The 60,948-nt window shown below is 44.9% G+C and overlaps 3 protein-coding genes across 3 annotated transcripts; 1 reads left to right on the forward strand and 2 right to left on the reverse strand.

Annotated features, from left to right (window-relative positions):
* Nucleotides 1-38,341: 38,341 nt before the first annotated feature.
* LOC136476060 (uncharacterized) lies at nucleotides 38,342-38,995 on the reverse strand (the record flags this gene model as incomplete). The annotated part of the gene is made up of 3 exons (XM_066473741.1): nucleotides 38,867-38,995; nucleotides 38,579-38,797; nucleotides 38,342-38,497 (listed from the first exon to the last, which is right to left on the reverse strand). Coding segments are annotated over exons 1-3 (504 nt in total), but the record flags the coding sequence as incomplete, so codon positions are not given.
* A 7,428-nt stretch (nucleotides 38,996-46,423) lies between these two features.
* LOC136472843 (methionine aminopeptidase 2B-like) lies at nucleotides 46,424-50,478 on the reverse strand. The gene is made up of 13 exons (XM_066470552.1): nucleotides 50,291-50,478; nucleotides 49,773-49,869; nucleotides 49,169-49,295; nucleotides 49,018-49,054; nucleotides 48,829-48,936; nucleotides 48,567-48,666; nucleotides 48,325-48,470; nucleotides 48,129-48,220; nucleotides 47,913-48,007; nucleotides 47,524-47,620; nucleotides 47,276-47,419; nucleotides 46,865-47,082; nucleotides 46,424-46,782 (listed from the first exon to the last, which is right to left on the reverse strand). The coding sequence occupies exons 2-13, from the start codon at nucleotides 49,839-49,841 to the stop codon at nucleotides 46,672-46,674; spliced, it is 1,344 nt and encodes a 447-aa protein (XP_066326649.1). The 5' UTR covers nucleotides 49,842-49,869; nucleotides 50,291-50,478; the 3' UTR covers nucleotides 46,424-46,671.
* Nucleotides 50,479-57,524: 7,046 nt separating this feature from the next.
* LOC136472844 (probable L-type lectin-domain containing receptor kinase S.5) lies at nucleotides 57,525-60,593 on the forward strand. The gene is made up of 2 exons (XM_066470553.1): nucleotides 57,525-59,009; nucleotides 59,480-60,593. The coding sequence occupies exons 1-2, from the start codon at nucleotides 57,635-57,637 to the stop codon at nucleotides 60,355-60,357; spliced, it is 2,253 nt and encodes a 750-aa protein (XP_066326650.1). The 5' UTR covers nucleotides 57,525-57,634; the 3' UTR covers nucleotides 60,358-60,593.
* The last annotated feature ends 355 nt before the right edge of the window (nucleotides 60,594-60,948 follow it).

A 60,948-nucleotide genomic window follows, 5' to 3' on the forward strand; every position in this document is an offset into this window, starting at 1 on the left:
CTGATAGATGGGGTCATGGGAATTTGCTAATTTGGCTTGAATTTGAAGGATCTACAAAAGTTTTCGCCTTGTCCTCCTTCAGGAACGTGGCATTAGAACCCTACATCTTTTCCACGGAGTCAGCAGCTCGTCCCAAAATCCAAGGACGTCATGATTCCTGCGGCGCATATTACCAAGGGCCTGTTTGGTTCCGCAACTCACGAACGCGTGACCGCGTTTAAGCCAAGCGCCTCCGAGGCCGCGTTTTGGGAAACGCCCGCCCACATTCGTTTTCAACCGGCCGTCGCGCGTTGGTTGCAGTCCGTTTGGCGGGATTCTTGGCTTATCTCGATCGTAACGCGCAGATACGCGGAACCAAAGACTTTCCCTAATAATCGTCGGATTCATGGCCCTGTAAGTATCTACGTTTTCTTTTCCTTTATCTATGCATACTTTAGGACGTCAGCAGCATATTGGTCCTAATATTTTAGGACGTCAACAACACATTGGTTGTATAGTTACTTCAGGACGGCAACAACACATTGGGTGTAATTTTTTAAGGACATCAACAGCACATTGGTTGTAACTTTTTAAGGACATCAACAGCACATTGGTTGTACTCCCTCCGTTCTAAATTATAAGTCATTTTGAATTTTTTTACATCCATTTTGCTATGCATCTAGCTATAAGATATATTTAGATACATAGCAAATTGTATGTACCAAAAAAAGTTAAAAGCGACTTATAATTTAGGACGGAGGGAGTAATTTTTTAGGACGTCAGCATCACATTGGTTGTAATTTTTTAGGATGTCAACAACACATTGGTCGTATAGTAGAAAATATTAGCAATATTTGTTTCTCACAAATAAGTTTATTGCAAAAAAGATATTCAACAATTGGTGCAAGAAATACTTATTGCAATTGCACTCTCTGACTTGTGTATAACACAGGCTACAAAGAACTTTGATTCCTCTCATGTCACTGCTAAAACCAATTGCACAAAAAGCGGTGGTGGACATGAAGAACAACCAGGTTACTATAACGGTTAATGGCGATGAAATTCGTATGGATCAGTTAGGGAATGCTGGTGACAAAACTTCTCCTTGTTTTTTCAACATATGTACAACACTTTGTTGCTTGTGTTATCTTCTAATGCAAATGTAATATGTTTTGCAGGTGTCTGGTATCGCTTAAGGGACTTCAACTGCAGAGTTACCCCCACAGGAGCAGCTACCACACACCCATGTGGTGGTGCTTACTCGCATATCATCAAGATATGCAGACCTGGGGGGCTATCCTAGACTTGGCCATCCAGCATTCAGCAACTGTTATGAGATCTTATCTGTGGCTGCTATGCTTTACACAACAGAATTTGGGCTCTATATCTTGAAATCTGGCCCCTTGTCAATTCCACCGGTTGGTATATCAAAGGCATTACGCTTCCGCATCCATGAATGATGGTGAAAGGGTCCTGACTCTTGAGGGGTGTCACCAATGTCCGAATCCCTAACACCATATTGATGTACTTCACAGAATGGGGTGACCTATCGACGTCAATGTATAAGAAGGTGCTTCCCACATGAATGTATTATTTGCCTATGGATGTTTACTCAAGAATGTTCGTCCTAAATCGCCGAGACATGGTAGAAAGTAATCAAAAGGTTGTGAAATGCTTTATTTTCTTTGCAACAAGTCTTACTTTCTTTTTGTCCCATCCTTTGTGCATAGGATACATCTCTCTGTTTATGCGATTAGCAAATTTCTTTCAGCTCCGAAATCTAGGCGTGGAGATGAAGACCCACTGACTGTTTGTTTGGCTGGCACAAAGAAGATAACAAACGCCTTCTATGTGCTTCAATATTTGTTCATAAAATGGAGGATATAATCAGGTTTGTTGCTATACCTTCAGCACTATTTGCAACATCTAAATATAGTTCTACCAGAATTATTACTCCGACATGAAGCTATTGAGGCAAGAAGATGCTTCTGAAGAAGGACAACAGGATGCTGTCATGGTTTTTGAACCAGGGACAAAGAGTTTTGTGCTGCACATGATCCATAGTGCCTTCATGAATACTCGCAAATTTTATTTATGAGCCATTGTTTTGCTTCAATAATATGCTTGGCGCATCTGTTGTCATTTTGTAGGCTGGGAAGCTGACAAATACGGACCCCAAAATTGCACTTGCCATTTCTCTATTGCACATGAGAACATGTGTATTCGACGTATCAAGGTTTCAGTAGTCCACTTTTTTTAGCACTCTAACGCTTGTTTTTTAGCACACTAACACTTACATGATGCGATGCAAATCAGGTGCATGACTTTGTTGAAAAGATCAGATCTAATGGTGGAGTTGTCTCACAGTGCTATCATCTCCTATGAAAAGGTAAGGCCAATCTAAAATTACAGATAGTGTTTTTCCCCTTTATGTTAAAAAACATCTTTCATGCAGCACATTATTTGTTCTTATACAGGGTTTAGGGATGCGTCTTTTGACAAGGAATGATAGGCTTTAAGATAAGGTAAGAAAAAACTACACAACCTGGTACAAGTAGATGATTTAGCTATTTGTTAAATGAAACCTCCTGAATCCTATACAGGCAGGAGGGTAAAGTTGGGCTGAAGGTTTACTGTATACCTATTTATAGCTTGAAGATTGTCATCAAGTTTGAATGCAATTAGCCTATCCTAACTTGCTTGATAAAAAAAGACTTTGTTCTTGATGTATGGTTGTACAACATTCTTTTGCAGGATGGGATATAAGGATGTAGATCAGATCACGGTTCTGGAGTTTAATTACAAGCATGGTGCCAAAAGGCCTAACAACAGGAAATGATATATAAAGGTTTTTGTGAAAAAATTATACACCCTTTTTATGTAGCTGCAGGCTATGCAGATGAAGTAATGGCCCCCTTGCTTTTCTCTAAATGCAGGTAACCTATGGCACAACTGATGTGCGGAGGACTATAGAGCAGTCAAGTTTGCGATTAAATATCATGGGGGCACAATTTTGGAGGAAGTAGGATAAATACCTGTTGTTAGGGTTCCAATCATGACCTTTATGGATCCGGGTGGTTGGAATGTGGTGAGTGATGTATATGCTGTTGTGTTAGGAGTTATATGAAATATTCCATTAGGGGTTATTTGTGTTAGGATGAGAGGAGAGGATAAAGATGGCTGTAATGGACCTATTGAATAGCCCCAAATGGGGTATATATAGTACGTGAGAGCCTAAACCCTAGACTAGAGTACAATGACAATAATACCCTTAACACTGAAAGCCCTAGTTTGGTTTTGGATAATTGATGAAACCTAGCACTAACATTTGTCATGAGTTGTGATATGAGCTAGGTTGGTGCAATCCAAGTGAGGAGCATGGTGGCACTCAAATGGTGATGTTGATCACATGAAATGATGTAAATGGCCACATGTGATGATGATCAAGTGCTCAACTTAGAAAAGAAGAAAGAGAAAAACAAAACCCTATGGAGCTCAAGGCAAAGGTATAAATAGGGGTTTTGTTCTGGTGATCAAGACACTATAGAGAGTATGATCACATTTAGGATAGATAGCCGTACTATTAAGAGGAGTTCTTAACTAGACAATTCGGTCATCTAGTGCCACTAGGTGTTGGACTTCATGCATTGCATTTAGGCCTAGTGCACTTCGGAGAGCAAGCGAAAATATTTATCGAAAATGTTTTGAGAAATGCTAACTTGGCTCTAACATGTTTTTAAGAAAACACTTTGAGAGTTAGCAACAGCTTGCAAAGGAGTGTTAGACTGCTTGTGGATCAAATCGAGAATCGAAAACGTAGCTAACGGAGGTGTTTGCCTCGGGGTGGTCACCACCATGGGGGTGGCTGGTGCATCGCCCTTGCCTGTCCAGTGACCGTCTAGACGTGGCTGAGAGCAGCAACTTTGGGGTGGTCACCGCCCCTACCTGGTGTACACCGCCATTGGCATGGCGGTGCACCGTTGTAGGGTGTCCGGATGCCACCGTCCCTTTTTCGACAAGAGAGCAGAGGCAACTGAGGGGGGCATCGCCCTAGGTCACCACCATGGGTGTAGTCGTGCACCGTCCCCTTTTATCCAAGAGAGCAGGGAAAACAGGAGGCTCTGATAGGGTGGTCACCGCCACCCCTAGGGCTGGTGCCACCGCCACCCTAGTTCGGTATCCCAACGACTAGTTTGTGACCGTTAAAATTTGACCGTTGGGCAGGTCACCGCCATGTCCGGTGCCAGGCACCACCCTATCCGGTGACCTCATAGAAACAGCTTCAAGGGGTATAACGGCTCTATTTGCTTGTGTTGCTATAAATAGAGGGATGTGGCCAGCCTTAGCCACTCTATTGAACACTTCTTACACTTAGTGCACACCCTTTGGAAGCTGAACAACACACTCCACTCACATGTTCACTTGATTTCATCATCTTGAGTGAGTTTGGAGAGCCTCTATTGCATTGCATTGAGTTGCATCATCTTATGGCACTAGTTGGGTGATTTGGGCTGGTTATGAGCTTGTTACTCTTGGTGTTTGCCGACACCTAGATGGCCTGGTGATTGGAGGATCAGTTGAGCGGAGTTGGTGATTGTCTCCGGCCCTCGATCGATTGATTGTGAGGGGTCTTGTGCCTTCCTCGACGGAGCGCCAAAGGCAACTCTAGGTACATTGCTCATGTCATTAAGCTACCTCACTTGTGGGTAGGTTCTTGTAGTGTCCAATTGTGTGGACGAGGTTCGTGCAACACCTCTTAGCCATCGAACCACCAAGTGTTGTTCAACACAACGGGGACTAGCATGCCGGCAAGCACGTGGACCTCAGGAACAAAATTGCTTGTCTCTTGTTATTGGTATTCTCCCGGTGATTGTATTGGTGATCTTATTATGATTGATTCATCCCTCTACACGAAGGTATAAACAGTCCCACTCACTCCTTTAATTACTTGCAAACTAGTTGTAACAAACTCTTTAGTGTAACTAGTTTTGAGAGCTTGTTTGCTTGCTAGTTTAGTATCATCTAGTGGAGCTCTTTAGTGTAGACTTGTTGAGAGCTCTTAGTGAGTAGTGACATAGCCATTGTTTGTGCTGAGTGATCATAGCAACTAGAATTATTGGATAGGTGGCTTGCAACCCATTGTAGAGCTAGACCTAAAATTGCATTTAGCCATTCAGTGTACTAACCTCTTGCTCTAGTGAATTTAGTATAAATTTTTATAGGCTATTCACCCCCCTCTAGCCATTTAGGACCTTTGCAAACACCCTCTCTCAAATGCAAGGCGTATGCAATTGCGTTGCATTTGGAAGAGAGAGAACACTAAGCACTAGACTTAGATACATTACAACACTATGATAACTGAAACATCCAAATCCTAGTCTCCAATATGTCGCAGTGCATGTGAGTCTTGAAAACCTTGCCAAACCGAGGAGGTGTGAAGAGAAGCACAAAGGTAGAGAGTCATGAATGTGGACAGTGCCTTTAGTCAAAGAGTCAGTGGGCTAGCGGAGGAGGCGACAAGGAGTAGCAAGGTTTAAGCAGACGAGCCATCGCTGCACAAATCCAGACAGGGTCAGAGCCACATGCATCTAGACTTATCTAGGCCATGCAAATCCAGCTAAACCAAAACTATAGTAGCAGTTGAAAGCTCTAGTTTGATTTTGGTGAATTGATGAAACCCTAAGTGCTAACCTAGTTTATCAAGTGATCATGAGATAGGTAGCATATTCTAAGTGGTGAAGCAAATGAAAGATCATGACATGATGATGGTGATGCCATGGTGATGATCAAGTGCTTGGACTTGAAAAGAAGAAAGAGAAAAATAAAAGGCTCAAGGTAAAGGTATAAATGGTAGGAGCCTATTTTGTTTTGGTGATCGAAGACACTTAGCGAGTGTGATCACATTTAGGTTCGATAGCATTACTATTAAGAGGGGTGAAACTTGTATCGAAAATGCGGTTATCAAAGTGCCACTAGATGCTCTAACTCATTGCATATGCATTTAGGATCTAGTGGAGTGCTAACACTCTTGAAAATGTTTGTGAAAATATGCTAACACATGTGCACAAGGTGATACACTTGGTGGTTGGCACATTTGAGCAAGGGTTAGAAACTTCACCGGCAGGAGTGCTTCGCCTGTAGAGTATGGACAGTCCAACGGTGCCACCGGTGCCCTAGATAGAAAATACGGAGGTCACTATAAGTGATCGGACGCTGGTCTTGGTAGGACCAGCGCATCCAGTCAGGTGGAGCATGAAGACACTAGCGTCGGTCTTCGACCGGATGCTGCGTCACTTAGTGACCGGACGCTGATGGGGTGCGTCCGGTCCTGCTGATGTGGCAGCGCATAGGGGAGACACCGAGTGACAGGACACTGGGTAAGTCCGGTCGAGCATGACCAGACATGTCCGGTCGTGAAAAATCATTTCTGGATGCTTACTGGAAATGACCGGACGCTGAGGTCCAGCGCCCGATCACTTCGCAGCAGCGTGTCCGGTCATCTTTTGACCGTTGGGATCGGGCGCTCAGTATTTGAAGAGAGGGGACACATGGCACGCATCGCGTGACCAGACGCTGAGGTCCAATGTCCGGTCAATATGACCGGAGCGTCCGGTCACCCCGTGTTGTGCCCAGTGAAGGGGTACAACGGCTCAATTTCATGGGGGCTTTTATTTAAGCCCTATGGCCAGCTCAAGCTCACTCTCTTGTCCATTTGTATTAACATAGCTGTGACAGAACCGACCAATTATACGAAATTAAGTAAGAAAATCATCCACCAGAGCAGACGATTGAGCAAACTTAAGCCCGTATAACCCGGTAGTCCGTGAAATCACGAAGGATTTCAAACCAACTCGTGTCCCAGCCATGATCGTAATAAGTTTAGCGGTCACCATCACATATTACATAAAAGTTCACATGACAGATACATCAGAGTTTCAACATAGTTATTACAAACCAGTTCGAATAAAAAGTAGCGGAAGTCTTTTGTTCAAATCACACACACACACAGAGTTGAAATATAGTGCCAGCGGATGATCATCTCCAACAAAAGCATTAGATGAGACGTAAGGAATGACCATGCCCATGGTCCTAAGCATCACCCATCGCAGGATACAGGCAGTTGATACAGTAGCCATAGTACATCTGCCCATCTGCAACAAGTGAGAATAAAACCCTGAGTACAAGAAGGTACTCAGCCAGACTTACCCGACATAACCGAAAATAATGACACCAAGGATTATGAAGGGCTTTATAGTAGGGTAGCTGACTCATTTGCAAAAAGAAGCATTTTAGCATTTCAAGAACCTGTCTAAAAGCATTAATGCCAAGTTAATTATTATTAACCTGTCAACTAGGTTTGCACCTATGCTAGAGTAAACATGTGATTAAGCAGATAATGATAACCAATGATCATTAAACAACTTCCATACTGTCATATTCACTATAACTATCCAAGTGTTCCATAACATTTACTACGATGAAGTAACTCAAGTCAAGTGCTCACTATCCAGGAGCGATGGCGATTCGAATCGATTCCTAACCAGCTGGTGATTTATTCCTTACACAAACCTCACTCACCCGCTAAAGTGAGATATTGATCACCGAGTCAACTTTCCAGGAATCTCGAGTTTGCCAGGAACCACCTATAGCTCGCAGGTGACAGGAAATCACCCGACTTCTACCGGTCTAAGCCAGCTAAGCATTGACTCGACTGCGGATACCAGGGTAACAAGGATATAGTATAACAAAGGTAAGCAAGGTATAATGCAGCAACGGCTGCAAACAACTCCTGAACGTAATGCATCAATTTAAAGTAAAGTATTTAATTAAATGATTGCAAACCGGGAGAAAATGCTCCGGGGCTTGCCTCTCTCGAAGGAGCTCGGACGGTGATCGGGGCACTCCGGAAGTTCCTCAACGTCCTCCTCGTCGGCTTCTGGCACTTCCTGCGGCTGCACCTCAAGCTGCTCCTCTGGCTCCTCGGGTATGACGACCGGGTTCTCGGTTTGCGATCCTATATGATGCAATGCGCGTAAGTGATTATGCAAACGGTGCATCGAAGGAGATGAATGCAATGGATATGTTGAAATGCAAGGTAGTCAACATCATCTAAGAACTATACTACAAGCACATGTCATCTACTGCATTCTCTTCTACTACTAATATGTTAAGTTAACCTATCTTATGAAATGCTTCAAAGATACACCAAAGCTTTACGACTTTCTTAATCACACTTAAAGCGACACTGGCTTAAACCCTAGTTACTAATAGGTTTGAATAGCAACCTATATTTCTGATGCTCCTAAAAATCTGAGAAAATTGCAGTAGCATACTACTACCCTAAACAGACTACCATAAAAATTTCATGGCATTTGGATAAGTAAACTATCCTACACAAAAATGACAAGCTATAGCATGAAAATGAGCATGAAATTACTTTGTACTATGAAAAGTGTCAAACAACAGAATTAATATTTTTCCTAGGTTATTCATAGCATACAATGACTGTACAAAAATTACCACATGCATGTTTTATACAAATTTTGCTCTCTAGCAAAAATAACAAAAATCAGCCATTAAAGGCACTTGAACTACACCTCCAAAGTTTTCCACAGCACATGCATGAAACATATTTTCCTTAGGAAGTACATGACATAAGAAGATGAACAAACTTGAAATCATATTTTTCTGAAGCCTATATATTTTTATACACATTATTCAAGTTATCAGCAATTTACATGATTAAATAAAATCCTACAGAAAAGTATCCCAAAAATGACATGCAAAAATTTTCCCAAGTAGATCTGATGATAAGGAATCTAGCAAAATTTGTTTCAACAAATTTGGAGCAAGTTTGATCATCCAAACATTTTTCAAACCATTTCTATTTTCAAATAATAAAGAATAAACTGAAAACAATTCTTCAAAACTCTACTGGGCCGGCCCGAAGGGAACAGCTGGCCCATGGCCATCACCGGCCTGCGCGGCCCGAGCGCGAGGGAGGGGGAAACGGCCCAACAGGCGTCAACCCCCGGCCTGGCTCGGCCTGGCCAGCCGAGGCGAGGCGCCTCGCCGGGGCGCGTGCTGGCGCGGCGGCGCGGCTCGGCCAGCGGCCAGCGGCCGTCTCCGGCCACGGCAACGCCAGCGAGCGAGCGCAGGAGACGTGCGAGGAGAAAGCGGGCTCGGTAGGGTAGCTATGCGAGGCTGGAGGGGGAAAAGAAAACGGATTCCATGGCGGCCGTGCACAGCGGCGCCATGGCCGTCGGCGGCGAGACACGGGGAGGCCCGACCTGTGCTCGGAAGGCGGAGCAAGCTCGAGCACGACTTCGAGGAAGGCGAGGCGGAGCTCGGGGCACGAGGAATTGGAGAATGGCGCGGTGGTGCGGGAGTTGGACGCCGGCGGAGCTCGAGCGCGGCGATGGCGGAGCTCGGAGCTCGCGGCTTTGGAGGAGAAGGGGAGGAAGTGCGGGCGCGAGTGAGCGAGTGCGCGGGCACCAGCAGGTGAAGGCGAGCACGTGGGCGCGGTGCCAGGCCACGGCTGCCGCGCGGCGGGCGACGCCGGCGCGGAGTCGCCACGCGGCGGGATTCCTCTGTCGCGGTCGGGACGCGGCGCGGAGCGTCAGCGAGCAGGCGCGCGGAGGCAGGCCAGCGCGGCGCTGGGCTGGGCCGGGGCGCGGTGGAAGCGCGAGGCGCGCGGGGGCTTCGCTGGGCCGGCTTGCGGGGCTGGGCCGGAAAAGAGGCAGCGGCCCGCGAAAACAGAAACATTCTTTTCAATTTCCATTTTCAATAAATTTTCAAATAACAGTTTTCACATATTATTTTGAGCAAGAAAATGACCTCTTTTGAAAATGTACCAAAAATGAAAGTTGCTTAGAATTTAATTCCCTACAACTTTGCTTTTATGACCAAAGTCCAATTCTATCTAGATTTTAAATTATAGAATCAAAGTTAAATTTTAACTCAAAACCCTAATTTTGGGGATTTACTTTGGAAGCAAAATTTTGAATTAATTTAAATACAAACCTTGCTCCAAAAATTGTGCTAAACAATTCTAGATGATTTACAAGCATAACCAACAATTTCTACTCAACTAGCAAGCAAGAATCAGAGCAAAACAACTCTAATAAGTGTATGCATCATTTTCTTTTCACAAACATGTTTCGTATGTTTCGAAGTAATGTTTCAGTTGTTAGATGCAAGATCATGCATGTAGGATTAGGATGCTTGATGATGCATGACATGTATGATTAGCAGTGCCTATATGTAGGCATAACACCGGGGTGTTACAGCCCTCCCCCCTTATAAAAATCTTGTCCCGAGATTTGGGTTACGAACCATTTGTTATAAAATTCTTCATAAGCTTTTCGTAGATACTCTCCTGTTTCCCAAGTTGCATCTCCCTCATCATGATGATCCCACTGTATCTTGTATGTTTTCACCACACTATTCCGAGTAGCACGTTCCTTAGTGTCTAACACTCGGACTGGTTGCTCACGATACACCAAATCTGATTTGAGTTGAATACCTCGAGGTTCTATTCTTTCCTCCGGAACACGCAAACATTTCTTGAGATGTGATACATGGAAAACTGGGAAAACTGTACTCATTGTCTCAGGTAACTCTAACTTGTAGGCTACCGGGCCTCTTCGTTCCAAGATCTTGTATGGTCCTACGAATCTTGCGGCAAGCTTTCTTCGGATTCCAAACCTTTTCTTCTTCATTGGTGTGACTTTCAAATAAACATAGTCACCAACTTCAAACACAAGGGGTCTCCTTCTTTTGTCTGCGTAGCTTTTCTGACGTGATTGGGCAGCTTTCATATTCTGCTGAATAATATGAACTCTCTTCTCGGCTTCTTCTACAAAGTCAATGCCATAATACCTTCTATCACCAGGCTCGATCCAATTCAATGGTGTTCTACATTTTCTGCCATATAAAGCTTCGAATGGGGCCATCTTGATGCTTTCTTGATAACTATTATTATAAGAAAACTCAGCTAACGGTAACCATGACTCCCATGATCCCTTGGAAGACAATACACAGGCTCTCAACATATCCTCCAGAACAGCATTTACTCGTTCAGTCTGACCATCTGTCTGAGGATGATAAGCGGTACTGCGAATCAAACTAGTTCCTAAGCCTTTGTGTAAATGTTCCCAAAAATAAGCCGTGAACTGTGAGCCTCTATCAGATACTATGGTCTTTGGTATTCCATGTAACCTCACAATTTCTGTGATATATCTCTCGGCATATTGAGGTGGTCGATAATCTGTTTTGACAGGCAAGAAATGAGCGGTCTTGGTAAGACGGTCCACAATTACCCAAATTGAATCATGTCCTTTTTGAGTAGTGGGCAAACCCGTGATAAAATCCATACTGATATCGTCCCACTTCCAACTAGGGACTGATAAGGGTTGCAACATACCGGCAGGTTTCATGTGAATGGCTTTCACTCGACAACATGTGTCACATCTGACAACATATGCTGTAATTTCTTTCTTCATTTTGGTCCACCAATAGCGAGATCTTAGTTCTTGATACATCTTACTACTTCCAGGATGGATAGATAGCTTAGACAGGTGAGCTTCATCCATGAGTTTATTCCTAAGCTCTCGATCCTTGGGAACCACAAGACGGTTGTCAAACCACAACACGCCCTGTCCATCCACTTTAAAGTGTTGAGACGGCTTTTCTTTTATTTTCTCTTTGATGTGGAATATCCCTTTGTCAGTTTTCTGACCTTCTATTATCTTACTCTCCAACGAGCAACTAATCTGAATACTATGTAACACAGCAGGATGCATTAGATCGAATCCATCTTCAAGCAATGGCTGCACATTCAAGTAATGTGACTTTCTGCTCAAAGCATCTGCCACTACATTGGCTTTACCAGGATGATATTGCACATTCAAGTTGTAATCTTTGATCAATTCCAACCATCTACGCTGTCTCATGTTTAGCTCTGGTTGGGTAAAGATATACTTAAGACTCTTGTGATCCGTGAAAATATTGCACACATTACCAAGTAGATAATGTCTCCAAATTTTTAGGGCGTGCACAACTGCAGCAAGTTCCAGATCATGTGTTGGATAGTTGACCTCGTGCTTCCTCAATTGATGTGATGCATAAGCTATGACTCTCCTTTCTTGCATAAGTACACAACCCAATCCAGTCTTAGATGCGTCGCAAAACACATCAAATGGTTTCTCGATATCTGGTTGTGCTAGAACAGGAGCAGTGGTCAACAGTTTCCGCAAAGTGTGGAAAGCTGCTTCACACTCCTCTGTCCACACAAACTTGTGATCCTTCTGTAGGAGACTCGTCATCGGTTTGGCGATCTTTGAGAAATCTGGTATAAAGCGACGGTAATAACCCGCTAGTCCTAAGAAACTTCTAATCTCAGGAACTGAGGTCGGTGCTTTCCAATTCATAACTTCTTGCACCTTACTTGGATCGACTGAAACTCCATTCTCTGACAGAATGTGACCAAGGAAAGGAACTTCCTTCAACCAGAATTCGCATTTGCTAAACTTAGCATACAATTGATGATCTCTAAGTCTGGTCAAGACAGTTCTCAGATGCTCTTCGTGATCTTTCTCATTCTCGGAGTACACCAGAATGTCATCGATGAACACTACCACAAACTTATCCAATTCTGGCATGAAAACTGTATTCATCAAGAACATAAAATATGCGGGAGTATTTGTCAAGCCAAAAGACATGACAAGATACTCATACAACCCGTATCTGGTGGAAAATGCAGTTTTTGGTATATCCTGTGGCCTAATCTTGATCTGATGATAACCGGATCTCAAATCTATTTTTGAGAACACCTTGGCCTTGGATAATTGGTCAAACAGAACATCAATATGTGGCAAGGGATATTTATTCTTGACGGTCACAGCATTGAGTGGCCTATAATCTACGCACATTCTCAACGTGCCCTCTTTCTTTTTCTTCACAAACAAAGCTGGACATCCCCATTCAGACTTGCTTGGCCGAATAAACCCCTTTTTCGACAAATCTTCTAATTGCTTCTTTAGCTCAGCTAACTCGTCGGGAGGCATCCGATAGGGCCTCCTTGAAATCGGAGCTGTTCCGGGGACTAACTCAATTCCAAACTCAATCTCCCTATCTGGCGGAAGACCAGGTAGCTCATCCGGGAATACGTCCGGGAATTCACACACTACCGGAATCTGATGAATAGGAATGACTGCCGTAGCGCATGTAACACTTATAAGGTCTGTTCTTCGAGGCAATGGTACTTGGAAAGTACCCTCACCCAGGGGATCCTTAAGGGTAAGTACTCGACCTCCAGTATCTATGACTGCTCCCCAATCCTTCATCCAATTCATCCCTATAATGACATCCAAGACTAACCCAGGCATAACTATCAAGTTCACTCGGAACTTCCTGCTACCTAATTCAAGGGTTGCCCCTCGAACCATCCGGTTGGTCAAAACATCAGCCCCTGCTGAACTTATACGGTAACCATAACCCAATTCTGTGCATAGTTGTTCATGTTTCTGTGCAAATGCTTGACTCATAAAAGAATGCGATGATCCATAATCAAATAGAACAACTGCAGGGTTTTCATTGACAGTAAACTTACCAGCAGTGACGGGCTCTCCCTCTGGAATTTCATCCACTGTTGTACTATGCACTCTAGCATTATAAGTCTGCTGCTTCTTCTTGGGCGGGTATGGACAAAACCTCGAGAAATGACCGGGTTGATCGCAGTTATAGCAGGGTCCTCTCACTGTCCCGGCAGATCCCACAGCTCCCTTGGAACTGCCTTGTACCGCAGTTGCGGCTGCTTTGTTGGGCTGTACTGCCATCTTGTACGGCTTTTGAGGTCCACGGAAATTCTGGCTTCTTGGCTGAGGTGGCCGGAATCTAGCGCCAGGTGCCGATGGGCGATAAGGAGGACGACCTCCCATAGGTGCCCTAGCTTGAGACGGCCCACCTTCAAAGGCTCTCTTGCGTGTCTTGGCTGCGGTGCTGGCGTTGTTATTCTTCTCCTGCTTCAGACAGTCGCTGATGAAGTCATTGAATCTGACGCGGTTGTTGGTACCAACATGCTTCATCATTTTTGGATTTAGACCCCTCTTAAAACTGGCTATCCTTTTGGCATCTGTGTCTACCATGTCGGGAGCATAGCGACACAAATTGTTGAAGGCATGCAGGTATTGCGTCACGGTTTTTGGTGCCCTGGTTCAATGCCAGAAACTCTCCCAACTTCATCTCGGTCAGTCCGGGTGGAATATAGACTCCACGGAAGGCCTCAGCAAACTCTCTCCAAGAGATTTGAGCATTTGGAGGGAAGGTGGTGCGATGGTGCTTCCACCACATTGCTGCCGGTCCTTGCAATTGAAGTGCAGCATATTCCGTTTTCAGCACCTCAGTCATTCTCAACACACGGAATTTATCTTCCATCGTGTTGATCCATTCCTCAGCATCGAGTGGCTCTATTGCTTCCTTGAATACTGGTGGCCTGGTGTCCATGAAATCTTTGAAGCTGCTATATTGGTTCACTCCCATGCCACCACCTTGATTGTTACCACGTTGAACGTTGTTGGCGATGGTTCTGAGAAGATCCTCCATGTTCTTCTGAGATTGTTCCGTGTTGCGCTGACTCCCGAGCAGCTGTGCGAGGAACATTTCGGGGGTAAACGGGGGAGGAGGTGGCAAATGCGGTTCATGGGGAGGTTCATTGTTGTTGCTGTGGTTTCCACCACCACCACCACCACCGGTCCCCGCACCGTTGGCACCGGGCTCAGCGGCCTCATACGTGGTTCGGCGAGTGTTTGTCATCTGCATATTTCAGCAACAAGTATGATTGAGTGAAGCTGTAATAATTGCGAGTGAAGGAAAAATTATGCCATACTGAATTTACTGGAGAGAATAAATTCATACAATAAAAACAGAGGCACAACAATCGCATTCCAATTACAACGACAGCACTCAATTGAATTACTTAAACGGCAACCATCGCGTCCATACAATCACATTGCCAGCATACATACACTGGACTTTTTATGCGTTCAGATATCGCATTCGAAAATCAAGTTCCAACCATATGCCAAGTCTCATACGTTCGAAGCAACATACGATAGGTTACATGCCAACAAAAGAAAGGTCATCGCGACAAGGCATAGATACTAGCGTGAAGCAACTAGCCTACTCCTCAGGGCCATCATCGGGATCGGAGACGTCACCATCGCCCCCAGGTGAAACTGTAGGCTCGTTCTCGTTGTCGTTGTCAACGTCCATGCCAGCGACGTTCGGTGGAGCATATGGGCCAACCCCATTGTAGAGCGCGTGAAACTCCTCGTGCAAGTAGCCGTTGTATTCCTCTAGCTCATCGACCCTCTGCAGCAGAAGGTTTCTTGCGTTCCAGGCTTCATTCCTTTCTTGAACCAGCTGTCCAATCATGCGGTCTGCATTGTTGTTGGCTTGAGTCAACGTATGCACTCGCTGCATAGCTCTATCACCTCTATCAACCGCTTGATCCTGCTGTAAGTTCATATCAGCCAATTGCTCCTGCAAGCTAGCTATAGCTCGTGCCTGTCTCTTCTTCTGCTTCTTCCCTTTGAGCTTATCCTCACTGCGCAAGCCAGTCAAAGTCCAGTAGGTACTCTTGAGACCCTCATACGCTCTGATGGCGGCGAACATAGCACTCATTGCCTGGTTGTCGCTAGCCTGTCCCTCAGCTGGACCTCTGACCAATGCGCTTCCTTGAGGCTGAACCCAAATGGCATCACGAGGATCATCCCTAGGAAAAGTACCAGCTAGAGCTGCAGCAAGCTCACTGGGAAATCTGCTCATAATGTCCCTGATGACACGGAAGGCTGCTCCCTCTGCACCCTCAGCTGGAGTGCGACCCTCAAACTCCAAATGCCAACCATCCCAATCTGGAGCATCACCAAGAGCAGGAACCGTGATCTCCACCACTGCAAGTCCATCATCTGCTAACTGGCTCTCATTCCAAGAGTACACCGGCTCTTGACCCTCTGGGTACCCCACATCATGGAGCACTCTCCAAAGCAAAGTTGGCATGCCAAACTCGCTCAAGAAGGTGTCCATGGTGCGGTGCTCCCTCAGGGCCAACGGACGTCGAGGTGCTCTTCCTCCGGTGGACTTACGGGCGGTCTGCTTCGTGCGGGCCATCTGTAGCAAAAGTTCTCTTATTACTTCGGGGAAACATATTTTTGGTGATACACTTTTATCAAAATGAGATAATCAATTTATAAGGGGAGGTATGCATGGGATGAATGAGATGCACAAGTAACATGATGTATGTACGTGTCGTACGTTCTCACAAACTTAGGAAATAAATAATTTCTGACGATGAATTCGGTGGCATAACAACGATCTCTCAATTACGTAGCTAATACGTTCTACACGATAGCGTTGTTATGTACCTGCAGAAGATTCATTTCAGCCCAATTCCCAATGAATGCATAAAAGCAGTAAAATTTTATCTACACGCTCTACACGAATCCCCAGATACGTGTACAACGGTAGTAACTACCCGAATCATCATCCTAATGATGGCATCGCCTCCACAGACGGAAGACCCTCACATGAGATACCTTGGTAAAACATGCGTAGAACATGTAATTACTCCAGCATCATATAAGCATTCACCCTAGATCGGCGGTGTATCCGATCATGCTCTCACAACTCACACTTACCGAGGCGTAGAGGCAATTGATCCATTCATTACCACTCAAACAAGTGGCACTCATACAATAGCACGCCGTATGAGCGACGAAAGAGAAATATGATGCAAGAACCCCAGTCAGTACTTAATTAAGCCACCTAAAGTCCTTAACTGGGCATAAAGGATATGATCACTGGCACACTTTATAGTTTAAAATCACGTTTTCCAATGCCTTTTTGTTTTAAATACACTTGTGAACAGTAACACGCTAAACCATGCTCTGATACCAGCTGTGACAGAACCGACCAATTATACGAAATTAAGTAAGAAAATCATCCACCAGAGCAGACGATTGAGCAAACTTAAGCCCGTATAACCCGGTAGTCCGTGAAATCACGAAGGATTTCAAACCAACTCGTGTCCCAGCCATGATCGTAATAAGTTTAGCGGTCACCATCACATATTACATAAAAGTTCACATGACAGATACATCAGAGTTTCAACATAGTTATTACAAACCAGTTCGAATAAAAAGTAGCGGAAGTCTTTTGTTCAAATCACACACACACACAGAGTTGAAATATAGTGCCAGCGGATGATCATCTCCAACAAAAGCATTAGATGAGACGTAAGGAATGACCATGCCCATGGTCCTAAGCATCACCCATCGCAGGATACAGGCAGTTGATACAGTAGCTATAGTACATCTGCCCATCTGCAACAAGTGGGAATAAAACCCTGAGTACAAGAAGGTACTCAGCCAGACTTACCCGACATAACCGAAAATAATGACACCAAGGATTATGAAGGGCTTTATAGTAGGGCAGCTGACTCATTTGCAAAAAGAAGCATTTTAGCATTTCAAGAACCTGTCTAAAAGCATTAATGCCAAGTTAATTATTATTAACCTGTCAACTAGGTTTGCACCTATGCTAGAGTAAACATGTGATTAAGCAGATAATGATAACCAATGATCATTAAACAACTTCCATACTGTCATATTCACTATAACTGTCCAAGTGTTCCATAACATTTACTATGATGAAGTAACTCAAGTCAAGTGCTCACTATCCAGGAGCGATGGCGATTCGAATCGATTCCTAACCAGCTGGTGATTTATTCCTTACACAAACCTCACTCACCCGCTAAAGTGAGATATTGATCACCGAGTCAACTTTCCAGGAATCTCGAGTTTGCCAGGAACCACCTATAGCTCGCAGGTGACAGGAAATCACCCGACTTCTACCGGTCTAAGCCAGCTAAGCATTGACTCGACTGCGGATACCAGGGTAACAAGGATATAGTATAACAAAGGTAAGCAAGGTATAATGCAGCAATGGTTGCAAACAACTCCTGAACGTAATGCATCAATTTAAAGTAAAGTATTTAATTAAATGATTGCAAACCGGGAGAAAATGCTCCGGGGCTTGCCTCTCTCGAAGGAGCTCGGACGGTGATCGGGGCACTCCGGAAGTTCCTCAACGTCCTCCTCGTCGGCTTCTGGCACTTCCTGCGGCTGCACCTCGAGCTGCTCCTCTGGCTCCTCGGGTATGACGACCGGGTTCTCGGTTTGCGATCCTGTATGATGCAATGCGCGTAAGTGATTATGCAAACGGTGCATCGAAGGAGATGAATGCAATGGATATGTTGAAATGCAAGGTAGTCAACATCATCTAAGAACTATACTACAAGCACATGTCATCTACTGCATTCTCTTCTACTACTAATATGTTAAGTTAACCTATCTTATGAAATGCTTCAAAGATACACCAAAGCTTTACGACTTTCTTAATCACACTTAAAGCGACACTGGCTTAAACCCTAGTTACTAATAGGTTTGAATAGCAACCTATATTTTTGATGCTCCTAAAAATCTGAGAAAATTGCAGTAGCATACTACTACCCTAAACAGACTACCATAAAAATTTCATGGCATTTGGATAAGTAAACTATCCTACACAAAAATGACAAGCTATAGCATGAAAATGAGCATGAAATTACTTTGTACTATGAAAAGTGTCAAACAATAGAATTAATATTTTTCCTAGGTTATTCATAGCATACAATGACTGTACAAAAATTACCACATGCATGTTTTATACAAATTTTGCTCTCTAGCAAAAATAACAAAAATCAGCCATTAAAGGCACTTGAACTACACCTCCAAAGTTTTCCACAGCACATGCATGAAACATATTTTCCTTAGGAAGTACATGACATAAGAAGATGAACAAACTTGAAATCATATTTTTCTGAAGCCTATATATTTTTATACACATTATTCAAGTTATCAGCAATTTACATGATTAAATAAAATCCTACAGAAAAGTATCCCAAAAATGACATGCAAAAATTTTCCCAAGTAGATCTGATGATAAGGAATCTAGCAAAATTTGTTTCAACAAATTTGGAGCAAGTTTGATCATCCAAACATTTTTCAAACCATTTCTATTTTCAAATAATAAAGAATAAACTGAAAACAATTCTTCAAAACTCTACTGGGCCGGCCCGAAGGGAACAGCTGGCCCATGGCCATCACCGGCCTGCGCGGCCCGAGCGCGAGGGAGAGGGGGAAATGGCCCAACAGGCGTCAACCCCCGGCCTGGCTCGGCCTGGCCAGCCGAGGCGAGGCGCCTCGCCGGGGCGCGCGCTGGCGCGGCGGCGCGGCTCGGCCAGCGGCCAGCGGCCGTCTCCGGCCACGGCAACGCCAGCGAGCGAGCGCAGGAGACGTGCGAGGAGAAAGTGGGCTCGGTAGGGTAGCTATGCGAGGCTGGAGGGGGAAAAGAAAACAGATTCCATGGCGGCCGTGCACAGCGGCGCCATGGCCGTCGGCGGCGAGACGCGGGGAGGCCCGACCTGTGCTCGGAAGGCGGAGCAAGCTCGAGCACGACTTCGAGGAAGGCGAGGCGGAGCTCGGGGCACGAGGAATTGGAGAATGGCGCGGTGGTGCGGGAGTTGGACGCCGGCGGAGCTCGAGCGCGGCGATGGCGGAGCTCGGAGCTCGCGGCTTTGGAGGAGAAGGGAGGAAGTGCGGGAGCGAGTGAGCGAGTGCGCGGGCACCAGCAGGTGAAGGCGGGCGCGTGGCGCGGTGCCAGGCCATGGCTGCCGCACGGCGGGCGACGCCGGCGCGGAGTCGCCACGCGGCGGGATTCCTCTGTCGCGGTCGGGACGCGCGGCGCGGCGCAAGAGAGTCAGTGAGCAGGCGCGCGGAGGCAGGGCCAGCGCGGCGCTGGGCTGAGGCCGGGGCTGCGTATGGAAGCGCGAGGCGCGCGGGGGACTTCGCTGGGCCGGCTTGCGGGCGTGGCCGGAAAAGAGGCAGCGGCCCGCCGAAACAGAAACATTCTTTTCAATTTCCCTTTTCAATAAATTTTCAAATAACAGTTTTCACATATTATTTTTGAGCAAGGAAAATGACCTCTTTTGAAAATGTACCAAAAATGAAAGTTGCTTAGAATTTAATTCCCTACACTTTGCTTTTATGACCAAAGTCCCAATTCTATCTAGATTTTAAATTATAGAATCAAAGTTAAATTTTAACTCAAAACCCTATTTGGGGATTTACTTTGGAAGCAAAATTTTGAATTAATTTAAATACAAACCTTGCTCCAAAAATTGTGCTAAACAATTCTAGATGATTTACAAGCATAACCAACAATTTCTACTCAACTAGCAAGCAAGAATCAGAGCAAAACAACTCTAATAAGTGTATGCATCATTTTCTTTTCACAAACATGTTTCGTATGTTTCGAAGTAATGTTTCAGTTGTTAGATGCAAGATCATGCATGTAGGATTAGGATGCTTGATGATGCATGACATGTATGATTAGCAGTGCCTATATGTAGGCATAACACCGGGGTGTTACAATAGCAACCTTGTGAGCTTAGCCAAAGCCCTTCCACTCATCTCCATCATTGATTCATCATCTTTGTGAGATTAGGAGAGAATCCAAGTGCATTGCTTGAGTGTTTGCATCTAGAGGCACTTGATGTTCGTGTTTCACTGTGGGATTCGCTTATTTCTCTTGGTGGTTGCCGCCACCTAGACAGCTTGGAGCAGCGAGGATCGTTGAGCGGAGGGTGGTGATTGTCTCCAGCTCCGATCGTGGTGATCGTGAGGGGTTTCTTGACCTTTCTCTGGTGGAGAGCCAAAAGGTACTCTAGTGAAATGCTCATGGCTTGTGTGATCCTCATCTTGTGTTGGTTGTGCGGCACCCTATTGAGGGTTTAGCATATGATGCCAATTAGTGTGTGAACCTCCAAGTGAGTGAATCACCACAATGAGGAGTAGCTTGTCGGCAAGCAAGTGAACCTCGGTAAAAAATCATTGTGTTCATCATTTGATTCCGAGGTGATTGGTCTTTATTGTTATTCATTCTTGTGATTGATTGACTCCTTCATCGACACGGTGGTATAACCTTCTTGCTCACTTTCTTTACATTAACGTAAACTAGTTGTCAAGCTCTTTAGTGTAGCTAGTTGTGAGAGCTTGTTAGTTTGGTTAGTGTGGCTCTTTAGTTAGCCTTTGAGAGCACACTAACTTAGTGTAGTGACATAGCTATTGTGTGGATAAAAACTATATAAACTAGAATTATGGTATGTGGCTTGCTATTTTAGTAGGCAAGCGCAACACTTGCTTTGCCTCATAATTGTCTAACCGGTTTATTAAGTGTTGTTGTAGAAATTTTTAATAGGCTATTCACCCGCCCTCCAACCATTAGGACCTTTCAAGTGGTATCAGAGCCAGGTTACCGTGATTTGAGGCTTAACAACCTTCGGTGTAAAAATGGCTCAAATCAACAACACAAAGAAGCCACCCCAATTTGATGGCTCCAACTATCCCTATTGGAAGGCTAAGATGACAACTTATATCAAGTCAATCAATAGGAAGGTTTAGAAGGTGGTAGAGACAAAGATTGAGATTGAAGATGAAGAGGCTCCCATCACCGCCAAAGAAATACTACTCCAAAATAATGACATTGCTCTTAGTACCATCCATGATGCTTTGGATGAAAGAACATTTGAGCAAATCAAGAATATTGAGAGAGCTCATGAGAAATGGAAGAAATTGGAGGAATCATTTGAAGGCACTCAAGTCATGAAGAGTGCAAAGGCATATATTCTCAAATAGAAGTTTGCAAGCTTCGAGATGAAGGAGAATAAGAGTGTGCCGGAGATGTTCCATAGGCTTCAAGTGCTTGTCAATGATCTTAAAGCACTTGGAGAAGAAGTGAAGGACAAGGACTTCTCCCACAAGTTCTTGAGATGTTTGCCTTCAAGATTTGGCACATTGGTCACTATTCTAGTGAGGAGTGGTTTGGATACCATGACACCAAACCAAGTGTTGGGAGATATAATGACCGATGATACATATAGAGATGATGATGAGAAGGAAGAAAAGAAGGAGAAGAAAGATGAGAAGAAGGATGAGAAGAAGAAGAGTGTGGCATTCAAGGCCACATCATCCAAGGGCAAGGCAAAGCAAGATACATCAAGTAAAGATGATGGCTCATAGAATGATGGTGATGATGAGAAGATGGCTCTCTTTGTCAAGAAATTTGGCAAGTTTATGATGAAGAAAGGGTACCATGCTAGAAGAAAAAAATCTTCATCCAAGAACAAGGAAGAGTCAAGAAGGTGCTTCAAATATGGAAGCAAAGATCATCTTGTTGCTCAATGTCCGTACAATAGCGACAATAATGATGACAACAAGAAGAACAAGAAGGACAAAAAGGAAAAGAAAGAGAAGAAGGACAAGATGGCCTTCAAGAAGAAGAAGGGTGGTTCATATGTGGTCACTTGGGATAGTGATGCTTCCTCAAGTGATGATGATGGTAGTGATGATGATAAGACCACCAATAAGAAGGCACTTGCAAGCATTGCTATCAATGAGAAGCCTTATCTCTTCGACACTCCATCATGCTTCATGGCTAAGGCCACTAAGGTACAAACTTGTGATGATGAAAGTGATGATGAACATGATAATGAAAATGATAGTGATAGTGATAATGATGAACCTACTAAAGATGAATTATTTGACATGCTAGAAAATGATAGTGGTATAACCTTCTTGCTCACTCTCTTTACATTAACGCAAACTAGTTGTCAAGCTCTTTAGTGTAGCTAGTTGTGAGAGCTTGTTAGTTTGGTTAGTGTGGCTCTTTAGTTAGCCTTTGAGAGCACACTAACTTAGTATAGTGATATAGCTATTATGTGGATAGAAACTATATAAACTAGAATTGTGGTAGGTGGCTTGCTATTTTAGTAGGCTAGTGCAACACTTGCTTCACCTCATAATTGTCTAACCGTTTTATTAAGTGTTGTTGTTGAAATTTTTAACAGGCTATTCACCCCCTCTAGCCATTAGGACCTTTCAGCAGTCTGAGGCGAGGACCAAAAGGGAGGGTTGCATCATTGATGACTAGAAGATGACTAGCCAAAAGAGGTGGCAACCACAAAGGAAAATACAAAATCGATTGTTTGGCAAAGATTTTATGGACTTGAATGGCAAAGACGAGTTCAAGGAGCAAGATTAGCAAAGTTAAATGGACACAGTAGGGAAACAAACACTGGATACTAGCAGCAAGCAGCATAAACAAGGGATCCTGTAAACATAAACACTAGCGCACGTGTGGGGGCCTATCCCTATGAGCTCCTCTCCTACTGTTGGACAAGGTGATGAGTGCCCTGGATGCGGAATCCGAGTGTGTGCTGCAGGAGGTGGTGCAGTGGACGCTAAAGGGGTGACATGATGGTGGCCAGCAAGAAGAAGCCACGACAGCGATGAGTCAGCGAAGATGCACAGGGAAGAAACCAGCGGGGACAAACCAGTGATGGGAGAGGGTGCAGGCAAAGCAGAGGAGATGGGATCCAAGAGTGGCGGCTACTGCTGTGGAGTATGGATGATAGGAAGAGCATAGAGGAACACTCGCACTTCATAGATGTTGGCGTGGCGGCATGGATGGAGGCACGTAGGCCCAAAAGTAGAGCCATGGGGCCACTCAATCGTGGGTAGGAGGGTCACGTGCGAGTGGTGGGAAGGGTTGGCTATGCCTAGAAGTAGAGCCAGGCCTCTAGGCCCATGAGAAGCCACCGATGCTTGAAGAGGAGCAGCGGCGATGCGGTGGTCGGGAGAGCCAGGAGGAAGCCGGCGAAAGGAGGAAACTCAATGGTTCGGTGGCTGTTGATGGTCATTAACATCAATTATAAAACCATCAACATATCCTATATATACTTAATTCCATCACCAAACATAGCAATAGGAGTTTAAACTAATGAATTCCATGAGTTTTGGTGAATATGTGAATGCAGGAGGATTTATCTAGAAAATAGCCCCTGGGACCACCGTCATACACTCCAAATAGGCAAACCGACATCAACAAGCGAATCAACTCGTGAAACCTATGGAAAGCAACTCAAGACGGAGTCCAGAAGCTTCCATCGAAGGATGGGGCCCACCTATCACAGAGACAGGCCAGCCACCCTATGGGGTCCACCCATCAGCGTCTCCTTTCTACATCGATTTCCCATCGCCTTTGAGAGTGCATCTACGCCGTTGCTTTAAGTTGGTTTGATTTGAGGGCTCAGAATTGATGGCTCCCCATATATATAGCAGCCTCTACCCCCTCCCTAAAGCCATCCTGGAACCCTAATTCATATCCTCCTCATCAGGATCAGAGCTAGCTATCAAGAGAAGATAGATCCTCTATAGGATCTAGTCTTATAAATAGAAATAGTGAGATAGAGAGTGAGGGAAGAGTTTAGAGGAAGTGCTGGCCTATCGGTGCTCCCTCTACGGCTTGTACCTTAGCAGATCCAAGTTCTACTTGAGCTTGCTTCTGAGATTTCTCTAGTAATCAACTTCTAATTTAAGTATTTTATTTATATTGTTCATCAGGTTTGCGACTCTTTTGAGTGCTTTATTCTCTTTCTAGGGGGAGTAAAGTATTAATCATAAGTGTAAGCGTGGTGCTTAGACTTGGGTTAATTGTGGATGCACAATGCATTCTGGACTGGTGGTAGATCATGAGTGTGACACTCTCGATGAGTCCTTTGTACTCCACCTCCCTAAAAGCCCTAGTTTGGTTTTGGATAATTGATAAAACCTAGGATTAACCTTTGATCTAAGTGAGTAAATTAGATAAGGCGGTCCATTCCAAGTGATTGAGCAAGATGAGGTCCATGGAGTTGAAGATGGACATGTGTTGATGATGATCAAGCTCAACTTGGAAAAGAAGAAAGAGAAAAACAAAAACCAAGATGATCAAGGCAAAGGTATTTAATAGGTTTTTGTTTTGCACTGAAGACACCATAGAGGGTGTGAGTGACTTAGGATCGATAGCCATACTATAAAGAGGGAAAATCTTTGGCTAAACGGTTTATCGAGTGCCACTAGGTGACATGACTTTTGCATATGCATTTAGGAACCTAGTGTACTAACTTTGTCCATTGTAAAATGCTTTGAAAAATGCTAACACACGTGCACACAAGTTCTACACTTTGTGGTTAGCAAGTTGGAAGCAAGGGCGAAGAGGTTGTGGTCTTAGAAAAAGAAAAGGAGGAGCTGCACGTCGATCGAACGGTGGCCAGGCGAGTCCGGTCATTTATAGAGGTGGCGCAAGACTTGGCCGAGGGCGTGAAGTTGCGACCGAACACGGTGATCTAACATAGGCAATGCGTCCGATCATGCTAACCGAAGGAGGCGGTGCTAGGCATCGTTGATCGGACGCATGTGCGTTCACATGACCGGATGCACCGAAGTAAAGCAATTGCGCGTGACGTAAGCTGGCGTTAGCCCATAGCGCGAACAGTGCGAGGAACGGACGCTCGGGCGCGTCAGGTCAATGTTGACCTGACGTGTCTAGTTAGTGTTTTGCGCCTCTAGACCCTTACTACAAATGATCGGACGCGATGTGCTTCAGCGTCAGGTTGCGTGAGAGGCGCATCCGGTCATTCTTTAACCGCGCGTGTCACAGAGTTTTGACTGTTGAGATCCGATGGCCAGGATTTGAACCGTCGACACGTGGCGACCATCAGGATGATTGGACGCGGGCGACCTGTAACACCTCCAGTGTTACATGAGCCTTTTAGCACTAAACATGTAATTATTAACTTATTAATAATAAATTAGAGCAAGATTAGAGTAGAAGAGAACTCAAAAATAGAATGAAATAGAATACATTATTAAATAGAACGATTTATGTATAGCTTTTGAATATAATTTAAATTTGAGCTTTGTTGAAATTTTTCTTGTGCCTCGATGTGCTAATTGTATAGAGTAGTAAACCAATATATATATATATATATAGGTATATATACACTCACGTATTTGTTTTGGTAAGCGTGTTGCTATATTAATTAAAGTGGTGTACAAACTTATTTCTTTCTGAGTATATCTCTATAGATAAGTATACATTTAAATATACAATAAATATATGCATGTGTGTATGGATGTTAGTGATAAAGAAATAATGACATATTTGTAATTACATAATTATTTATATAAAACACACGCTCATCACGCACGTACACAACACATTTATAGACGTCTGTGTGCACGCCTAGCCTCGTCGCTGCCTTGCTGCGCGCTGGCCTCGTTGCCAGCCCCGCCTTCATGGCCACGCTGCCGACGCCGCTTCTTGGCAGGCTGTCCTGCTGCCGCTACCGCGTCCGTCTCACATCGTGCTAGTGTTGGCCAGGGTCGTCTTCGTGAGGCCGAGCTGGTGCCGCTAGCCAATCGCACCTACCTCGCACCTGCCCGCATCCTCTGCTGTTGCGTTCGATTGGTGGTTCATCCACAGCGAGGACAGGATGCCTCCCAGCCCCGCTCTGCCGCTAGACGTCGGTGGTACATTTCCCCATGCTCGGAATCAATCAATTCTGGTTTATTAGCGTCGCATCGCGTTGTCGGGCCCCGTCGCCGTGTGCGCGGGTTTGATTGCCACCACCGACGGAGCCTGTCTTAACTGCTCATGCCGTGCTACCCTGCCCCTACGTTATTGTGGTTGGTGAGCTCGGGGCTGACCTCAACGCCATCACCCCCAGCTGCCCCTCCCTTGGTGACCTCCCCTGCTCCCAGCTCCGCCGCGCGTAGCTCCACCTCGCCTTGAAACTCCTCTGCTCCACCATCACTGCGTCGCATTTCCCGTGCGGCCATGCCCGTGGCTCGCGGCTCCGGCGACCTCCAGCATGGGCTTGGCGAGGTCAGCCGGCTCATCCGCGCCTCGCAGTGCCCCGTCGTGAGCAGCCATCTGTTCCCACTGGGTTCCGGTGTGCCGCCTTCCCTGCCACGCGTGGCCGCCGTGCCGTGCCCCGCCCCGGTCCACGCTGGGCCTATGGATCCACAGCGTTGTCTTCCCACGCCTCCTCCCATCGTCGTGTTGTGCCATCCCGCCATCCCCGCCTAGCCGGCGCCACCGCAGCAGGCGTGCCCACCACCACGGCTCGTGCGAACAAGCTGTTAGGGGCTGGCTCTAGTCTTGCCACGACCAGCTCGAGGCCACGCGGGCTCCCGTGCACCTCACCGGCGAGCTTCCTGCTGCCGCCGTGCCTTCCTCGGCCGGGATTGACCACCGGCCGGTGCTCCTCTGCTCCTCTGCTACGCCTTAGGAAGGAGCCAAGGTGAGAAAGGGAAATAGAGAGTTTTCAGGGTTCCCAACGCAATAACTGTGACTCATATGAACAGTAGTGTACCGAATAGATAGAAGCATGGGGACGCTATGTGGGCCAGCCTGTTGGGCCGCCTGCCCTGTGCCTCCACGGCCATGGCCTGCTCAACGCCCCGCTGGGCCAGCCTTTCACCGCCATGGCTAGGCCGCTCACGCCCACGCGCGCGTGCCCCACCCCCGCCTAGGCTATGGCCTGTCTGCCCGCCTTGTGTCGCCCGCGCCTATTGTCGCCGTCGCTGGGCTTTCCCCCCGTGGGCCGGCTGGCTAGGCCATCACCTGCGTCGAGCACGGTCGCGCCCCTGCATGGTCCACAGCGGGCCACTGGGCCGATTTGGTGGCCGCTGGCCCCTTTAGCTTTCTAAAGGAATTGCTAATTTAGTTTCGGAAATAAACTTATAAAATCAATATAAATTTGTGTAGTTGTCCAAAAATTATGAAACTAATTTTATTTGGTTCCTAAGATCATGATCTATCTATTAGCGTATTTGGTTCATCTAGTTTTAAAATGTTTCTAGGGTTGCTCTAATTATTTTAAAATATTTAATAGTGTTAAAATGTGAACTTGTAGGAATTTCCGTGATAAATCGGTGATAGTATTGACTCTAAAAATTTAGTAAATTGCTAATATTATTAGTTGCTCACTGTAATTTTTGTAGCTCTAGAATAATTAGTTTGCTAGATAGATAATGATGTCCTATTTTGAATATAGCGAATCAAATAAATGCAATAAAGAAACACCTTGAAATTGTATAACTAAAATACTTATTGGGAAATGACACCTTTCTTGATGATGTTGATACGTAGATTAGTACGTTAGTTGTTAGAACTAGCTCGTTAACTTGAAAGGCGTAAATCATATTTTACAAGTCACGATTGCAGTTGATTAATTATGTCTTTGCATTGCATCGCATTGCATATCATAATAGGGATGTCGATGGATTGTGGAGTCATTGGGAGTTGCTGGAGAAATGGTACTTTTAGAGATCGTGTCGCCATGATGGAAAGCTAACTTCTAATTGAATCTTACCTGGGCAAGCCCCGGTGCATAACCCCTACTTTTCTGCACTTTAAATTATGTTTGTGCAGTAAGTTTTAAGGAGTTGAATGAAACCCACTTGCATATATAAATCTTTATCCTATGAGTCTTACTAGTTTGATAGGATCGTGTAGATTGCTATGCTATAGGACTCCGATAGAAGTCAAGTGATTGCATGTCACTAACGAGAGATTGGAAATATATTATTGTTGTTACTATATTATTATCACTCATGATAAAATGGTGGAAAGGAAAAAAATGGAGACCGGACATGGATATGGTATGGGTATTGGTGGGTGTAAGAGGTTGTGTCCTGTGGCCAATAGGGCATAGCTTGGTTACACTTTTTCCTTGTCTGTGTCGGTTAAGGACCGGTCGTTGCATTGAGTTCTAGGTAGGTCACAGACTTATTATCCCGAGCACATACTTGGGTATGGGCGCAGGGAAGACTTGTTACTCTCTTGTCATGGGTTCTGGCTCTTTCTGGACTGACTTTCAGGGTGGTTTTTGGGTGGAGGTCCTTGCACCACACTGAGTCCGGGACTCAGGGGTGGGGGCTTGAAGTCCAACTTTCGACGAGGACCTGGACCCCATGACAGGAGGGTAGTGGGTTGGTCCTGCTTGTGCCTGGGGTACAAGCAGGACGTGTGTTTAGAGGTACCCAGCTGGGCACATTGATTCATGAATCGCTGGGTGATCCGGTATGGCTTGTGTACAGTCTAGCAACGTAGTAAGAACTAGAAGATAAAAGATGGAAAAAGGATTCTAATTGCTTACCATCTGCTTGAATGTAGTACAGGTGCTTACATAGAATGGTTAGTTAATAGACCAATGTTGACTACTAACAAAATTGAATATAAGGACACACTTTTAGTAATGCTTCCTGCAGGTGCAATAAACCCACAAGCCAGATAGCATTGCATATCTTTGAAGTCTTTTCTTTTCTCCTGTTGGGTAAGTCTTGCTAAGTACAATTGAGTACTCAGGGTTTTATTTACCCCTGTTGTAGGTGATAGGTGGATGCTAGAGCTGACTCTTGTGTGTGGATTCCTCCTGTGGGCTCAGAGAGAATTTCTTTACGCTACGATCATAGTTTTGATTTATAACTCTCACTAAATGTTTTTAAAAATAGAAGTTTATAATTTGTTGTCCTAGTTTATATATCAATGCTTCATCATGTTATGAATAGATATTTATTTCCGTTGTAACTCTAATCACATGTTTATATTCCGCTGTTAAATTAAATTGTTCCTAACTCGGATAACATGATCATATTCCGCTATTATAAACAATGAATGTTATACTATGATATTGCATGAAAAGTGATATAAGAAATGGCTATAATGATATAAGTTTTATTCTCTCATTTGTGATCCTGATGGAAAAATATGGATTTTTGGGTTCTCCCTTAGGGTGTGCTTGACGGAACTATGTAATTTGGTGTTCTCCCTTGAGTACTTAGTATCTAATGAAAGACAAGTACTCCTAGGAGGCATTAGATTAGGTGGTTCTGCCACACGACCTGACGCGGATCAGCATCCAATCATGTGCGTCTGGTCAGCCCGAGAGTGCACAACGGCTCTTTGAGTCTTGAGGCTCTATAAATAGGAAGGCATTGGCTTGGGGCTCATACTATTGGCACTTTGACATACTTGACATCCTTGTGAGCCTAAGCAAATACCTCCCACTCATCTTTATCATTGATTCATCATCATAGTGAGATTGAGAGTAATTCCAAGTGCATTTGGTTGAGTGATTACATCTAGTGGCACTTGGGGATCGTTGTAGCTGCGCATTTCTTGTTACTCTTGGTGGTTGATGCCACCTAGATGGCTTAAAGCAGTGGAGGAGCTTCGGCACATGTTGGTGATTGTTCATGGTCGGCTCTGATGATTGTGAGGGGTCTTGTATCTTCCTCGGTAGAGAGCCAAAAAGTAACTCTAGTGGATTGCTCATGTCATTGAGTTACCTCACTTGCGGGTAGGTTCATGTGGTGTCCAATTGTGTGGACGAGGTTCGTGCAACACCTCTTAGCCACCAAACCACCAAGTATTGGTCGATACAACGGGGACTAGCGTGCCAACAAGCACGTGAACCTTGGGAGAAAAATTGGTTGTGTCTTGCCCTTTGGTATTATCCTGGTGATTGAATTGGTATTCATCTTGTGATTGGTTCAATCCTCTACGTGGCGGTATAATCACCCTACTTACTCACTTACATTCCTTGCAAACTAGTTGTCAAGCTCTTTAGTGTAGTTAGTCTTTGAGAGCTTGTTAGTTTGGTTAGTGTGGCTCTTTAGTTAGTCTTTGAGAGCACACTAACTTAGTGAGTAGTGACCTAGCTTGTTGTGTGTGATAGTGATCATAGCAACTAGAATTGTTGGAATAGGTGGCTTGCAACCCTCGTAGAGTTAGAGCAAAATTGCATTACACCGTTTGTTGTACTAATCAATTGCTCTAGTGCTTTGTAGATTTTTAAATAGGCTATTCACCCCCCTCTAGCCATAATAGGACCTTTCACTCCTGTCTGTAGGCCAAGTAGGACCCGGTTACGAAAGAAAGCATCCTTTGCTGGTGTTTTTCCTTAGTAATGTCTCCCAGTTGAATAGTAGAAGACATAGCTTACCCAAGTTAGAACTAGAGAACCCTAGTAATCCTCTCTACGCTCCTGTTTATCCTTAGCCTTGCTTCTACCCCTGGTTAAGTTAGATTGTAGTTAATCTCACATGTTTCTATGTGGATACAATACTTGGAATACTTCCTGGTGAAAGCTACAGCGGTATCCATGAGCTTATGGATCTTTTATCTGTGTGCGTTAAATATACCAATAGTGGCACAAATCTAGCGCCTGTCTAATCAAATCTAGGCCTGGCGGCGCCCGATCTGCACCCACGGATGACGGATCATCGCCGCCGACACCTCAATCTAAGCTCAGGGAGGAGCTGCTGCTTAAACTAGTATGAAAACTAGTAGGGTGGGTACCCCTAGGAGTGGAGTTCGCTCCTCCCATGGGCAGCGCAACGGAAGATAGCGTTGGAGCAATGGTGAAGATTGGAGCGACGGTGAAGATCAAACCTTCGGCTTTGATATCATGTTAGAATGAGAGGAGAGGAGAAAGATTGCTATAACAGATCTATTGAATAGCCCCAAATGGAGTATATATAGTACATGAGAGCCTAAACCCTAGACTACAGTACAATGATAATAATACCCTTAACAATTTGCCCCACAAGTGACGTGTTATCTTTGTATTGTAGGTCGTCCACTGCTACACAAAATCTTTTACGCGGCGTTTTCCTTTTAAGCTCCAAGGCCGGCGGGCTAGTCGGCCTCCTCCGTTAATTGGTGGCAGGGCTACCAGCCAAGTGCCCGCCTCAGTTAATCATTAACGGAGGCAGGCCGCATAACACGCCCGCCTCGGTTAACATGACTAACCAGGGCTTTACGACAACCACATCTGTTAATGGTTTAACCGAGGCGGGCACCGTAAGCCAACCGCCTCGGTTAATCGACTATTTTCGGAGGCTGTTGTTATAAGGGTCTGCAGGGGTAAATCGACTTATGGAGGTGGGCGTCTTAAGATGTTCGCCTCGATTAATAATTGCAACAAAAAAAATATTTCATAACTTTTTCATATGAACTTAGATGAAGACAAACTTTATATCAAAATTATAGCCCTCGACGAGATCTACAACTTTGTAGTTGAAAGGGTTTTAAGTTGAAACTTTTTAGGGTCCCAAAATATTGTTGTAAGTGCATAGATCTTGAAATTTAAAATTTAGAATTATAAAACGACCTCGGATGTTGACATGGTGTATACAAAAGTTATAGTTTTCAATAAAATCTACAACTTTGTAGTTGAAAAGTTTTTAATTTGAAGATGTTTAGAGTTCCAAATATGTGTTCGAAGGTTATAGATTTTGAAATTTAAAATTTGAAATTCCTAAATGATCTCAAATGTTCACATAGTTAATACCAAAGTTCTAGTGGCCGACTTGATCTACATGTTTGATATTGACAAGTTTCTGATTTAAAGTCATCTAGAATGTCAAATATGTGTTTGAAATTCAAATATTTTGAGACTCAATTTTTTGAATTTTTCAAACTATCTCTGATGGAGATACATCATATACCAAAGTTGTAGCACTTGACAAGTTTTAAAACTTTGTAGTTAAAAGTTTTTTCATTTGAGTTCATTTAGTAGCCAAAATATGCAATATAAGATTACGGAATATTGATATAAAAAGAGAGCATATTATATGTAGACATGAATGAGTGTATGGTGAAGTGGTAGAGACACGACAATGTTGAGTGGTAGGTCCTGGGTTTGACTCTAAGTTTTTTGGTTTTTTGAGTTTTCTGGAGAACATTAACGGAGCCCGCCTCGATTAATCTTGCCTTAAGCCGACCGTCTCGGTTAATCTATTAACTGTGGCGGGCTAACCAACCGTCTCCGTAGGTCTAGATTAACCATGACCTTTGGACGGAGGCGGATGGTTTGTCCGTCTCCGTTAATCCGAAACGCCCGCCACGATTAAGTTTTATGTAGTAGTGGTTGTTGTCTCGTTGACAAGAACGATTTTCTCAAGGAGCGGCCATGAGTCGGAGGTGAGTCTTATAGAGGAACAACAATATTTGTATTTCTTTCTCTTTTAACTGGCTCAGACAAGGTGGGGAAAAATTATCTGTTGTCTGAAAAGCACGCCAACTATTGTATGCTAGGTAACATAAACGTGATCGAACTGGAGGTAGCATGCATAAAGGTTTTACTTAATACTTATGCTAGTTTCTTCCTGATCTAGCTATATCATGTTATGTTTTGCTCTCTCCAGTAGCGTCGTGGTACTGTAGCACCGCCGGTCTCTTAGGGTTTAATTTGTTAGTTGGAGCCACCCCCCCCCTGGTGGTGTCTGCCCTAATGATCTAAGGATCCTAACATTATTCATGTGCCTTCGGTGGGTACATGAAATCAACCACCATACCATTCTGTGTTTTAGAAGTAAAAGAATGATTACTTTGCATTTGTTCCAAAATAACACATGGTCAGTAACAGAGGGCAGGTGGTAGCATCAGAAATCAATACAGGGAGCACATGCGAATTCATATAGTGGTTAGATTTATAGTTTTAGTTGACCTTGTTTAGGTTTAGGATATGTGAAATTTTTCTTCTTAGGAGCAACCTGAATAACACTGCAGATGGTAGCTGCAAAAAATGTTCTTTGATTGAACTCTGCACCTTTCTTTATTTCTTGCGCACATGGTGCCATTTGGTTCTAAGTTCATGCTTCTTTTTTCTAATAATATACGTATATTGGTTTAACATGCCATTGGGCCATTTCAATATTATTTTCCAAAGGGAATTTCTCAGTTTCTTTAAAGGTTCTGAAATAGATAACCGTGGTAATGTTTATTCGAATGACAGTACTGAAGATCAGATGCTGCTGTAGAAGCTTTGTCCAATGAGAAGTTCTTGTCCAATATGTCAAGCTTTGAAAGTGATAGAATACTTTATCTATAATGTAGATCTAACTTTTTCAATTAGATATATTTTTTAGGTTAGAATTAACCAGAAATATCTATCTTTGCTCCAAGAAAAGGCCTAAAACTGTGCTTTGTGCTGTTATGCTTAGTTGCTATGTCTCAACTCTCAACAATATGGTTACATAGTTTTAGCTCGCAAAAATGGTTATGGCATTAACATTTCCTTGAAGAAAATGTTGTTTTTTGTTCATCTATATTCTGTAGGACTTGACTCATGGTTTACTAGGTAATACTCAATTTATCCCAAATTATAAGATATTTTAACTTTTTTTACATATATAATTTTTACTATGTATGTAGATATAATACTAAAACATAGACTATTTTATAATTTGAAACGAGGGAGTAACTTTGTTCCTTGTTGTAATGCCACTGGCTGACCTACCGCTACACGTCGACACCGTTCTCTCGTGTGATACATCAATCACATGACAAGGCACAGTTCGAGGAGCAGGAGTACCTCGATAAGCGTGGACAGAATGAAAGATTTGGGCCACGTTTAGTTGGTGCCTGATTCAGCGCGGTCCGAATTGGTGAAGGTATACAGTATATTTTTATTTTTATTTGATAATAATTGTTCAAACATTGACTAATTAGACTCAAAACGTTCGTCTCGTAAAGTACAACCAAACTGTGCAATTAGTTTTTGATTTCGTCAACATTTAGTACTCCATGCATGTACCGCAAGTTTGATGTGACGGAGAATCTTTTTTTTTATAGTGTTAAAGTTGGGAATTTGGTGAAACTAAACAGCCCGTTGGTGAATCGTGGTCTGTCAAACTCGACATGACTAGCGCCTACGTGTTGATTTATATAGGGCTGAAAACGCCTCAACAATGGTACCGATATGTTACAGCTCGGATTGGATTCTATCTAGGATATTTCCATGTAACAACCGTAACTTGCTCCAAGTAATAAACGACTTACAATCCTGATACATCACGAACTATACTTCTAACACAGAGGACAGGACGAGGGCTCCACTCGTGGTTAAGCCTCGAGAGATTCCAAATTTCATTACACGGCCGTGGGTGATATAAAAAATGGGACGACTAGGGGTCGGACGTTCGGCCCGCATCCGGAGGCCCGCGCTGCAGTTTCCGCGTCCGGACACCCGAGCTGCAGCTAGCTGGCTGTACAGTGATTTTATAAGAGGCACGGCAGCTGCGGCGGCAGAAAAACAAAACAGCGGTACCTATAAAATAAACTAGTCAAGGTGTTTATCTAGATGTTGCATATGTTTTATATAAATGCTGCAAGTGTTTTATCTAGATATTACATATGTTTACGATGATTTTTAAGTGTTTTTCATATGTTTTTTAAGTGTCTCAGAAGCATGTTTTAGTTGTTTTCATATGCATGTTGCAAGTGTTGCATCTGAATTGCAAGTGTTGCATCTGGATATTTCAAAAGTAGATTAAGTGTTGCACATATTGCAATACGCGTGAGAAGCGGAGGGGATGAGCGGTCCCGCGCGCATGCCCTGCATGGGCACGTGAAACCCAGGCACAAGCAGGGCGTGCTGTTTTTTTTTTGCGAGCGCGGGCGTGGATTGCTGGTGCAAGCGCGGAAAACTGCAGTGCGGCGTCCAAACCCAGGCCTCGGACCGGTGGGCGCTAGCCATCTGTTCGCTTCGCTAAAAAGCCAGACTAAAAAATATTATTTGTTAATTTATTGTGAGAAAAAAATATTATACCATAACTAATAAGCCAAGTTGATAAGCTCATGCGAACAGGGTAGCACCTGAAGTTGAGAGAGTGAAGAAAAACGCACCTAGGCTAGCGAGGAGTGAAGCGCTTCGCTAACACACTGCCTGATACTTCTACTGTCTTGCGTGTGATTTCTTATATTTCTTCTTGCTTGCTTTATTATTTATTTGTTTCACTGGTAACTCCGATAGCCAGGTCTCCATCACCGTTGAGGTCGCCCTTACGCCAATTTTTTTTATTTTTTAGCTATTTTTTTTGAAAAATTTTCACAAATATATCTCTGGAGGAAAGATTTTTAAATCTAAACCTTTAGCTTGACGTCATTGTTGCTGGCGCCGAGCTCTTAGGCTCGAATCCAACGTGGCGGTGACATGGCAGGAAAGCTCGGCGCCAGTCGCCCTGGCGTCAAGCTCGGCGCCGTAGATCTTGGCGCCGAGCTTGGCGCTAGGGTGACTGGCACCGAGCCTGCCTTACGTATGGGCCCCAATCCTTTCTCTCTTTTCCCTCACCCGAGCGCCAAACCGCCGCCGGCGCCCGTGCCCTCTCCCGCACACGGCCGTCGGCGCCCGTGCGCCCTCTCCCTCGCCGCGCCCCACGCCCGGCCGCCCGCACCGCGCCGCGCCCCATGCCCCGCGCCGGTCCCCTCGCCGTTCCCCGCACCCGCCCCACGCCCTCACCTCGATCGACGTGTCGCCCGCGCCCATGGCCTTCTTGGCCGCGCCCCGCCGCGCCGGTGCCATGATTGTGACCGTGTCGCCCCCACCGCCAGCCTCAGCCGTGCCCGCCGTCCCGCCCGCACCCGCAGAGCCGGTCTTGCCGCACGGAGCGCCGAGCATCCTGCGCCCGCCGCGCGCCACCACCGTCGTCGGACGCGCCCCCGCCGGCCCTGGCACCTGCAGCGCCTGGCCGTGCCACCGCTGGCCCGGCTCGTCGACAGGACCCACGCCCGGCGTCCGCTGCGACTCCATCGTCGGATAGGTAAAAATTGTGAATTTACAATGTGCGTACTTAGTTAGCTTTGATTGTAGTGTAGTAGTTTTGGCATTTGTTATTTACTAGTTAATGTGATGACTCAGGTAGTTGATTTAGTTAGTGATCTAGTGAGATATATATATGTATATAGATAGAAACATAGATACATAGAAACATATATACATAGATACATAGATATAGTTAGATAGCTACTTAGATAGGTAGTTACATATTTAGTTAATTAAATAGGACCTAGCTATTTAGTTAGTACACTGTATCTATGTATGTACTTATTATCTTATTTACTTAGTTTATAGTTAGAAAGTACTTGTTAGGTACTATCTATCGTCTAATTTGGACTAAAGCACATGTGTTTCGTTATGTGTTTAAACTAGATGGACAACCTAGTGACCATATATCATGGAGGCACCGTTGAATACGATCGCTATGTATATGTTGAGTTTGTTGACATGCAAAGTGTGCCTGTGCTATTTAATGATAGGCCTTCATTTAGTGAGATGGTTGCAAGGGCTCTAGAGGAGCTACATTGCCTTAGAGATGATGGCATTGCAGTTGAGGGTGTACTGCACCTAGGTTCTCCTCCCAACATCCTCAAGCGAATGATCCCAATTGAGTGTGCGGATCACTAAGAGAACTATGTGAGATCGGCTATGAAGAGCTAGCTGCAATGTTTGGACGTGGTCGTGCGTCGGGTGTTAGTTGATCCCATCCCTCATGGGTTTTCTCCACCAATGGGTCAGTAGGCACACATCGACCCTCCCATCCCGGAACCTGATATGGATGTGGAGGTTGCACCTACGGTTCCCGATGCTCAATCTGCCCCCAATGCGGTACTTGGAGATGCTTGCCAGACTCATTTTGTTGTGGCAGATCCTCCTCATGAGATCCCTTTGACACAGAATCACCTGAGTAAGTGTCTTAACCGTATGGTTATTGAGAGCTTACCCCCTTCCTTACATCCATTTCTTTCATTCTTTTCTCATTTCTCTACTTATGTTTCAGGAGACATTCCTGAGAATGTGTATGTGTCCCCCTGTTGCTGCGCAAGTGCACTTTGGAGATGGATTCTGTGGCTCCAATAGTGTTGAAATTATGCATGATTCAAAGCCATATGAGATGGTAAGGGCTCTTGATTTTGATGATGATCGCCCTGTTGGAGAGCTGACAGAGAGTGATGTTGAGATGTTGAGACGTATCTTTCCTGGCCACCGTGATCCAAGAGTTCACGAGTTCAACGATCTTGCTCATTCCGATCAGACGTGTGCAGAGCGATAAGCTCGCTCAGTCTGCCAGTGTCATCATCAGCCTCCTCCATCTATAAGCCCGCCTCTGCTAGAGTGATGAGCGCACTAAGCCTGCCAGTGTCGTCGTCATCCTCGTCTCCCTCATCAGACAACACAATCAGTGATTGAACAGTGCGACCAGCTCACGATCTATGCTCATCTAACTTCTTTTCCTCATACCTTGCATGAGCCACCTTTGCGGCATGTTCCTCGCTGCATCCAGTCGCTTCATGTATAAAATACAATCAGTTAGCAACACGATTATATTACATTAAAAATCAGGCAACGAAAAAAGGCTTTCAAGCACTCACTAGCACATAATGCAACAACATGCTCGTTCAAGACCTACATATGTACTCTTGTCTCCTTCTTTGCCTCCTTCCTTGCCCTCTCCTCCTCTAACGTCATCCGTCTCTCCAATCCCCATTTGTCAAGCCCAACATCGATCGGGTTATAAATACCGCGCTGTCTAGCAAACTCACGCATCTTTTCTTTGTGATGTTTAACGAATATGTTGACGTAGTCAGGTCCATATTTCCTCTTCCGTGCAATTAATTGCCTCTCCTTCAGTTCATCCAAGAACTTAGCTTGACCATCATAACATTCCCACCTGCATTTTCTAGTGCTCTATTCAAACAAAAAATTATATCATATGTCTTAGCAAAAGAAATAAAATACAATTTCATGTTTACCACAAAAATAACCAACCTCATCATAGTCAACCATATGACCGCAATAATGGCCTATTCCAAGCTCCGAAGGGACTAGGCCATAGTTGGATTTAACACCACATTCGCACATGACAGGAGGTGCTTTATAAATTACTCTTTCTTTCTTCTTTTCCTTAACCTTTTGCGGTTCTTCCGGCCATTGGTTCTTAGGACCATACAACCACTCCTTGAAACGACACTTAGCCATTGAAAACACCTAAATAAGGTGACATTAGTACACGCACACATAGAGCTAAACATTTAAACAGATACACTTCCCACTTACTTCGTGTTTGTCCGGACACACAAACTCTAATGTATTCTCAGGGTATATCACGGCTCGATCTCCGCATTCGCATAGAGGAGGTTCCTCGAGTTGTCTAACTATGGCTAGGTGCTTCTCCTTAGCTGTCATTGGCGGGAGGTTAGGGGGGTGGAACCCATCGCTTAAAGTGCTCATGTGGATGTCTCCCTCTAAACCAATCATAAAAAAGAAGGTACCTAGGGTCAAACTTGTCTACACCGTCGATCCACGGAAAGAAAAAACACCTCTCATGGTCCTACACAACGAGATTCCAACAAAATATTAGAAGCATACTTACACAAATAAAGAAAAAAGATAGTGGAAACAATTTTTTACATTAAAACGACTGCATGTGTAGAAGCAATGCGTCGCTGTGTCCGGATGTTTCGATTGAAACACGTGGGCTGGGAAACCACAGTCACAGTTAGGGACAGGGAGGTCAGGAGGGACGGGGGCATCTTTGCTAGACACGTCGGGGTATAATTCTCGAGGACGACCCCATTTTCGCAAAAACTCCTCCCGATACATTTCTTGCATCTAACAAAATGGATGTAATTTAACAAACAAAAATCAAAACTCACAAATTAATGCCAATGAGAACCATAACCACAATACAACCAATTTCATTCTAAGAACCGAAAGTAATTAACATTAAACCCTAAACCTAGGGTTTCTAATGTTATGTGTAAGGAAAATGGACCCTTGGCCTATTTACTTTAGATTTTGGTGTTTGATGTTCAACACAACTAAATTAGACTAATGAATTTGCAAGTGTTTGTTTTGTAGTTCAATAGGGTGCAAGACGTAACTTGGACAAAGGCGACGTAATGATCTGATGATCAACACCTCAAGCAAGACTTTAGGAGCATAAGAGAAGACCTAAGAGATCAAGCAAAGTCCAAGCATGAAGATTAGAACCAAGCCGTACGCAAGATTGCGAAGAAACCAGGTGACTGGACGATGGACCGAACGCTGGACAAGCGACCGGACGCTGGGTAGAGGACTCGGTAGGCAGGCGACCGGACACTGGCGACAACCGACCGGACGTAGGACATCAGCGTCTGATCGAGTACAATAAGGTTCCAGAGCAGCACATCTACGACCGGACGTGTCCGGTGGCAGGCGACCAAACGCTGGCCAGCGTCTGATCAGTATATTGCTGGCTCAATGGTCAGGACGATCGGACGTGTCCTGACAGGACGATTCAGCGTCCGGTCAGTAGCGGTTTCGTGGGAATTCGACCCCAACGGCTACTTTCTCAGTGGGGCTTATAAATACAACCCCCAACTAGCCATTTGAGTCAAGTGGAGCTGAGGAAACATACCAAGGGTGTTGATACACCATTTTAGTGATCTTCACATGCATAGTGCTTAGTGTTTTATTAGGTGATTAGCATAAGTGCTTTGCGAAGTGCTTAGGTTGATTAGACCACCGCTTATGCGCTTGCTCTAGGTGTATGCCTAGTGTTTAGTGAGGTTTGCATACCTCTTGCCACCACGTGCTTGCGAGCACAAGTGTTGTACATCAGAGGGGCTTGAAGTCTTGTGAGATCACACCAACCGCGTTTGTGGTGTGGCCGCCACTGTGTACCGGAGGGAACAAGGCCCACGGCGTTTTGGCCGGAAGCTTGATAGTGAAGACGGCGGGGAGCATCCGGGAGAGGCTTGCCGAGAGACACATCGGAGACCCACTTGCGCATGGGGAAGGCCTGAGGCTATCCACGGAGTTACCCGACCGGGAGCTTGGCCCTTGCGAGAGATTCCTTGCGAGGGGCTCCAACAAGGACTAGGGGGAAGCTTACGCGCTTCTTGATACCTTAGTAAAAATACTAGAGTCGTCGATGAGAGTTTGCATATCTCTACCTTGCTCTTTAGCTTCTGCATTTACATTGATTACTTTACTACGTTTGAGGTAGAGATAGCAACACATTAGCAAAACCATAGTTGCACATCTAGATAGTTTATCTATTGCATAGGTTTTACTAGGGTTAGAAAACGAGGCCATAGTTTAGAGTTAGATTTTTAAGTTGCCTAATCCCCCTCTTAGGCGTCACGGTCCCTTCAATTGGTATCAGAGCCGGTTGGCTCAATTTGGACTTTTGGCTTAACCGCTGTTGAGCCGACGCTTTTTAGAGTGGTTGGGATGGATACCGCTAGGCCTCCACACTTTGACGGCACTAACTTCAATTACTATAAAGCTAGAATGGCTTGCCACCTTGAGGCAGTTGATTTAGGTGTATGGAGAGTCACTCATGACGGGATGAAACCCATCAAGAATCCCGAAAAACCCACAAAGAGTGATGAAAAAGAAATGCACTTCAATGCTAGAGCTAAAAATTGCTTGTTTGAATCACTTAGTATGGATGTTTTTAACCAAGTATTCACTTTAAATACGGCACATGAAATTTGGTTAAAACTCCAAGAGCTCCATGACAGCACTAGCAATGTCCATGAGCAAAAACATTGTCTAGCAAAGCAAAACTATGATTCCTTTACTATGAATGATGATGAGCTTGTTCGTGATATGTATTTTTGTTTGAATCTAATTATCAATGAGCTTCATTCTATAGGATTATTAAAGCTAGATGATGCGGACATCATGAGGAAGATCATCTCCGTGTTACCACAAAAGAAATATGCAAGCATCATCACCATCCTTCACAACATGGAGGACTTGAGCAACATGACCCCGGGCATAGTCATTGGCAAGTTAGTGGCATTTGAAATGTCACGTAAGATGGGTCAAGGAGAAGCTTCTTCATCAAGCAAAGGGAAAGCTCTCGCTTGTAGCAAGAAAAAGAAGATGAAGGGCAAACAAGTTGAAACAAGCTCAAGCTCAAGTTCCTCAAGTGAAGATGAAGAAGAAGATGAGGACAATGATGATGATGAAGATTCAAGTGATGATCAATCTTCGTCCTCCACCTCCGATCTTGATGAAGAATCAATCAAAGTGATAAACAAGGTGGAGAAGATGATCCAAAGGCTCAATTTCAAGGGTGTGCCCATCCAAATTCAAAATTTCATTTTTACAAATCAAAGAAAAGAGCAAAGAAAGAGAGGATGCTATGGATGCGGCGAGTTGGGGCACTTTGTGGGAGTTTGTCCAAACAAGCCTACACCCAAGACAAAGAAGAAGGCATGCAAGAACCAAGCCCTCACATCGATAAGATCATGGGATGATTCTTCAAGTGAAGAAGACCCCATCACAAGAGGCGAGGCCGAAAGCACTCATCATCAAGCTCTTCTCGTGTGTGCCTTATGGCACGAGGTAATGAAAGCTCTTCCTCTAGCGAAAGTGATAGTGATGATGATATGCCTTCTTACTATGAACTTGTGCAAGAAAATCTTAAATTTGCTAAAGTTTGCACTAGTCAACAAAAGAAGCTCAAAGGCTTAAAAGAAAAGCTAGATAGTTCATAAAAAGCATACAAAACCTTGCTTGAACAATATGAGAACTTTGCTAATCTCAATGTTGAACTATCTACTAAAATTGAGAAACTTGAGGCTAGTGCAACAACAAATGCATGCACAATCAATGATGAGCAACTTGAAAAGAAAAATGAAAAATTAAAAGAAAAGTTAGTTAGCTCACAAGAAGCATATAATAGTTTGCTTGCTAAAATGGAAATCATGTGCAAACATTGTGATGAGCTAACTAATAAAGTTGCTAATCTTGAAGCTATTAGCACAACCCCCACCAAGACATCTAAAAAGAAAAGTTCCATCTTTAACATGACTAAAAAGGATGCCTCTACTTCTTGCAATGATTTATGTTTAGACTCACCTTTGTGCAACCAAGTTTGTGTTGAGAAAGTTATTGTAGATACATGCACAAAAGAGGTTGCAAAGGAGAATGAGCAACTCAAGCAAGAAGTAGCTCGTCTCACCAAGGACTTGACTCAAGTGAAAGGCAAGGCGAAGCAAATCCAACTTCATCAAGATAACACCGTCAAGGGAGTGAAGAGGCTTGATGAAGAACAAACTATAGTTTATTACGTGTGCCACAAGGAAGGTCACAAGTCCTATGAGTGCAAGGTGAAGAATGGGGGAGGAGCAAAGAAGAAGGAGAAAAAGCAAACAAGCAACCCCTCCAACACCTACACCAACAAGGTGGACAAGAAGGCCTCCACACCTTATCTCTTGAAGAAGAAGAAAAATGACAAGGTGATGAACATCAAGGTGAACAAGCAAGCCAACTATGGGGTCAAACGCTTTTGGGTGCCAAAGGAAATCATTTCAAACATGAAGAGCATCAAGAAGGTTTGGATCCTGAAAGGGAAGTGAGAAGTCTGTCAAACTTTGGGGAATTTAGAGACTTGGCAAAGTATGGGTGCATTTCATGGGGTGCATCACGATGGACAAAATCATTGCCAAGTGGGTTAGTTAATACTATGGACCCAAATTCCCCTTCCCATGTTAGGTAACTAGATGTCATTACTTTCAATTAGTATTCATTTCAATTGGTATTGTTTTTCAATTGATATACTCTTAAAGCATCTAGTTATCTTTCATGCCTATATTTGCATTTACATGTTTAAATCTTTTGTCATGCATTCAATAGGAATATCATATGGTAGGCTTGCTCGGTCTCTTTTTAAATCCTTGGAGCAAACCTACATGGTTTAAAATTGCTTAGAAGCACGGCACATAGCTTGTCTTACTTTTGTTTATCTAATATGTGCCAAAGTCCAAATTGTAGATAATCTCTCCCGAATATCATTTTTTAAAATGATTCTCACATTCATGAGATGTTATCTTTCAAGCGGTATTTTGATTCTAAAATCAATGTGCATGATTCCTATAAAGTGTTCCACATTTGTGTGAATAAATTTAGGGGGAGCTTAATCTACAACTTGGATCCCTTGAGACTAACACTTTTTCAAATGGTATCAATTTTTCAAACCTATCACATGTGTAGTAGTCTCATTGTAAGGAAATTGGAATCCCCGGAGTTAAGCATCATTCTTCAATTGGCATCATCATGTTAATTTCATTTCATATTTATATGCTTTCTCCATGCATTATATAGATTAAACTCTTTTGTACAAAAAATTGTTAAGTATGCATATGCTTTGCTTTCTACCATATGTATGCATGTATTTAGGGGGAGCTTAGTCTATATAATGTGAGAGTCAAATCTTGTGATCCATTTCACTCTACACACAAAGGATCACGAAATTTGATCCTCCCTTGTGCTACTAATGTCTTCCTTCTTGGTGTTTGATGCCAAAGGGGGAGAATTTGAAGGACCAAAGACAAGCATTCAGTTACAAGTAGTAATGGTCCGAGAAAAGGAGCAAAGTGAATTATGGGTTAGTCTAAGTAATGGGAGATTTTTTTAAGAAAGCTAGGCTTTAATCCATAATATCACATGGGGACATTTGCAAGGGCAAGACAAGCTTTTAAGTAAAGTTTTAATTGGTATCTGTCAATTAGTATCATATAACCTTGCCCTCAGCATTGCATCCTAGCAAGTAGGTAGTTTTTTAACTTCCAAATTCTTATTATTTGCTTGCTTTGGTTGTGTTGGCATCAATCACCAAAAAGGGTGAGATTGTAAGAAAAATGGACCCTTGGCCCATTTACTTTGAATTTTGGTGTTTGATGTCCAACATAACCAAATTGGACTAATGAATTTGCAAGTGTTTGTTTTATAGTTCAATAGGGTGCAAGACGTAACTTGGACAAAGGCGACGTAATGATCCGATGATCAACACCTCAAGCAAGACTTTAGGAGCACAAGAGAAGATCCAAGAGATCAAGCAAAGTCCAAGCATGAAGATTGGAACCAAGCCGTACGTAAGATCGCGAAGAAACTAGGTGACCGGATGATGGACCGGACGTTGGACAAGCGACCGGACGCTGGACAAGCGACCGGACGCTGGGCAGAGGACTCGGTAGACAGGCGACCGGACGCTGGCAGTAACCGACCGGACGCAGGACAGCAGCGTCCGATCGAGTACAGTAAGGTTCCAGAGCGACACATCTACGACTGGACGCGTCTGGTGGCAGGCGACCGGACGCTGGCCAGCGTCCGATCAGTATATTGCCGGCTCAACGGTCAGGACGACCGGACGCGTCCGGTCAGGACGATTCAGCGTCCGGTCAGTAGCGGTTTCACGGGAATTCGACCCCAACAGCTACTTTCTCAGTGGGGCTTATAAATACAACCCCCAACCGACTATTTGAGTCAAGTGGAGCTGAGGAAACATACCAATGGTGTTGATACACCATTTTAGTAATCTCCACATGCATAGTGCTTAGTGTTTTATTAGGTAATTAGCATAAGTGCTTTGCGAAGTGCTTAGGTTGATTAGACCACCACTTATGCGCTTGCTCTAGGTGTATGCCTAGTGTTTAGTGAGGTTTGCATACCTCTTGCCACCCCGTGCTTGTGAGCACAAGTGTTGTACATCGGAGGGGCTTAAAATCTTGCGAGATCACACCAACCGCGTTTATGGTGTGGCCACCACCGTGTACCGGAGGGAATAAGGCCCGCGGCGTTTTGGCCAGAAGCTTGATAGTGAAGACGGCGGGGAGCATCCGGGAGAGGCTTGCCGAGAGGCACATCGGAGACCCACTTGCGCGTGGGGAAGGCTCGAGGCTATCCACGGAGTTACCCGACCGGGAGCTTGACCCTTGCGATAGGCTCCAACGAGGACTAGAGGGAAGCTTGCACGCTTCTCGATACCTCGGTAAAAATACCGGAGTCGTCGACGGAAGTTTGCATATCTCTACCTTGCTCTTTAGCTTCCGCATTTACATTGATTACTTTACTACGTTTGAGGTAGAGATAGCAACACATTAGCAAAACCATAGTTGCACATCTAGATAGTTTATCTATTGCATAGGTTTTGCTATGGTTAGAAAAAGAGGCCATAGTTTAAAGTTAGATTTTTTAAGTTGCCTAATCCCCCTCTTAGGCGTCACGGTCTCTTCATTATGCATAACAATGAATCCATAAAACATAACAACATGCACTGCGGCTACCTAGGTTTAATGCAAATATTAAAAATTGCATGAAACCCTAAGTCATGACGATTAAGTTGAAAAATCCAACTAATATATACCAAATCCATGCGAAAAAATAGAAGGGGAGCAAGGATACCTTGCTCTCGAAGATCTACGGATTAAATCAAAGTTTCCAAAGTTCAATATGCCGATTCGTGAGGTATGACAAAGTAAGGAGAGAAAAACCCAAGAGAGAGAAGAAAGAAGAGGAAGAAGGCTCACGTAGAAAGGTTGGGGTCGGGGTTAAAACACAAGCTCAGCGCCAATCACCCTGGCGCCGAGCTCGGAGCCGTGGCGCCGAGCTCGGCATCAGGGTGACTGGCGTCGAGCTTCCTGCCATGTCACCCCGCCACGTTGGCTTCGAGCCCAAGAGCTCGGCGCCAGCAACGATGGCGCCGAGCTAAGGGTCTAGATTTTGAAATCTTTCCTCCAGGGGCCTATTTGTAAAAAAAATCAAAAAAAGGGCAAAAAATAAAAAAATCCAGGCCCTTATGCTAGAGCTAGACCCAAGAATGCATTAAAGCTCATGTTCTCAGAAAACGTATTACCAGTTCTCCATATGATGTCCACATAATCTTTAGCGAGTTATCAAACTTAATACAACGAGGTACCAATTTCAGCTCTTGGGAAAAACAAGTCCCAACATATTCCAAACTCGGGAGGACCAAACTATTTATATATAGTCCATCCATAAACAGATAGTACACAGGTTGTGCAAAAACGGTGTGTATTTTGCTACGCACAAACAACCAGTACAAGGAGCCTCTCCAGCCGCAATCAGTAATCATCGCCTCTGGAAATGACCTCTTTGCAGGTTGGCCGGAGTAGGATGGTGTGCTCAAACTGCGAGACATAGCTCCCTCTCACATCACACAGGGGAGGATACGGCTGCCGAGAGGGTGCAAGAAGGTGAATATACATGTCAGCAACAAGGTTAGGTTTGGACAATGAGATGGAGCGATACACTTACCTGAACAATGCCATTATCACATAGATTTTTCAGAGCCATGAGGTACTTGGTCTCACCAAGGCGGTCCAAGTACCGGCGGCAAAAGGCAAGCGTTCCAAAGTTGTTGTTGATGGTCCCAAGTAGTTGCTTGGCCTTTGCTAACCGCAATGGCACATGTCCAACATCAAAGTTCTTCATGTAATGACTGCATTCCAAGTCCTCCCTGACAAATCCCTTTCCTGCAAACATCATGAAACTCATCAAGTGTGCACTGTGCAAGTCTTCAAGGACTTAAACATGTCCAAGTAGGGACAAGAAATTTATGTTGTGCAGCCAAGGGTCATTCTATTGTGTTTTTTTGCAAAACAATTATGACATAATATAGTACTCCTAGATTTCTATCTATGAGTTCAAGCTACATAAGTAACATACCCGTAGATCCAAAAGTTTCTATGGCATAAAACTCCCCTTCCTCCATTTTTGTTTGTTCTCCACCTTTCACGATTGGAACTGATTTCCCAGCATGGATTTGATATGGCCCAATGCTATGTCCATTGAGGTTCCGAACACTTTTAACTGTCACACAAGCAACAGAGCAGTTTGAGTTATCATTCATTTTTCACTGTACATTAGTTCCGCACAGCGGAAATCAGAAGCTGCATACGACTACTTTACATTACCTTGGAAAACTTTCCCATTGATTTCAACCTCATATGACTCCATAACTTCTTGGATTGCAGCACCAACATCACCAAGCCGTGCATCTATTCCAGCTTCCTGAAATGTAGTAGTAATCAAATTATTTGGATATTCAATGTGTGCATGCTACAATAGAGAAATAATTTCAGGCAACCACGACCATTAATAGAAGAAATTAAATTAGGCAGACAAATTATACAGTAGCAGCTACAAAGATGCCAATCCATACAATATTTGTCTAGTGGAAATCAGTATTCTAATGAACACATGAATATGATGCATTGAACAAAACATCTCAGTTCGGTACAATCAAACAGAGCACTACATGAAAAGGCAGCCTACAAAGTGCAGAGAAAAATGTCGAAATTACCTTGATCCCTGTATTTGTGGCATCTCTTGTTGCTTGAAGCAATGGATCGAACATAGGATTGAATGCAACAGTAAATGCACAATCAACAATGTACCCTAGAACAAATATCAAGTTAGAGTGTTTGCAATTAAAAAAGTATTGACTAATTGACGAGAAATCCACACTAGTCACATCAACAAACCAAAAAAATAAAAATAAAACAAAAATATGACAGACCATCTATATGTGTTCCAAAATCCAGCTTCATCACATCATCATATTGTAGCACAGTTTTGTCACCCGCATTTGGAGTCCAGTGAGCTGCAACCCTAAGAATTGCATTTTTCTTCCATCAATTCTTGAACCAAATGAAAACTTGGAAACAAATTTAAGGATACCATATTAACGGAAACACTATAAAAGAATGCCATACCAATTCAAGGAGGATCCAGTTGGAAAGGCAATGCCAGCTTGCAGTCCATTCTCCTTGATAAGTTTCCGGACCATGTTTTCCAACGTCTCACATAGATCAATCATTAACATTCCAGGCTTTATGATGCTCCTCATATATTTCCGTACCTGGCAAATAAGAACATACATACGTTGTAGAATTGCAACCAACATATAGAATAGAAGTTGTGCCGCACATAAATTACAGAGGGGTGTATTTTAAACCTGTCTATGAACTTCTGCTGCTCGGCGAACAGAGTTGTACATTGGCTTTTGCAGTCGTTCCAGCTCCCTCTTTTCCTCACTAGTTGTTCTCCAAAAATTACTGAATACCAATAGTGCATAGATTTGTAAGAGTTACTGGTAGTTCATTGTATTAGTTCATAACTTCTGATGCTTAACAAGATGGAGAAAATCCTTTTCCCCCAATACATAGGATAATTTAATTCAATAGGACTTCAGCTACTGGTAATAGACTTGTACTTACTCATCCTTATATTGTTGGATTTCACCCTCAGGAAATTCTCCTGAAGGGAAAAGCTCATCGACAGGTATTGATGGAGGATCTGTCTGTTGAAGGGGGTCCTTCTTCTTTCTAAACAAGAGATGAATCATCCTTGCGAAATGAAACAGGCCAAACAATAAAAGCATGGTTCAACTCAAAAGCAGAACTCACTTGGATTTGTTTTTCTTCTTTTTCTTCTTTACAGCTTCTGAAGAATATCCATTTCAAAACACAGATGTTAGACTAACCCCACAACCAATGCTAGATATTACAGAATAACCTTCAACTTTATAGTAAAAATTTGGCAAGGTAGAGTTGTCACCTGGTGCTCCATCTTGAGATGGACCGTCAGCTTGTGCTTCATCATCATCATCCTCTGGTGGTGAGGACTGAGCTGCAAGAACAGAATGATTGTTGTTTGCAGCTTTGTCTTCTTTAATAAGATTCTCCTGAAAAAAGAAAAAATGGTGCTAATTGGTATGAGAGAAAAAATACAGCAAACCAAGGGTCAAGCATGAGAAATGTGCCATATAAGAATCCACGATCCATGTAACAATAAAAGTTGTTATCACTTGTTCAAGTGTTCTAATCATTTCACTTTCAAACTGAAATCTGGAAAAGCTACCAACCTCATCTAGTCAAAAGTTTAGTTACCATTATTAGGACAATTTTGGCCATTACTTACAAGTGACTTCAGACAAAGCATAATTGAAATATGGAACAAATGAAGAGGCTAATATTGCATTAAACATGTGAGGATGCGAGTCAATGACCCAGTTATCATGACTAGACCACCTCCGCAAACGAAATACTCCTATGATTCTCAAATAGATACCAAAGAAAACTATGCTCAACTGTGTGCACAACAATACTATTGATTCACTCCATGGGCCATGGAAAACAACGGAACTGCTGCAGCTACTTACTTTTGTTTCATCATTTTGTCCAACATGCAGTGCCTCCATCTCCTTGGTTGTTGCGTCAACCGCAGCCATTTTGTATATTTCTAGAGCAGGTTCAAACCTGAATATGCAGGATAAACAAAACCGTAAGACCCAATATATCTCAGGATAAACTACATTTCAAATAAATGTATCTCCATTAGAAAGCAAATGAGTATTAATGTATTATCTCAGCTATTCACAAGTGTCTACAGAAACTTGACACATTCATAAATGATAAAGCCATTGATAACAAATAATATCATATCTGGATTACCAGTATTTGCCCATTAAACTCAGTAAGCGAAATACATGATTTAGAGTTGGGTCAAGAATCAGGGGAGGATACAGTAAAGGGACATGGATGTACACATGTACACCCAATATTTTTTGCAAAAACTTCGAAGTTAGGAGGCTTGTCAAATAGCTAAAAGCTTTAGGTTAGGGTTTCGGTGCTCAGCTTCGCACAGCATAAGGGAAGGGAAGAGAAGGGGTGGGTGTACCTGGTGGGTGCTCGTCGCCGGCGAAGAGACCAACGAAAGCCTCAGCACCTGGCTTAGGGCGGCGGCCGGCGGCGGCCCAACAGTCGTCTGAGAGCGAGAGGGGAGAGAAAGAGAGAGAACGAGGGAAGAGAGAGAGAGAGAGAGAGAGAGACAGAGACAGAACGAGGACTCGAGGAGGGAAGAGGGATGCAGCGGACGGAAGCCGGAAGGGGTCGACGGCGGAAAAAAAACGCACGGGCTTCTTGTGGGCCGTTTTTTTTCAGTTTCTTTGACAATTCTGTTTTTTTTTTTTCTTTCGCTCCCTTTTATTTTTTATTCTTTGAATATTTTGCTCATGGCAAATTCTATGCAGAGTGGAAAAACAATTCTAAGAGGACATTACTCCAGCCAAATATCCTCCCAAAACTTAGTTTGTCTGCCACTCTCCACAACATTGCATTTGCCTTTCTCGTACCATTCTTTGACTGCATGTAAACCTTGTCATAGCACCATGTTCTCCTTGTCTAGTCTCAACTTGTTTTAGCTTGTTTCAGTTTATTCTCTCTCACAGAACACTATTGAATCAGTTGAAATAAACCACGTAATGGATCAGCCGAACACCCTCTGATCCATTACGTGGCTTATTTCGGCTGATTCAATAGTATCCCTAGCATTTCTTCTGTGAACTTTAATTTCATGCATTAGCATGGCTGATTTTGGCATAATTCCCGGGCACCAAAAAACATTTCTTGCGCAAAATTCAAATTCAATAGCACATCTTGGGAAACTTTGGAATATTGCTGCTAGATATCACGTGCATCGTTTTTATGTTTTTGTCTGCTTGTTGCAAAACTAACTAATTTTGGTTTGCAATACCAAATCGAAATGCCATCCCCTAAGAACAAGCGACTCTGTTGAAGATTATGAATATCTACATCTTATAGACAAATTGGATTTATATGTAGATGTGATATTCATTTGAAACCAGTTAATTTTATTGGTTTCACAATTCAGAATAAAAGGAAATCTATTATTGGACTTTTCGTTTGGCTGTGGCTTGTCGTAAACGATCGTAAATTATCAGCCGGAACAATATTTTTCTCTCACACAAACCAGCCAGCATTACTTCTTCACGAACCAGCAACGATACGAACCAGCCAACCGAACAGGCTGCATGTGTAACCTGACTCGTAGTTTTATATGTCTGATGACGCTTTTTTTTTCCTGTTATTCAGGCAAGAGGCTGATTCCAAAAGATTTTGCAGCAGGAAAAAGTCAACATTACCTCCCTCAATTTTTGCGAAAGTCTTATTTTCCTCCCTGAACTCTAAAACCGGATAAACCACCTCCCTGAACTTTTAAACCGTTCGTTTTCCATCCCTGACCGGTTATAAGCGGTTTTCAAAGACGGTTTTATCTTTTTCTTTTTTATTTATTTCGGATGAATCTTTGAAAAATTATAGTAAATAACAGAAAAATCATAAAATCCAATTTTATTGGACTCCACATGAGTAGATCTACACGGTGAACATATAATATGGTAGGCTTTAGTATAAATTTTTTTATATAGCTTTAGATCTATACTTTTATATAATTAATTCATAGATGCAGTTTCTATGGTCTCATTTTATGATCTTCTGTGATTTACTATGATTTTTCAAAGATTAAGCCGAAATAAATAAAAAAGAAAATTACAAAACTGCCTTTGAAAAACGCTTATAACCGGTTAGGAAGGTAAAACGAACGGTTTCAAAAGTTCATAAAGGTGGTTTACCCGGTTTTAGAGTTTAAGGAGGAAAAACAAAATTTCATAAAAGTTAAGAGAGATAATATAAACCTGTTCCTTTGCAGCAACATGAAGTGGATTTGTGGGCTTGCTGGCTTCAATATTCTACTTGGGGTCTTTTTGGATCAAGTGACGCGCGCAAGAAACATCAAAAGCCAAAGCAAAAGCAGGTCCAGTAGTCCAATTTGTCCAACTTGCTCCAGGCCGTTAGATGCTGCCAATGGTGTCACAGGACCCCGAGTAGATGTCGGATTAAGAGCTCCAAACCGTGGCCATCTTTTTTTTTTCCAGAACTGCTGGCGTTCGGACGCTCCCCCCCCCCCCCCCCCCCCCCCTCCCTGGGTCCGTGCCTACCTTTCACGCGCCCATCCAGGGCCCACGCCCATGGGACCACTGGCGCCCCTTCTCATTTTTCACACGCATCCCATGTGCAACACCTGATCCTATTTTTAAAACATCCAGTTAAACACTTGTAACATACGTCTGAAGACAAATGACACACTTGAAACATGTGTCTGAAATATTTGTAAAAAAACTTAAAAACTATTGCTAACATACGCAATATGCAGATAAAAACACTTGCAACATATGCGTGAAACATATGTAACATCGAGGTAAACGCACTTGCAACGTACGTCTGAAAGAATAGATGAAACATTGGGAATAGACGCTTGCTTCATACATGTACAACCATTGCAACATATGCAACATCCCGGTCTACATTTGCAACATCTTGATCTACTTTTACAACATTCGTATCAAACACTTACAACATACCTCTAAAACAACTGAAACATTTGAATTGTGCACTTGCAGCATGCATCGTATCCCGGTGCGGCCTCCTCCGCCGTTTACATCAGGGCGCCGTCGTGCCCGCAACCGTAGCAGGAGGCAAGGCTCGAGAGCTTCCACGCTAGGGCCCGACGCTTTCTCCTTGCGCTGTCGACATCGTCGGGCGTGGCAGGCAACGGAGCAGGAGCAGCGGGGCGACATGTACGGAACAAGAGAGGAGCAGGGCGGGCACGTGGAGCAGGAGTAGCGTTAGGAGCGGCGGGCGGCGCATGTGGAAGAGGAGCAGGAGCAGCGGCGCAGCGCGGTGAAGCAGGAGCCGGGGCGTCCATGGTGTGGGGGTGGGAGCGCCGCAGCGGATCCGGCCGACGTGAATGGGAAACAGTTCCGATGGGGAGTGAGGAAGACAGTCGAACATTTTTTTATCAACAAACAACCGGCATCCAGGATTGTGCCGTTCGTACCGTCGTGGCCCACGACAACTAGGGCGTGACCCCAGCATTTCCTTTTTTTTGTTTATATATATATATATAGTTTTGATTTGGATTTGTTTGTGTTATATTGAACACGTCGTCTTTTTGAACTCACGAATTTAGTTGCTGACCGAACTGAAAGGCTCAAGCCCAACCCGAGTGGATCGGCAGACATCCAGTCCAGCCACAGCCGCGCGGCCTGTCGTGCTCCCGTCAGTCCACCCGGCCCGCCACACGCATAGGGCCCACCCGGGCCGCTCTCTCTGCCAAGAGATTGCTGAAACTTTCAGCCTTGTGACGCTCGTATAAGGCAAGCAGCTGACGATGATTCAGAAACCTACCATTAAATTTACAAGGCGATGGAAAGGGACTTGATCCGTTGATCGCAGCTAAAAGCAGCCAGCACAATCATAAGCTAATGAGGTCAGCTTCGTTAATATCATCATTCTAATATTTCAGGACACCGATTTGTCTCTCTCGTTTCATCTCTGACGAAATTTCCTTATTTGCTAAAAAAACAAACAAAGTTGTTTACCGTGTGGGGTTAGCTTGTGTGCTTATATTCGCTCTGTTCGTTTGGGCTTGTTTGGCTTATAAGTCGTGACTGAAAGTACTGTTCGCTGATTTGGTGTGAGAGAAAAATATTGTTCGTTGGCTGATAAGCTATGGTTTATAAGCCGAATATGACCGAGCGAACAGGCTGATTGGCCTGCTGACTGAACATGTTAGTTGTGTGTTGTTGGTAGAAACTGCACTTGGAGAGAAAAAAAGAATATGGGAATGTCTTTACATCACCATTGCCGGACTGCCCAAGAACGAGACGAACATAGCGACCCGTATTGTACGTCCTTAGATAGATTTCACTACCAAAAAAATTTCACCAAAATACGATGAGATGTGACGCGGATGCAATTTCCTTTGGGAAACTGAAAAAAAATGGCTAGTTGGTTGGGTTTGTGATGCGACTGTCAAATTATATGGTACTTCCAAGTACAGTTTCTGCATTTCATAGATATATATTGACATTCCTCTTGTCGTCCATGTGCCACTTCAAAGTCATCTGAATACGCGTTTAGGGGGGTCTAAATTATAATATGGCTACCATCACAGAGTACTATCAAACAATGTACGGAGATGTTGACATTTCTTTTTTCTTTCACCTTGAGATGGAGATGCTCGGCATTGACCATCATGTGCTCTGTGATGTGCTGACGATTTGGATGTTGTTTTTGGGCCTTGCAGATCGGCCACTTGGCCCTTCTTGACTGTGCATGCTTTGCCGTCCAGAATGGACAAGTGTAGCGTCTGGTTTCAGTCTGACTCTTGCTATGGATGATGCATTGCATCCGAGCAAGTGAGGTGAATGACCCTTAAAAACAAGAAACTGTGTAGTTCAACTTAAACAGCACGGCATCCATCCCTTCGTATTTCAGTGGAAACAAAGGGATTGCCATGAAGGAAATTGACAATGTCAGAAGAAATCAGGGCCGCAGAAAGTCCCGGGCAGGTGCAGGAATATAGATAACTGTATAAAGTCAGGCTGTGTTTAGACTTTATACTCGTCAAGCTTTGTGTGCTGAGACTTGAACCGAAGTGCTATTCTTAGATATGAACGCAGATGAAGAACATAGATGCTACGATTCTCCAACTGGAGCTACAGACGCGCCTATACATGGACTGACCGGAAATTCTATCTGTAGTGGTTTGAAGATGTCAGCTGCGTCGTGGTAAAAATGGCAATCATCTCTGTTGCATGAAATATTTACATGCCTGATTACTTGCTAACCCTTTGTTGTAACCATGATCGAGTTGGATAATCCTGTCAAGGAGCTAGCGCTTATCGTTGATGATCATGTGAGGAAGTGAAAACATTACTGATCATGATCATTGCTTTAATAATGATATATATAAGAGCATGCTCTTGCCACCTTCACGCGAGTAGCAGTTAGTTATCCCTTATCCGTTATCCCGATTTGGAAATTTCCACGCGTCATGCATGCAGCATGCTTGTCCGAAGCATGAATGAAAACATCAAATCAAAGCAGCAAAGAGAAGGTCGGCGATAACACGGTCCAGGGCTCCAGGCGATGGCAAATAGCCAAATATATAATCCAAAAAAAAGGAAAAAAAACTGACATTTATTAGCTGCGAGTTTTGACTTTGATTCGGAAATATGATGTTCTGAATATGTACGGGCTACTATTCTATCGGTTTCCGGAAATAGTCAAGGTTCTTTTTGCGTGTTGAAAAATTATTATTTTTGGCTTATTGAAGATATTTATCCGATATGCTAATAATAAAGGTAATTGTTTTATGTGTTATAAAACACGTCAGTTACGGTTAGGACATCTTTCTCTCTATCTCCAACTATCAACATAACATATGAAAGTAGAAGAACATAGACACACAAAATAGGATAATTATTCTTTATTCTCTGGATATCGATACACATCACTTATCGTTCTGAAAATCTCGGCATACTCCAAACAATGTTGAGCGCGCCGATGTTAGGGTCTATCGCGCTCTACAACCTTAGAGCATCTCCAAGAGCTTTTCTTAAACTCACTCTCTAAATCATCATTTAGAGAGTCATTTGAACCATTTAAATAAAAATCATCTTTCCACCCTCCAACATTTTCTCTATATCTTGTATGTGGGCACTTTAGAGAGCCAACTCCGCTCTCCATCTTTGGCTAGCAAAATTTTAAAATAGAGGATGACAATATTTGGATATCTAATTAAAGAAGTTATCGGAGGAAGTCTTTTTTTTTTTACCAAAGTATCTATTCCTATATCAATAAGGAAGGATATAAAGATGTCATGGATGGAGGAGTCATGAGGGTAGCCCAAGTTGGCGTGCCGGGACCGGATGCGGCAGTCGGGAGACTGTCGAGGAGGTGATAGGTGGGAGCAATAGGCCAAGATGTACTGTCGCATAGAAGAGCAATGGTCATCGGAGGTAGAAGAAAAGACTTGTCATTGGATGGGCATCAGATGACAGCTTCACCGCCTGATAATCAGGTTGTTTATAGGTGCCTAAACGCCTGATGTACAGTACATCTCATATTGATCGTTACAATATACATCTCCCACACATATATATATATATAGTTCTGATATGGGCTAAGAGTTCAGTAAGAGGTTACATTAGAGAATGGACTCTAGTTAAGCAGATTCTTTCTTCACTTTTCCTTTTAGATTAGAGTCTGTATATTTACTACATTAGGTGACAAAGAAAAACTTACATCTTCACTATGGATAAACCTTGGAGCATTTTTGGAACTTGGAAGATGAGCAGCTAGCGCCAAAAATAACACATAGGATAAACCTATATCTGCTTGCATTTTTGGCCTGTTTGTTTGGCTGATAAGCCATGGCTGAAAGTACCGTTGGCTGATTTGTTGTGAGAGAAAAATACTGTTTATTGGCTAAAAAAGTACGGCTTATCAGCCAAACGAACGTGGAGAATGTTCCTCCTGCCATATCAAGGAAGTTTGTTTTGCACCGATACTCCTATATTAGTCATCTAGACCGGTCATCTAGATGTATAGTATACGCGTCCGGCTGACCTGGCCTGCACCATTTTAAAAACGGCGACTTCCGGCGCAGTTGTTCAAGTCAGCAAGGATGCCCCAAAACAGAAGCCACAGCTGGTGGGCCCCGCCTCCCGAGCACGAGCGCGACGTCGCTTGTCGATCGCTACCGTCGCAGCGTGCCTGATGCCGTAACCGGTAACCCGCCGATCGTCACGCTGCTGCGCAGCACGACGGCGACCCGCGCCGGCGGGCGGTGAATGCCTCGCTTGCGCCCCGGGCCTCCGGTCCAGCGGGCGCAGGAAACCACGCTCGCATTGACCGCTCCGGCCGGCCGGCAGAAATGGCACGGAAGGTGCATGTGCGCGCCGGCCGGGCCCGGGCCGGATCGTTTCTGCCGGCCGTCTGGCTCCTGTCCGGTGCCGTCCCTACGTGTAGCAGTGTAGCACGTCGCTGTCGAACCGTCCGTACGTACGCCGTCGTGATCGCTGCACGTTTCGTGTCTCGGCGAGACGGCCGCAGGTGCCCGGCAAGTTCCCGTCGTGCGCGACCACCGCCACCAACCCAGCACCCTCCCCCTCTTGGGTGTTGACTCCAGGCACCATTCAACGCCGCCATGGCAATACAAATAGCGCCCGGAAGCACCACGGTGGATTCCCCCCTCCTCCTCTCGCTCTCCCACTCACCTTTTTCAGCCCTTTTTCGCCTTCACTGCACTTTTTCTCCAGCGTGCCCGTGTGGCCGTGTCCGTGCCGTCCCGTCGTGTCCCCGCGCGCTCGTGGTCATGGCGCCTGCTGCATGCGGCGGCGGACGTGGACGTGATCGCTCTGCTCTGTCACCTCTACTAGGCTGTCTCCTCGTCTTCTCGCTGCTCTGCCTCCACGCCGTCATCTGCCGCGCGCAGGAGCCGGGGCACGGGCAGCTGCAGCCGCTGCCGGCGCTGGAGGTGGAGACCTACAACTACACGTCGTTCCAGGAGGGCAACTCGCGGGAGCAGAAGGAGCTGGCGTTCAGCAGGGAGGCCCGCATCTACCAGGACGCGATCCAGGTCTCCCCGGACACCGGCAACGTCGGCAACTACCAGGACATCATGGTCAACAAGTCCGGCTCCGTGCTCCTCCAGCGCCGCTTCACCATGTGGCGCCGCGTCGACAATGGCAGTGGCAGTGCCACGGCGCCGCGCGTCCAGGTCGTGTCGTTCAACAGCACCTTCTCCATCAACGTGTTCCACCTCCCGGACTCGTCGCCGCGGCCCGGCGAGGGGCTCACCTTCGTCGTCGCGCCGTCCCGCGACGAGCCGCCCCCCGGCAGCTACGGCGGCTACCTCGGCCTCACCAACGCCACGCTCGAGGCCAACCCAACTCCGGCGAGGAACCGCTTCGTGGCCGTCGAGTTCGACACCACGAAGCAGGACTACGATCCCAGCGACAACCACGTTGGCCTCAACGTCGGCTCTGTCGTGTCCGTCAAGACGGCGAACCTGACGGCGTTCCGCATCGCCACGAACAGCAGCAATCCCACCAACTACACGGCCTGGGTCGAGTACGACGGCGCGGCGCGGCACGTGTCCGTGTACATGGGCGTCCGGGGCGAGCCGAAGCCGGCGTCCCCGGTGCTGGACTCGCCGCTGGACCTCAGCGAGCACGTCCCCGAGAAGGCGTACATCGGCTTCACCGCGTCCACCGGCACCGACTTCGAGCTCAACTGCATCCTCGACTGGACGCTGTCGATCGAGGTCATCCCGGAGAAGAAGAGCACGACGTGGGTCGTCATCGTCGCCGTCGTCGTGCCGGTGACCGTCGTCGCGCTCGGCGTCGCCGCCTTCTTCCTCGCCAGGAAGCTGCGCGCGAGGCGGTCCATGGAGAGGCGGCAGGAGCGGCTGGAGCAGCAGCTCAGCAACCTCCCCGGGATGCCCAGGGGGTTCGCGTACGACAAGCTCAAGAAGGCCACCAGGAACTTCGACGAGCGGCTCCGGCTGGGGAAAGGTGGGTACGGCATGGTCTACAAGGGCGTGCTCCCCGCCGACGAGGCCCGGCCGGAGGGGATGGACGTGGCGGTGAAGCAGTTCATCCGGGACGACGGCAAGGACGTCACCGACTTCCTCCAGGAGGTCGACATCATCAACCGGCTGCGCCACAAGAACATCGTCCCTCTCATCGGTATGTGAAAAGCAAAATTCAGATGCTTGATCAGTGATCATCATTTTTGTTCATCATGAGCCGAAACTTGACTAGGATGCAGTAATAGTTTATACTTACTAACCATTTTTGCATTAGTTGAAGGCTTGTAGGTGGTTAGTAGCTTTAGGCTGAACAACCAGCAACTTCATTTTGTAGCATTGACTAGTCAGTAGTGATGGTCAAGTAGAAGGGGCAACATTTTCTACTAAAATTCTGACACGGTTATGAAATCGTATACGAACAAACTTAGTATTCTGTTGTTCAACTATCCGGTGATACGCGTCCTGAATTTTCTTCTATTGGGCATCACCGCATCACCATTGAACAAATCCTACAGAGTAGGTTATAGTTAGAGCGAACGTGCAGTGATGTCCACTGGACGATGAGATGCGTCTTGTTCTTTTTCCAATCTGATCTGACGAGCACTGCGTCGCTTGCATTTCTGTCAGGTTGGTGCTACAAGAAACGGCAACTGCTGCTGGTGTATGAGTACATGCCCAACGGCAGCCTGGACCAGCACCTGTTCCGGCGCGGCGTCCACGAGCAGCGGTGGCCCGTGCTGAGCTGGGCGAGGCGGTACGCCATCGTGGGCGACGTCGCGGCGGGGCTCCACTACGTGCACCACGAGTACACCCGCATGGTGCTGCACCGCGACGTCAAGGCCAGCAACGTGCTGCTGGACGCGTCCTTCCGCGCGCGGCTGGGCGACTTCGGCCTGGCGCGCGTGCTCGACGACGACCGCGAGGCCTTCACCGACCTGCACGTCGCCGGCACGTTCGGCTTCATCGCGCCCGAGTACTCCGTCGGCCACAAGGCGTCGCGGGAGACGGACGTGTTCGCGTTCGGTGCGCTCGTGCTGGAGGTGGTCACGGGGCAGCTTGCGCTCCGCGCCGGCGACCCTCGGTGCCCGCTGCTGTCGGACTGGGTGTGGCAGATGCACGGCCGCGGCGCGCTGCTCGGCGCCGTGGACCAGAGCCTCGGTGCCGACGAGTTCGACCACGACGAGGCCGGACGCCTGCTGCTGCTCGCGCTGGCGTGCAGCAGTCCCAACCCGGGTGACCGGCCCACCATGCCGCAGGTGCTGCAGGTCCTGACCAAGGCCACGCCGCCGCCCGAGGTGCCACTGTTCAAGCCCCGGTTCGTGTGGCCGCCCGAGGGGGGAGCGAATTTCCAGCTGAGCGATGTCGAGGTGACCACGAGTGGCACCGGCACCGACGACGGCGTGTCGACGCGGGCCACGCAGAGCACCTCCTACGACAGCTTCCAGCCGCACACCGCGCCAAACAGCAGCGACGGTTACTTCCCAGCCCTCTCTTCCGGCCGTTGATCCATGATTACAGCTAGCTTCGAACAACTTTTACATGTGAAATGTAAATATATATTCATGTAGATATCGAATTCGTTAAGGAGTTTAGTTCGTGCATTGGGGCATAATATAGCTGCACCTGCAAGTTTTAGGAGACCTGCATCTGTTGTTTCAGTGAAGCAGGACAGGGTGTGTTTTGGCTAGTCAGAATTTTTAATTTTGTACAGCCAGATCTTTAAATTGATTCAATTGAAATAAAGGAGTATTTTTTTTGTTTGATTTCTTGGAAGAAACGGAATTTCGTCTTCGGAGTTGTAAACTCACTAAAATGCCAAATCAGCTAGCAGTCCAAATGCAAATGTGCAGTGGTGGAGCGAGATAGAATCAAGGGGGAGGGGGCAGCTTTAGTAAAACTTGAGCATACAATCCAATGTGCAACGCACAAGGATAAAGTTGTGTGCGATGTAGAGAGTTATCCGATTTCTCAAGAGAACTGATGGGATAAGGAGCTTGGAGATTTGATGGATAGGTGCAAATATTAAAATTTGCCTTTGGATCAAGGAGACAAGAGTCTACTATCGCCTCCATGAGGTTCTGTCCCTGGCAATGTGG

The sequence above is a fragment of the Miscanthus floridulus genome, chromosome 8, assembly GCF_019320115.1.
Source record: "Miscanthus floridulus cultivar M001 chromosome 8, ASM1932011v1, whole genome shotgun sequence".
NCBI classification, from domain to species: domain Eukaryota; kingdom Viridiplantae; phylum Streptophyta; class Magnoliopsida; order Poales; family Poaceae; genus Miscanthus; species Miscanthus floridulus.

Bases quoted from the DNA above. Each gene is read 5' to 3' on its own strand.
- LOC136472843 (XM_066470552.1), bottom strand. From the start codon at position 49,841: ATGGCTGCGGTTGACGCAACAACCAAGGAGATGGAGGCACTGCATGTT. The intron at 48,221-48,324 runs GTATGGCATTCT...TGCAATTCTTAG, and splicing joins ACTGGATCCTCCTTGAATTG to GGTTGCAGCTCACTGGACTC. The intron at 47,083-47,275 runs GTATGTTACTTA...TGATGTTTGCAG, and splicing joins AGAAACTTTTGGATCTACGG to GAAAGGGATTTGTCAGGGAG.
- LOC136472844 (XM_066470553.1), top strand. From the start codon at position 57,635: ATGGCGCCTGCTGCATGCGGCGGCGGACGTGGACGTGATCGCTCTGCT. The intron at 59,010-59,479 runs GTATGTGAAAAG...CATTTCTGTCAG, and splicing joins GAACATCGTCCCTCTCATCG to GTTGGTGCTACAAGAAACGG.